Here is a 60948-nt window from a genome sequence, read left to right on the forward strand (position 1 = left end):
CCTTTAATTGGCACGACCTGCTCCACAGCAAGAGAAATGTTTACAGTGTTAACAAGGCAAACTGTTAATTAAGACAGCAGTACCTTCAGGGGGTTTTAATTTAGGGTAGGTACCAACCGGGATAAAGAAGACATTCAAATCATAGGATGTGTGCATTTTCTATACCCAACTGGCTACCTTGCAGAATATTAATAAAGATGATTTCTGCTTTCTAGTTATGATTTCCAGCTGCCTGCAAACAAGGCCTTTGCTGTCTCAGAAGGGTCTGGAGTCTATACTTGGGGTGCTGATAACTAAGGGAGGATATGTGAGGCAGTGAAGGGGATGGTGAGGAGGTAAGCGGTCCTGGTTCAAATCCCAGCTCCATCACTTACAAGCAGTGATGAGTCAGTCACTTAGCCTCGATGAGCCCCAGATTCCTCAGCTATAAAATAAGGTCAACATGCCCAGCTACTAGGGTTATTGAGATTATAAAATTAGAATATGTGTATGTGTGTGTGTGTGTGTGTACACACATTATATATGTACATATACATATAGATATACACATCTCATTTCCCACAGTTCTGGGCATATAGCAAGTGCTCAATTATTGTTAGGACTCTGCTCACAGCTCACTGTCCTGGGTTCAGCTTTGGGAAACTGACCTAGATGTTGTAAACACCTTAACTTCAGAGAAATTACCTAAGTTGCCCAAGGTCTCACAGCTAGTAAGGTTTGGTACTTGGCCAAAGTGAGGTTGGGTCCCAACTGTGTCTGACTTTTGAGTCCCTCCTTTTTCACGGCCATCTATTCCAGGTGTGACCTGAACTTAGATCTCCCAGTACCAGCCCAGAAGCTCGGCGTGGAGTAATTTGCACAGAGGTCCCAGCCAGGCACAGAGCGAGAACACCTTTTGTTAGAAAGCGGATGACCTTCACACCATTGGCTCCCCAGTCCCATGGGGCTTTCCACTCTGGCTGCTGTTCTTGGTCAAGGATGAGATAGGTTGTGGATTTCATAGCATCAGGAGGCTCCATTAAGGGTTGAGGCATAGGAAGAGGTCAGAATTACCAGACCCTCTAAAAACAGCTGCAAGGACTCCCCTTGGTGCAATCATCCTCCTCCTACGCTCCCAGTAAGTGATGAGGTGACTAGTGGGACTGGGTCAAAGTGTTCTAATGCTGGATTCCAAAATAAACAAAGCTGAGCCCCTCTAATGTCTAGATTTCAGCTGCTTGAGCTGCATCCCTGCCCATCCCAGCTCTGGCTTCTATGAGTGATTGGATTCCAGCCATGGGACTTGGGATTCAGATGTGGATTCAAGTTCGTCTATATCCCGCAGGGAGTCAAAAAGACATGGGTGTTAACCTAATCCTCCAAAACATTGATATATTTATTGTTAAATTACACACAGAATCCTATACTAATACATCATGTGCATTATGGAGATGTGTCTATTATAAAACATGGAGAAAATACATAAAATGTAAAAGGAAGAAATGGAAAATAGATATAAATAGACAGTCTAATCCTTTCTTCCCACACCCCTGTACATATAGGCGACAGTCTTGGTGACGGTTCCCTTTCCCAGGGGGTATACTCATTCATAAAAGAGCTGTTCTCTCCTCTGAGCAACTGCCCTTGGCTGAAGGGAGATGTCTCACTTTGAAGTGGACACCCCTCACCACCCTAGGGTCAGGTGGCTGACAGAGGGACACAAAAGGTCAACCCCCTGTGATGCAATTCACCTGCCAGACATCCCGTATGGACCAGGCTGAAGCTAGACTCCAGCTGACAGCACACCCTTGCGTAGGTTTCTCCCTCTTCTCCATACTGCTTCCCTGACTCTCGCATAGGTTTCTCCGGAGTGCTCCCCACCCCAGTAAGGCACATGGATCCAAATCCTTGCCTCAGGCTCTACTTCCAGGGAACCTGAACTAAGACAGGACATTATAAACTAAGACAGTACATTATAAAACATGCCCAGAAGCATAACTTTCAAAACAGATATAATAGGAAATACACGGAAACAGAAGTTCTTACACCTTTTTCCCACACCTGGGAGGATCATCCTGCGTTGCCCCCAGTTTGCAGATGCCCCACTCCAGAGACCACTGCTACAGGCAAGCTGAGCCTTGGCAGGGTTTGAAGGAGGAAAGAGGCTGGGGTCAAATCTGTGGTTTGAAAAGAGGCCTCTGGTTGCCTGATAGAGAATGGAATGGGACGGGGGCGGGGGAGGTTGGAAGCAGGCAGAGCAGTAGGAAGTGGCTACAGGCATCCAAGCAAGACACAATGGCAGCCTGGACGAGGGTGGTGGGAGGATGGAGAAAAGTGGCTGATGGGAAAAAGACTTAGGAGGTGGGATCTCCAGCATGTGGAGGCTGAGTGACTGTCAGGGGACAGGGAAGGAGGAAAGGGACAGAATGCCTGGGTGTCTTGTATCAGCAGTCGGTGCACTGTGCTGTGTTCACTGAAACCTTGAGGAGAAGCAGGTGCATGGGGTGGGGTGGGGGAAAGATGAGTTGCATTCTGGACTCACCTCCATCACCTGAGCCAGGTTCTCTATCCTTGAAGGGAACTAGGAGTTCAGAGAAGAACCACACACACTCTCCATCATGGGAGTAAATACCAGGGCACACACCACAAAGCATATTCAAGAACGCTACAAGACCACACGCAGTTTATTTTGTTGGCCCTTTGTTGAGCACTTACTGTGTGCAAAGCTCCTTGCTAAGCCTGAGGCAGACACAAGGCTGAAGACACCAGGGGTGCTACCCACCAGAAGCTCGTAGTCCTGAGGGAGAGGCAAACACACTCAGGCAAGGCTCCGGGAGCCCTCACTAAGAACCCTGCGGACTTTGGAACCACATCTCCTGCTGGGGTCCTATCCTATCTTCTCAATTTAATTATTGGTTTAGCTTGGGTATGTTACTTAATCCCTCTGAGCCTCAGTTTCCTTGCCTGTAAAATGAGGATGAAAATCATGGTACCTACCTCGTGGGCTGCTGTGAGGATTAAATAACAGTAATAGCAGTAACTAGCATTTATTGAGCCCCCAAAGCTCCAGCACTGTGTACCTGGCACATAGCAGATGCTTGACAACTATTTGTTGAATGAATTAATTGAGCACTTACTGTGCTCTAGATGCTGGGGAAACTCAATAAATGTTATTTTTTATCCTTCTTTTTTTATTACTGAATTTTCTCAGCAACTCTATGAGACCAACATGACTATTTCCCCCTCTTTCAGGTGAGAAAACTAAGACCCTGGGACTTTAAGTGCATCATCCAACATCACACTGCTAGTAAATGACTGAACAAGATCCAAACCCAGGATCCAGTCTAAGTCTGGAGCCGGTGCCCTTGGCCCAAAGATGATTAATAATTTAATGTATGTGAATCACAGCCTGGTTCAGGGCACGTTGTGTGTGTCCCCTCAATTCCAGAAGCCTCTCTGAGCCAGGCTTGGGCACCAGGACTCTTTCCTGTAGGTAATAAGGAGCCCCGGGAGGGATCCGATCAGGGGCCTGATGTGATCACATGTGTGATTAAGGGAGATAATTCTGGCTCCCATGCAGGGCCGGAACTAAGGTGAGGCGAGCGAGGCACCTACCTCAGGCACAAATTTAACGAGAAGTTGAAAAGACTCATTAACAAGATAAATAAAGACAGAATCAGTATTACTGATATTTCCTTTCTCCCCAGGCTTCAATATGGCTCAGCAAAGCCCTGTTATTAATCCTGTCTTAATTTAAAATGTTGATACTTTGTTCTTCATAGATTTTTTTTGCAGTAATTAAAAAATATGGCATTAGAATATCATTGTTCTTGATTGCTGAGTTTTTCTGGTGTCCCCTTAACTTTGTGCCTGAGGCCAGGTCCTCCTCCCATGACTTATTTATTCACATTTCCTCAAAACTTGTCCAAGTCTCATTTTCTACATCTGTGAAATGGGTATCTTAATACTTAACCTCTCAGAGTTGCCATGAGTACTAGATAAGATTCTGCAGGTTTAAGCCTTGCTTTGTGAACAATGAAGTGTGTGACTCAGGGAGGTGACTGATCTCATGAAACAAGGCACCTGGCAATGCCCTTGGCAGAGCTGGGAGTCATTCAGGATTTTCTTTCTAAGCCTCAATTTTGGTCACACTGTTTCCCATCCTATTCCCTCATCTGCACCTTCCAACCCCCGCTGCCCAACCCACCCAGTAAAGACAATCACACAGAGTGGCTTATTCCCAAAGAAGTTCTAGAGCCAGAAGAGTTCTCCAAAAATTCACTGCGGGCTTCCCTGGTGGCGCAGTGGTTGAGAGTCCGCCTGCCGATGCAGGGGACACGGGTTCGTGCCCCGGTCTGGGAAGATCCCACATGCCGCGGAGCGGCTGGGCCCGTGAACCATGGCTGCTGAGCCTGCGCGTCCGGAGCCTGTGCTTCGCAACGGGAGAGGCCACAACAGTGAGAGGCCCACATACCACAAAACAAAACAAAACAAAACAAAAATTCACTGCAAAACAGAGTCTTGTTCTTTGACAAAATCCACTCTGAACCAGGCAGCTGAAAACAAACATTGCTTCTTCTACTGGTGTCAGAAAACCATATATTGTGTTTTGAGGCCTCCTGGAGAGGGCTGAAATATTCTTTTTCTCAGAAGAAATTAAACCTGGCCTCGTACACTGCAGTTGTGACTGCTTCCAACCCCACATTCAGGATATTTGCTATTCTGATTGTATGAGCCCAAGTCAGGTACACACGCTGGGGCTTCTGAATATATTTACAAGGAAATCAGCATAATACACAGTTAATATTCAGCATATGATTAATCCAAAAGCTCCGCTCCATATTCCAATTACGTCCACTGCTCCCCTACGTGCGCCGGGTTTTGCTTAAATGCATTTGGAGTTAGTGGAGGGCCAGATTTACGGAGGCTGCCAAAAGGATGGTGCTCTGATGGTAATAAGTTATATTCCTATTATGTGGCGGGCAATAAAGAATCTGACATTTATTCTTCTGGATTTTCGAGAAACTCTTGGAAAGAATCTAGGCTGCTGGAACACAGTGACATATTTCACAAACAAATGTCCCCACTGCGGTTTGACTGTTTAGAGGAGCTGGGGCTGCCTTAGAAATCCAGCACCCTAAAAAAAATTTTTGATTTGAAAAATAATTTTAAAAATAAAAATAAATTTAAAAATTAAAAAATTTTAAATTTAAAAATAAAGGGACTTCCCTGGCAGACCAGTGGTTAAGACTCTGCATTCTCAATGCAGGGGACACGGGTTCAGTCCCTGGTTGGGGAACTAAGATCCCACATGCCGCATGGCACAGCCAATAAATAAATAAATAAATAAATAAATAATAAAAATTAAAATAAGTAAAAATAATTTTAATTTTTAAAAAAATTTTAAAAAATTAAATTAAAAAAAAGAAACCCAGTACCCAAGTACTCGAGTAGGTCAACCAGCACCTCCATCATGGTTGGAAGTTTCTCACTACCCTTAGAGAGACACCTGGTTCTGTCCTCCTGGAAATCACAGGCTGTGTGACCTCGGGCAAGACCCTTACACCTCTCTAAGCCTTTTCCTCCATCTGTAAAATGGGAATAGCAATAGCAACCTCAGAGTTCTGTTGCCAGGATTAAATGAAATACTGAGCGTGCACCTGCCTAGGCCAGTGCCTGGCATGTAGTAAGCTTCTAATGGATGGTTTTCAAAGAAGAACTAGAATTTACCAATGAATAAGTGGATCAAAGTTAATTTCTTCAACTCATGAGGGCACTTATTAGAACAGTGTGTCCTCAAAAATGTGGTAACCAGGGACTTCCCTGGCGGTCCAGTGGTTAAGATTCCGTGCTTCCGCTGCAGGGGACATGGGTTCAATCCCTAGCTGGCAAACTGAGATCCCACATGCTGCATGGTGCAGCCAAAAAATGAATAAATAAATTGTATTAAAAAAATTTTTTTAATGTGATAACTGTACCACTCGGGGGTGTAGGGAACGATTTTTGATGGAACATGGATGGTGAATTTTATTTTTAAAGTTATGTGCTTATTTTAGTGGGTCTTGAGGGGAAATAATAAACACTCAACCTCATGATTTTGTGAATATGACCGCTTGAGCCAAAACTATAGAGGGATGACTACTAGAACAAATCTTAAAAAAAAGGAATGTGTAACCAAAGATAGGGTAAAAACCTTGAAGGTGATATTAAAATAACTGGGGTTTGGGAAGCACTGTTCTGAAAGGAGAAAAATAAAAACTCTTGGGGTTAGCAAAGCAAATCATGGGGTCAGCATAAACATATGTTTATGTTTTAAACATAAAAAAATCAGGAACCATGAAGGGTAAGACTGTGGGTATCTCAGGGTTGTTCCGAATTCCCCAGATGGTACCCACTGCCTATTCCCACCCATCCCCCACCTGCAGGAAAGCACATCTGGAAGTAAAGCATTGAAAACAGCATCATAATAGAAAGAAACTTGAATGTTCTCAAACTTATTTTTTAAGCAAATAATCTGCCAACTTTGTTATTTCACCAATAGCTCAGATTATTTTCCAACGTCCCTGATAACTTATGGCCACCCAGTGGGGATGCCATGCTGTGGCTGAGAACTGCTGGTCTCCAGAACCATGCCACGTGGTTAAATTAAAGCCACCTTGGGTATCAAGAAGCTGAACTCAGACTATAAACGGAGAGAGTTGGCTCCAGCTCTTTCTGCTGGTGTTTCAACCTCTAAAGTGCTGCTAAGGCCTTTGTCCTCTGCTCTCCTAAGTCCAGAGCTCCCCGCTCCCTGGAAGAGAAAGTCATTCCAGGCTAGAAACTGCAGAATGACAAGTTTCTGAAGCAGCAAGCATGGGGTTAGGTTGGTTGGCGGGGCGGCGGGGGCAGGGGGAGAGAAGTTCTCTCATGCACATGGTTAGGAGGAGAAGCTCTTTTCCTCTGGCAAGTGCTAAGGAGCTGAAGGCTTTTCAGATTGCCAATGGCGGGGGTTCTCACTCAGAAACTGGGGTAAGATTCAGGAGGTCTATGGACCCCCTGAAATGACTGGAAAACCAGTGAAACCAGTGTGTGGTGGGTGTGTGTGTGGGTGTGTGTGGGTGTGCGTGCACACACATGCGTTTGAGTATTTCCCCAGGGGAAAGTCCATGGTTTCCACCAAACAGTCAAAGGGGCTGCTTTGGGTTTTGTCAGCTGTTTGGAGCTTCAGTGATATGGAATCTTAATGCAAAAGGTAAGAGAAGGGAAGCAGATGCATCAGTTAAGAGCAGAGAAGGTGGTTTGGGGTGTGACTGGGATAGAAGAAGAGGTTTAAGAAATACTTCTGTGGAGCACGAGTCGTCTCCTAGTGTTGGGGAATTACGATAAATGAATGTAAGTTATTTTGAAATTATTCTTGGGAGCATGAGACTGTGCTCTGTTGATCTCAACAGCTCTTGAGACTGGGTCACACAGATCCCTGCGGTATAAGCACTACATTAACACTTCTCTCCATCTCTCTTTTCTTCTTCCAGGTGCTCATCCCCTAGAAGGTAGGAACTCTGGCTAATGACACATCATATCCTCCACCACCTCTGAAGCTGGTGCTTGCTACATCCTTGCGGAAGGAGTGTCTGTGCCAATCTTTAGGGGTCATTGGTCAGAAGAGCACGAGCTTTGCACCCAGATGGACACGGACTTAAATTGTGATCTCCATCACATAGTCAGAAGGTTTTCCTGGGCAAGTTATGGAGCCATTTTCATCCACAGTTTCCCATTTGAAAGATGGGGGTGAACATTTCTAGTTGGCATGGCTCTCAAGATGATTAAATGAGTGAGTGGATTTCGTGAGCTTAACGCCGTTCCTGGTACATGTGAGGCACGCAGCCAATTGTAGTTATTGCTCTAAAAACACATTGGTTTGAAAGACCAACCCTACTTAATTGTTTAAAAATCATTTAGGGTCAGCAGCATAAATCTCACACAGAAAAATTTGCTGAGAGCCTTCTGCATGCTTTCTGTGTAGGGCAGCAATGATGCAATTCTTGCTTTCATAGGCGCCCGAAAGAGAAGCGATGGGTAAGCTGCACTTTGCAAGCTCAGTGAGAGCTCGACGCCATGAGTACCCCCCTGGACTTGGGGTCAGAGAAGAATTCCAGATGAAAAGACATGAGAGAAGAAGATGTAAGAAAAGAGCTGGAGAGGTAGCGAGGGAAAGGTGCTGAAAGAGGATTGCAGGTGAGGGACCGCCATGTGAGGAACCCTGAGACAGGAAAGGGCTTGGTGAGTTAAAGGATCTGCCAAGGATCCCAGTGGGATGAGACAAGAAATCCCTCAGGACGTCCTGTGCTAGGACTACTGCAGGGTCTCCTACCTGTTCTTAGTACCGTCCTCCCAGCCGCCTTTTCCATCCTGCCCACAGCAATCAGGGGGATCACTGAACAATATAACTTGGATCCTGCTGCTCCTTTTCTTTTCTTTTTTTTTTTTTTTTTGTGGTACGCGGGCCTCTCACCGTTGTGGCCTCTCCCGTTGTGGAGCACAGGCTCCGGACACACAGGCTCAGTGGCCATGGCTCACAGGCCCAGCTGCTCCATGGCATGTGGGATCTTCCCGGACTGGGGCACGAACCCGTGTCCCCTGCATCGGCAGGCGGACTCTCAACCACTGTGCCACCAGGGAAGCCCCCTGCTGCTCCTTTTTATGGCTCCCTGCTGCCAGCAGGATGAAGTCCAAGTTCCTTTTCTTACCCTAACTGACCCCTGCCAGCCTCATCTCTGGCCCTCCTGACACACCAGGCTCCTCTGTGATTCACCACACAGTGTGTCAGCCTCCTAACAGCATCCTTCCTCTTCCCTGTCTGGCCCACGTTTGCTCCCACCACAGGGCCTTTACACCTGCTCCTCCCTGGGCCTTGAATGCTCTGCTTCCTCCAGTCCCGGCCTTGCTGCCTCCCTCTCTCCATTCATGTGTCAGCTCTGCTGTCCTCTCCTACTTGTTTTCTCCACGTAGATCCCACAGTTGCCCTCTGTCACATCACCCTATGCTTCCTTCACATTCCTTACTATCTTCTAACACTTGGTTGCTCTGAATCAGACCTTTACACAAAAAGAAATAGAACTTTCTTCTCCCGACTCTACAGTGGCTACATTTATCCAGCGTCATCAGGGCAACCATGGGTATTTGCCCCAATTGCCATGGAAAACCTGATTTCAAATCCAGAAAATCCCTGACAAACCATAAGGTCCAAGAATTAGAAATTCTGATTAACTGGATTTTCCAGTCAATTGAAGGCTAATCAGGAAACCTTTTGCGTTTTAATCCCTCTGGCTGGTTATCTTTCAATACATGTTGTGGTCCGCTCCTGCTCTGAATCCCAGCTCTATCCCGGAGGAGCTCTGTAGCCTTGGGCAAGTTACTGAATATCTTAGTTATCTATTACCACATCACAAATTTCCTCAAGCTTAGTGGCTTAAAACCACATGCAATCAATATCTTGGCCGTTTCCATGAGTCAGTAGCCCAGGCATGGCTTAGCTGGGTCTTCTCAGGGTCCCACGATGCTTCAGTCAAGGTGTCAAGTGGGCTCCTTCCCAGAGCTCAGGGTCCCCTTCCAAGCTTGCAGCAGTATTGGCAGAATTCAGTTCCTTGTAGCTGTAGGACTGAGGTTCCCATTGTCTTCCTGGTTGTCATCTGGGGCTGCTCTCAATTCCCAGAGGACACCTACAGTTCTTTGCTATGTGACCCTTTGTCAACATGCTAACTTCCTTAGCATTAACTTGTTTAGTGTTCACCAAGATCCTCTGAAGGAGATGCAATTATTATTCCTACTTAGCAGATGAGGAAACCGGGGTTTAATAATGTGCAACGATTGGTAAAGGATATCCATCTGGTAAAGTGGCAGAGCCCAAAACAAAGTCAAGTTGGTCTGGCTACAAAGCCCATGTGCTTACATAACCACTACAAGATCCTGCGTGTTCTGTCTTATTAAAACCTGGCTGAGGGCTTCCCTGGTGGCGCAGTGGTTAAGAATCCGCCTGCCAATGCAGGGGACACGGGTTTGAGCCCTGGTCTGGGAAGATCCCACATGCCATATAGCAACCAAGCTCGTGTGCCACCACTACTGAGCCTGCGCTCTAGAGCCCATGAGCCACAACTACTGAGCCCACGTGCCACAACTACTGAAGCCTGCATGCCTAGAGCTCGTGCTCCGCGACAAGAGAAGCCACCGCAATGAGAAGCCTGAGCACCACAATGAAGAGTAGCCCCCGCTCACCGCAAGTAGAGAAACCCTGCACGCAGCAACCAAGACCCAAAGCAGCCAAAAATAAATAAATAAATAAATAAATAAATTTTTATATATATATATATATATAAAAAACCTGGTTGAGTTTTATTTTGTCTTTTTTATTCTAGAGTATAGCTCTTGCACACAGGATAGAGATGTTCTTGGGAAAAGGAGCCAGGTCTCAAGTTATATGTGTCCTAGGTCCATAACACAGGTTGTAGCACATAATGAGTAATTAATAAACGTTTGCTAAATGGATGGATAGGGTGGGCAAGTGGTGGATGTCTGGATGGATGGATGGATAGACGGATGGATGGATGGATGGATGGATGGGATAGATGGGTGGGTCTGAAGGGAGATGGAGTGGGTAGAGGAATAGATGGATGAAGAATGGGGTGGGTATTAGGTTGGATATGGACTGGGCAGTTGGGTGGAGGGAAGAATGTGTGGCTGAGTTGGTGGGAGATGGGTATGGGTATGAGATAACCAGGGAGAAACAGATAGTAACTTCTCTCTAGTAGCTTCCTAGACATTTTCTACTTTCCCCCTGTAATCCTTTTATACTGTACACATCATGTATCTACAAGATTCAGGCTGGCCTAAGTTCGTCATTGGCTTGATACCCATACATGTATATTTAGATTCAAGAATTCACAAATCCTAGGCTATTACAGGGACTGGCAGAGCCCTGTTTCTCTAGAATGGAGCAAGCTGAATGGCTGTTTAATAGGTGGATGACCCCAGACCACCAAGAGGCTGATCCTAGGAGAAATTCCCTGCCCAGTGCATCCCAGAGCTTTGGAGGGCTGAGGGATGCCTCAGCTCCTACCGGCCTGGAAAGGAGAAGAATTTTACTTTTCTAAGAGCCGATGATATCCCACTGACCAAAGAACTGTGCATAGCCCTCCCAAGAGCAGGGGTGGGTAACCCAGTGCTGGAGCATCAAATGGAGCATTCTGTGATATCCTGGCCCATTCCGGAGTCTCAGTCTTTACCCTGACCTCATTTAGGACATGTGTAGTTACAATAACAGATTAACAAGCATTAGCAAAGTACTGTGCCAAGGGCATTAATGTACATCCCATTTAATCCTCAAAGTCGTCCTAGAACCTGGTGCTGATATTCTCTCTATTGGTTCAGGAATCAGGTGAGGTCAGCCTTCAAGGTCACCCAGCTGCCAAGAGGGGGACTTGGGCTTCACAACCACTTCGATCTGACTTTAAAACTCTCGTTCTGCACTTGTGTTCCAAACTGCTCCCATCCAAGGAGAAGAAACGCCTTGTCTCTTGACGAGCAAGATACTTGGAGACGACAGGACAGAGCTGGGCCTCTTGTGAACAATCTCTTGGAGCACATGGTTTTGATAAAGACATTGGGAGGCAACAGATTCAAACAAATACTCTCTAAATCCCCCTCTCAACCATAATAATCTTGGGAATGGCTCTTGCTTGGCTGATGTATTGGGGAGGGGGGAAATTCCTGAAATAATTGTAGGATTGTTCAAGGAAGCCCTCCTGGCTAAGTCCACGGAGAGATCCCAAAGACCGTTCCCAATCACTGGCCAGAGCAAGAGAAAACCAGGGAGACTGAGAAGGTGCCCAAAGGGCTGTACATAGATGGGGCTCCTTGTGCAAAGCTCCACAGTGCTTTGTTAATTCAAGTGCCCCACACACCCTCTTTTGCTCTTAACTGCGCTGCCAGCTTCGGGTAAATAAGAATCAGATGGACAAAACTCATGCCATCTTCTTGCTGAGCTCACACTGTATCCTGTGCATGGTGCTGATTTATCTTTATGTGCATTATCTCATTGAATGATCATAGCCGCCCTGGGCAGGGGCTTCTATTACTATCCCTATATATGAAAACTGAGGCTCAGAGTGGTGGAGTAACTTCCCAAGGTTACTCAGCTTGGAGGTGAAAGAGGCAGGATTCCATGCCAGGTCTGCCTGACTCCACAGCCTCTTAAGGACTGCACTTGACAGCCCGGCATTGCAGTAAAAACAAGGGCTTTGCAAACACAGACTCATTTCATTTTGTCCTCATCTGTGCAATTGGTTCAGTTAATTGCCCATTTTACGGAGGAGAAAACCAAGCATCAGGGAACAGAGCCCAATTTCCTCAGAGAATCACAGGTAGAAAAGAGCACAACGGAAATACAAATCCGGTTCTGTCCACCCCAGAACTTAATCTCTTTCTTCCATGCCTCACTGCCAATCAAATCTACTCTCTCAACGAGACGATGTCCTGAGCAGGTCCCAATGGGAACTCTGGGCAGCTCTGTCCACAGTCCCCTGGGCAGAGGTCGGCCTCCTCCACCCTCTGCCTCGTCTCTCCTCTAATAGCCTGGCCCCTCTCCAGGCCCTGCAAGCTCTCCACCCCCATGTCAACTGTTTTTCAGGCTGCCTGTCACCCATGGTTTACAGCTCACTCGATGAAGAGCAAATTTGTATTGATCTCAGAACAACTCAAGCTGTAAATTACTGGTCATGATTGGCTCGGTCACCTCAAGATGAGGATCTATCCGTTGCACCAGGGGTCTAAATCTAATTATCATCCCAGAAAACCCACTGGCAGTGTGACCCAATGTCTACGTGAAAAGAACTATTAAGATGGCCAAGAGCTACCTGTAAAAATACATACCACACGATTCAGAGTTGGCCCTGGTCTTGGCTGACGGATCAAAGTCTTAGCGGCTTACTTTGGCCATTGAATTAAGTTTGAGACCTGACCGTGAGCCATTTCTGTTATTAATAAGAGTGGTAATAACGACCATGGCACAACAATATAGCTAATACTCACTTGACCCCTTTCCATGCAGTATTTCATTCTCACAAAAGCCCTGTTGCTTATTAGCTCTGGGATTCTGGGCAAGTTACTTAGCTTCTCTGCACCTCTGTTCCCTCACCTGTAAAATGAGGAATAATATCAACAGCTCCCTTATCACAGTGGGGGAAAGGTTAAATGAAGTGATTTATGTAAATTGCTAAGATCAGGAGCTAGGTGTACTCTTACCCTCACTATTCACAAAGAAACAGAAGCTCAGGGATGTTAAGAGACTTGCCCAAGGTCACACAGCCAATATGGGGTTTTATTATAGATCACGGTGCATTGTTTTTAAAATGTTCAACTACCAACACCGAAAAATAGAGATGACTTTCTGTTTCTCTTGAACATTGGGGAAAAAAACTGGCAGCACTGGGCTCACCTTTCTTTCCACCATATTTTTCTGCTAACCAAATCTGTTCCCTCCCATCAGCTAAGCCCAACAATGCCTAAATCTGCCCACAGACTCTGGAAAAAAAAAAATTCTGGGATTTTGAGGTTTACTAGAATGCCTGGATCAAATGCCTGAGTGCCCTGGAGCAGATGATGCTGGCCAGCAGCTGCCACCATTCCACGGGGTTAGGGCTCCTGGTTTACCACAGCTCCCAGCACTCCCTGCTGCCCTACACCTGGCCTACTTCTCATGTTCACAACGCCTGCCTGGCCTCTGGAGGCACCTGAGACTGTGGAATACATTAGCACACTCGAACCCCTGAGGGATGTGCCAGCGTCGTTCTCAGGTGCAGAAGCATGGTCATGGAGACCGTGACTTGCTCAAGGTCACCCAGTCAGTGAGCGTCAGGACCGAGATTCCAACTCAAGCCTACCTTCTCCCAGAGCCAACCTTCTTTGTCCTTTGCCGAGTTTCCTTCCCAGGCTCGCAGGCTACGTGAAAGTCTGCAGGCAGAGACAGGAAAGAAAAATCAATAACAATCTCTCACCCTGGGGAAGGAATGTAAAAAGAGAGAGTCTTCAAGTCGTCTTTCAGGTCTCACAGCCTCTCCTGAAATGACTCTTCTGAGGACAAAGGCCTGTTTCCAGTGGTTAATGGCTTGGTCTGTGAAAGACCCATATCGGTGAGAACACAGAGCTTACATGTGTCCCTGTCTTGTGACCGTCACAAAAAGTCTCCCACGTTCAGGTCCCAAGGTTCGGGAGGTGGGGCGGAAACGGAGGCGGCGCCCGGAAGAGAGATTTCATTTTTTCTCCTCTTCCAGAGCTGACAGCTTGGACAGTAGCTTCTGAGGAACAAACTTTATTCTCAGGCAGACGGACAGGCCTGAGCTTTAAGTGATGCCATGAATATTTATGGCTTTTCTCACTGCTTCTTCCTCAGCCTTGGCCATTACACAAGGTTCCCGCTCACCGCCGGCAGATGCCTCATTATTGCTCCGGGGAAGCCGCTTCTCTGTCCCCGGGATGAAGAGCCACCAGGTGGCGCTGTTGTCTCGTGAATGTCGGCGACGATAAATCTACATCAGCCTCTGTAGTTTATGGAGTGCGCTAAGGGCTTTACACAGGTTACATCATTTAATCCTCGCAACAACCCCGAGGAGGAGGCAGTGAGGCGCAGAGAGGAGAGGCTGCTTACCCAAGGTCACACAGCTAGGAAGTATCGGAGACAAGATTCAAATCTATACGCCGGCGGCAGAAAATTTCTGTAGCAAAAATGTCAGTGTACAAACACCGACTGTCCCTGCCTGGGAAAGGCTATGGTTATTTTTTTTTCCTGAAGTTATGTCCTTCTTACGTTTAAGTGTTAAGATGGATTTTCTTTTTTGAAATGATGGAGACGGGATGTGTGGTGGGTTTTCATGTCTTTAATAAGCAAAATTTTAAATTTCCTAGCCAATGGACCTAGAGATTATCATACTAAGTGAAATAAACCAGATAGAGGAAGACAAAAACATCATATGATATTGCTTATATGTGGAATCTTAAAAAAATGATACAAATGAACTCATATACAAAACAGAAATAGACCCACAGACATAGAAAACAAACTTAAATTACTGAAGGGGAAGGAGGGGGAGGGATAAATTAGGAGTTTGGGATTAACATATACACACGACTATAGACAACCAGCAAGGACCTACTGTATAGCACAGAGAACTATACTCAATATTTTGTAATAAACTATAAGGGAAAAGAATCTGAAAAAAATATATATATATGTATAACTGAATCACTTTGCTGTATACCAGAAACTAACACAACTTTGTAAGTCAGCTATACTTCAATAAAAAAAATTTTAATAAATAAAATTTCCTATCCAAAACTTTTCCCCCCCAATTTTCAAGCCCCAGATATTCAAGATCAGAGACCATTTCCCTTAATGGACAAGCTCTGGTGTTCAGTTAGGAGGAAATTCAAGTTTGTACAACAGAATTCTGTTGGTAACCCAGTCACACAGAAGTACAATCAGTAACGCATCGTCTGGTACAAGTGGATGTAGACAGGGGACCCAAGCTCTCTGGGCCTCAGTCTCCTCACTAGTAAAATGGGATAATTACAGCAACTCACGGTCTTGTGATGAGGACTGAGTGAGATGATGCGTGTAACTTGCTTATCACATTATCTGGCCAACAGTAGGTAATCTGGTGTCTGATTTCCTTCCTCTGTGAGGTTCGTCTATCTTGTTCCATGCAGTTGTGGTTTGCTCATTCTCTGCGTATGTAGCGTCCCACTGTGTGAATATGCCACGCTTTATTCATTCTGCCATTAATGGGCATGTGGACTGTTTCACATCTGGGATTTCACAATCTTAGGGATTGTGGTCCTATGAACATTCCAATACATGTGTATTTGTGAACATAAGTACACATCTGTGTTGGGATTATGCAGAGGGGAGACTGTGGTGTCCAAGGTATGGATGTACTCACTTTTAGGAGATACTGACACATAGCTTCCCAGAGTGTGTGTCAACTTACCCAACTGTCAGCCCTGGAGGAGTTCCCGTTCCTCCACATCCTCAGCAACACTAGATATGAGAACTTTTATATACTTTTGACATTCTGGCAAATGTGTGGAACTGTCACATTGAGGTGTCAAACTGCATTTCACTGAAGACTAATGAGCACATTTTCATTTGAGTTTTAGCAATGGATATCCTCTGTTAGGAAATGTCTATTCACGTCCTTTGTTCATTTTTCCTTTTTTTTTTTTTCCCACATCCTTTGTAGGAAATGTGTTTTGAAGAAAGCCTTTTCCATTGCACTTTACTGTCTCTCACTTAATGGTGTCTATTGATGAATGGAACTTCTTATTTTAAAATAATCAATTTTTTCCCTTCATGGTTAGCACTATTTTATCCTAGTTACGTAATCTTTGCCTACTCCCAAAGTCATGAAAACATTCTCCTTTGTTTTATTCTACAAGTATATTGTTCTACCTTGCATAATTAGATCCACAATAGACCTGGAACTGATTTTGAGGTCGGTTTAAAGATTTCCATATGGAAAATTTATTGAAAAGCATGGTCAAATTTATTCTTGTTTTCACTTCCAAGAGTGAGGTGTTTTAGCTGCAGTCGTCTTTAAGTGCTTGTTGTAGAACCTGCAGTAGTTTATTCATTTATTCAGTCAACATTAACTGAGGTTGTACTTTGTGCCAAGCTCTGTGCTGGGCACTGTGGACACACGGGTGCTGCCCTCAAGATTCCCTGGGGAGTGGACATACTGTCCTGGACATACACAGGACATACTGTCCATTGAATGGATCTGTCATTCATCTCTGTATTCTCCAAGCCCCACACAGTGCCCAGCCCATAGTAGGAACTCAATAAATAGCAACTGCCTTGGGCAACAGAACAATATTATGTCTCTGGCATCTGGACTTGGACAAAAACTTTGTCAAATCACAGCCTGTCCAGTTATGTGCTGTGTGACTCTGGGCAGGTCACACCATCTCTCTGAGACTCGATTTCCTGGTATGTAGGATGGGAGTTTACATCGCAGGGTCTCCTGGGGGTTTAAGGAGCTAATCCACGAAAAGAGCCTGGCACACACTGAGTGCGTGACAAGTTATAGCTTTTGGAGTTAATATTGTCACCATAATGTCAACAAGCCCTGGTAAATACTACGGTCTCCATTCTCCCTTCTGGAAAATAAGGAGGACGGACCACATCACCTCTGTCTCCTCCACACCAGGACCCTAAGGGATCAGACACGGCTGCTGTGAGACCTTCAAGATGGCGGAAGAGTAAGACGCGGAGATGACCTTCCTCCCCACAAATACATCTACCTGTGGAACAGCTCCTACAGAGCACCTACTGAACGCTGGCAGAAGACCTCAGACCTCCCAAAAGCCAAGAAACTCCCCACGTACCCGGTTAGGGCAAAACAAAAAACAGACAAAAGAATAGGGACGGGACCTGCACCTCTGGGAGGGAGCTGTGAAGGAGGAAGTTGCCACACACTCGGAAGGCCCTTCACCGGCGGAGACATGGGATGGCGGGGCGAGGGGGTGGGTGCGGAGGGGGGAAGCTTCGGAGCCACAGAGGAGAGCGCAGCAACAGGGGTGCAGAGGGCAAAGCAGAGTGATTCCCGCACAGAGGATCGCGGCCTACTGGCACTCACCAGCCCGAGAGGCTTGTCTGCTCACCCGCCGGGGCGGGTGGGGGCTGATAGCTGAGGCGCAGGCTTCGGAGGTCAGACCCCAGGGAGAGGACTGGGGTTGGCGGCGTGAACACAGCCTGAAGGGGTTAGTGCGCCACAGCTAGCCGGGAGGGAGTTCGGGAAAAAGTCTGGAGCTGCCGAAGCGGCAAGACAATATTTTTACGGGGTGTGTGAGGAGAGGGGATTCAGAGCACCGCCTAAACGAGCTCCAGAGATGGGCGCGAGCCGCAGCTATCAGCGCGGACCCCAAAGACGGGCAGGAAACGCTAAGGCTGCTGCTGCCGCCACCAAGAAGCCTGTGTGGAAGCACAGGTCACTCTCCACACCTCCCCTCCCGGGAGCCTGTGCCGCCCGCCACTGCCAGGGTCCCGTGATCCAGGGACAACCTACCCGGGAGAACACATGTCGCGCCTCAGGCTGGTGCAACGTCACGCTAGCCTCTGCCGCCGCAGGCTCGCCGGGAGCTCCGTACCGCGCCCCCACCCCTCCCTGAGTAAGCCAGAGCCGCTTAATCGGCTGCTCCTTTAACCCCGTTCGGTCTGAGCGGGAACAGACGCCCTTACGCGACCTACGTGCAGAGGCGGGGCCAAATCCAAAACTGAACCCTGGGAGCTGTGCGAACAGAGAAGAGAAAGGGAAATCTCTCCCAGCAGCCTCAGGAGCAGCGGATTAAATCTCCACAATCAACCTGATGTACCTGCATCTGTGGAATACCTGAATAGACAATGAATCATCCCAAATTGAGGCAGTGGACTTTGGGAGCTACGATATATATGTTTTTTCCTTTTTCTCTTTTTGTGTATATGTGTATGCTTCTTTGTGTGATTTTGTCTTTATAGCTTTGTTTTACCATTTGTCCTAGGGTTCTGTCTGTCCGTTTTTTGTTTTTGTTTTTTTTAGTACAGCTTTTAGCACTTGTTTTCATTGGCGGATTTCTTTTTTGGTTTGGTTGCTCTCTTCTTTCTTTTTTTTTCTTTTTTTAATTACTTTTTAATTTTTAAATTTTTAATTATTTTTTATTTTAATAACTTTATTTTATTTATTTATTTTTCTATCTTTTTTCTCCATTTTCTTCTAAGCCGTGTGGCTGACAGGGTCGTGGTGCTCCGGCTGGGTGTCAGGGCTGTGCCTCTGAGGTGGGAGAGCCGAGTGCAGGACTTTGGTCCACCAGAGACCTCCCAGCTCCATGTAATATCAAACAGCAAAAGCTCTCCCAGAGATCTCCATCTCAACGCTAAGACCCAGCTCCACTCAACAACTAGCAAGCTACAGTGCTGGACACCCTATGCCAACCAACTAGCAAGACAGGAACACAACCCCACCCATTAGCACAGAGGCTGCCTAAAATCATAATAAGGCCACAGATACCCCAAAACACACCATCAGACGTGGTCCTGCCCTCCAGAAAGACAAGATCCAGCCTCATCCACCAGAACACAGGCACCGGTCCCCTCCACCAGGAAGCCTACACAACCCACTGAACCAAACTTAGCCACCGGGGACAGACACCAAAAACAATGGGAACTACGAACCTGCAGCCTGTGAAAAGGAGACCCCAAACACAATAAGTTAAGCAAAATGAGAAGACAAAGAAACACACAGCAGATGAAGGAGCAAGGTAAAAACCCACGAGACCAAACAAATGAAGAGAAAATAGGGAGTCTACCTGAAAAAGAATTCAGAGTAATGATAGTAAAGATGATCCAGAATCTTGGAAATAGAATGGAGAAAATACAAGAAACATTTAACAAGGACCTAGAAGAACTAAAGAGCAAACAAACAATGATGAACAACACAATAAATGAAATTTAAAATTCTCTAGAAGGAATCAATAGCAGAATAACCAATGCAGAAGACTGGATAAGTGACCTGGAAGATAAAATAGTGGAAATAACTACTGCAGAGCAGAATAAAGAAAAAAGAATGAAAAGAATTGTGGACAGTCTCAGAGACCTCTGGGACAACATTAAACGCACCAACATTCAAATTATAGGGGTCTCAGAAGAAGAAGAGAAAAAGAAAGGGACTGAGAAAATATTTGAAGAGATTATAGTTGAAAACTTCCCTAATAAGGGAAAGGAAATAGTTAATCAAGTCCAGGAAGCACAGAGTCCCATACAGGATGAATCCAAGGAGAAACACACCCAGACACATATTAATCAAACTATCAAAAATTAATACAAAGAAAAAATATTAAAAGCAGCAAGGCAAAAACAACAAATAACATACAAGGACATCCCCATAAGGTTAACAGCTGATCTTTCAGCAGAAACTCTGCAAGCCAGGAGTGGGTGGCAGGACATGTTTAAAGTGATGAAAGGGAAAAACCTACAACCAAGATTACTCTACCTAGCAGGGGTCTCATTCAGATTTGATGGAGAAATTAAAACCTTTACAGAAAAGCAAAAGCTAAGAGAATTCAGCACCAACAAACCAGCTTTACAACAAATGCTAAAGGAACTCTAGGCAGGAGACACAAGAGAAGGAAAAGACCTACAATAACAAACCCAAAACAATTAAGAAAATGGTAATAGGAACATACACATAGAAAATTACCTTACATGTGAATGGATTAAGTGCTCCAACCAAAAGACATAGACTGACTGAATGGATACAAAAACAAGACCCGTGTATATGCTGCCTACAAGAGACCCACTTCAGACCTAGGGACACATACAGACTTATAGTGAGGGGATGGAAAAAGATATTCCATGCAAATGGAAATCAAAAGAAAGCTGGAGTAGCAATTCTCATATCAGACAAAATAGACTTTTTTTTTAACTTCTTTATTGGAGTATAATTGCTTTACAATGGTGTATTAGTTTCTGCTTTATAACAAAGTGAATCAGTTATACATATACATATGTTCCCATATCTCTTCCCTCTTGCGTCTCCCTCCCTCCCACCCTCCCTATCCCACCCCTCTAGGTGGTCACAAAGCACCAAGCTGATCTCCCTGTGCTATGTGGCTGCTTCCCACTAGCTATCTATTTTATGTTTGGTAGTGTATATATGTCCATGCCACTCTCACTTTGTCACAGTTTACCCTTCCCCCTCCCCATATCCTCAAGTCCATTCTCTAGTAAGAAATAGACTTTAAAATAAAGACTATTACAAAAGACAAAGAAGGACACTACATAATGATCAAGGGATCAATCCAAGAAGATATAACAATTGTAAATATGTATGCACCCAACATAGGAGCACCTCAATACGTAAGGCAAATGCTAACAGCCATAAAAGTGGAAATCGACAGTAACACAATCATGGTAGGGGACTTTAACACCCTACTGTCACCAATGGAGAGATTATCCAAAATGAAAATAAATAAGGAAAGACGAGCTTTAAATGATACATCTAAACAAGTTTTAAATGATACATTTAAACAAGCTTTAAATGATACATTAAAGACAAGCTTTAAATGATACATTCATTGATATTTATAGGACATGCCATCCAAAAACAACAGAATACACTTTCTTCTCAAGTGCTCATGGAACAGTCTCCAGGATAGATCATATCCTGGGTCACAAATCAAGCCTTGGTAAATTTAAGAAAATTGAAATCGTATCAAGTATCTTTTCCAACCACAATGCTATGAGACTAGACATCAATTACAGTAAAAAATCTGTAAAAAGTACAAGCACATGGAGGCTAAACAATACACTACTTAATAACCAAGAGATCACTGAAGAAATCAAAGAGGAAATCAAAAAATACCTAGAAACAAATGACAATGGAGCCACGACGACCCAAAACCTATGGGATGCAGCAAAAGCACTTCTAAGAGGGAAGTTTATAGCAATACAATCCTACCTCAAGAAACAAGAAACATCTCAAATAAACAACCTAACCTTACACCTAAAGCAATTAGAGAAAGAAGAACAAAAAACCCGCAAAGTTAGCAGAAGGAAAGAAATCATAAAGATCAGATCAGAAATAAATGAAAAAGAAATGAAGGAAACAATAACAAGGATCAATAAAACTAACAGCTGGTTCTTTCTTTTTTTTTTTTTTTTTCCAGTACGCAGGCCTCTCACTGTTGTGGCCTGTCCCTTTGTGGAGCACAGGTTCCGGATGCGCAGGCTCAGCGGCCATGGGTCACGGGCCCAGCTGCTCTGCAGCATGTGGGATCTTCCTGGACCGGGGCATGAACCCGTGTTCCCTGCATCAGCAGGTGGACTCTCAACCACTGCGCCACCAGGGAAGCCCTAAAAGCTGGTTCTTTGTGAAGATAAACAAAATTGATAAACCATTAGCCAGACTCATCAAGAAAAAAAGGGAGAAGACTCAAATCAATAGAATTAGAAATGAAAAAGGAGAAGTAACAACTGACACTGCAGAAATACAAAGGATCATGAGAGATTACTACAAGCAACTATATGCCAATAAAATGGACAACCTGGAAGAAATCGACAAATTCTTAGAAAAGCACAACCTTTCAAGACTAAACCAGGAAGAAATAGAAAATATAAACAGACCAATCACAAGCACTGAAATTGAAACTGTGATTAAAAATCTTCCAACAAACAAAAGCCCAGGACCAGATGGCTTCACAGGCGAATTCTCTGGCATTCCTGTACACTAATGATGAAAAATCTGAAAGTAAAATCAAGAAAACACTCCCATTTACCACTGCAACAAGAAGAATAAAATACCTAGGAATAAACCTACCTAAGCAGACAAAAGACCTGTATGCAGAAAACTATAAGACACTGATGAAAGAAATTAAAGATGATACAAACAGATGGAGAGGTATACCATGTTCTTGGATTGGAAGAATCAATATTGTGAAAATGACTATACTACCCAAAGCAATCTACAGATTCAATGCAATCCCTATCAAACTACCAAAGGCATTTTTCACAGAACTAGAACAAAAAATGTCACAATTTGTGTGGAAACCCAAAGACCCCGAATAGCAAAAGCAATCTTGAGAAAGAAAAACGGAGCTGGAGGAATCAGGCTCGCTGACTTCAGACTGTACTACAAAGCTACAGTCATCAAGACAGTATGGTACTGGCACAAAAACAGAAATATGGATCAATGGAACAGGATAGAAAGCCCAGAGATAAACCCACATACCTATGGTCACCTTATTTTTGATAAAGGAGGTGAGAATATACAATGGAGAAAAGACAGTCTCTTCAATAAGTGGTGCTGGGAAAACTGGACAGCTACATGTAAAAGAGTGAAATTAGAACACTCCCTAACGCCATACACAAAAATAAACTCAAAATGGATTAAAGACCTGAATGTAAGGCCAGACACTATAAAACTCTTAGAGGAAAACATAGGCAGAACATTCTATGACATAAATCACAGCAAGATCCTTTTTGACCCACCTCCTAGAGAAATGGAAATAAAAACAAAAATAAACAAATGGAACCTAATGAAACTTAAAAACTTTTGCCCAGCAAAGGAAACCATAAACAAGATTAAAAGACAACCCTCAGAATGGGAGAAAATATTTGCAAATGAAGAAACTGACAAAGGATTAATCTCCAAAATTTACAAGCAGCTCATGCAGCTCAATATCAAAAAAACAAACAACCCAATCCAAAAATGGGCAGAAGACCTAAAAAGACATTTCTCCAAAGAAGATATACAGATTGCCAACAAACACATGCAAGAATACTCAACATCACTAATCATTAGAGAAGTGCAAATCAAAACTACAATGAGATATCACCTCACACCAGTCAGAATGGCCATCATCAAAAAATCTACAAACAATAAATGCTGGAGAGGGTGTGAAAAGGGAACCCTCTTGCACTGTTGGTGGGAATGTAAATTGATACAGCCACTATGGAGAACACTCTGGAGTTTCCTTAAAAAACTAAAAATAGAACTACCATACGACCCAGCAATCCCACTACTGGGCATATACCCTGAGAAAACCATAATTCAAAAAGAGTCATGTACCACAATGTTCATTGCAGCTCTCTTTACAATAGTCAGGACATGGAAGCAACCTAAGTGTCCATCAACAGATGAATGGATAAAGAAGATGTGGCACATATATACAATGGAATATTACTCAGCCATAAAAAGAATTGAAATTGAGTTATTTGTAGTGAGGTGGATGGACCTAGAGTGTGTCATACAGAGTGAAGTAAGTTAGAAAGAGAAAAAGAAATACCATATGCTAACACATATATATGGAATCTAAAAAAAATTGTTTTGAAGAACCTAGTGGCAGGACAGGAATAAAAACGCAGACATAGAGAATGGACTTGAGGACATGGAGAGGGGGAAGGGTAAGCTGGGACGAAGTGAGAGAGTGGCATGTACTTATATACACTACCAAATGTAAAACAGATAGCTAGTTGGAAACAGCCGCATAGCACAGGGAGATCAGCTTGGTGCTTTGTGACCACCCAGAGGGGTGGGATAGGGAGGGTGGGAGGGAGACACAAGAGGGAGGAGATATGGGGATATATGTATATGTATAGCTGATTCACTTTGTTATACAGCAGACACTAACACAACAAAGTAAAGCAATTATACTCCAATAAAGATGTTAACAAAAAAAAAAAAAGAAAAAAAAAAATGGCTGTTGTGTTGGGTGGGTGTAGAGTGGCATCTAGTGGAGAGGAAGAAAAAGTGACAAAGTGTCACAAGGACATTTGGAAGAGAATGTTTTCAAGGCTGACAGAAAAGCCAGCCTTGAGAGGTGACTGGCACGTACTTGTGTCCCCAGCAGTGGAGGTAGACAAACTGCCCTCGGCTGCACTCAGGACTCCCTCTCATGTGCCTGAGCCCCACGTACTAATGGAAAACTCCCCCTCCCCAGGCCTCTCTGGGTGCTGGGTCTCTGGGTCCTGTGGGCTCAGAGGCTCATCTTCCATGTTCTGCTCCACCTGCCCCGTGTCCAGCTAAGGGCATTGCCTCCGCTGCCCCCAAGTCCCCAGCTCTCAGGATAATTAAGACCATGTAAGTTAGCAATGTTCAAACACATTTTTCTGTTTCCACGTTTTGCTACTCCAAGTGCAGGAGCAATCTAAGGCCTGACTCCAGCCTTTTGTTTTCCTTGTTTGTAAACAAATCAATTTTCTTTGTGGTCCTGACAGGTCATTGGTCTGCAGCATCTTCATGTGACAGAGTCAGGCAGGACCTCTGTAGGTTCAGATCACAATTTTACTGGAAGCAAAACCTGCGAAGTCTTCTTAAATAATGTATCACAAAGTCTTCCACTCTGTGAACACAGGATATCTTTCCATTTATTTGTGTCTTCTGTATTTTGGTTTAGGATTGCTTTGTAGTTTGTGGGAGATGGGATATCTCTGCAGATTGCAGTATTGGGACAGAGGTACCATTGCTGGACACCAGGAGGTGTCCATGGACAGAAAGAGGATGTGGAACTAAATGGAAGAGTATTTTCCATACTATGTGGGACGTGAGGCTTTAAGCAAAATAAAGAGGAACAATGAATCTCCAGATATCATGGAAGAAACTGGTCTGATTAATTTGACTGATTAAATTGTGCTTAATTTGTGATATAACAGTTTTGTTTTCAAGTTACAAACAACTTGAACATAATCTTACTGTTTTTCCCCACCTAAAAATGTATCATAAATTAGATATCTTTTCTTTCTTTGTATACATTTTTTGTAAGACTGAATTTTGGTCCTATTTGATAATGATTTATCACGTGATTAGCAGACACAGAGAACAGACTTGTGGTTGCCAAGGGGTAGGGGGGTAAAGGAGGGATGGACTGGGAGTTTGGGATTAGCAGATGCAAACTATTATACATAGGATGGAGAAACAAGGTCCTACTGTATAGCACAGGGAACTATATTCAATATCGTGTGATAAACCATAAAGGAAAAGAATATGAAAAAGAATGTGTATATATATATATATATATATCTGAACCACTTTCCCATACAGTAGAAATTAACACCACATTGTAAATCAACTATACTTCAACAAAATTAAAAAAAAATTTTTTTAAATATCAAAAAGAAATCACGTGATTAGATGACTCTTACAGATTCAGTGTTTTAGCAATGGGAATAAAGACTCGGGGAGATGGTCTGTGAGAGGCCAGGTTAATTCTAAATGGTTGGATTAAATTGTATTGCATCTAGAAAGTAATCACCCGGTGTTTGCTTTTTGCTGGGTTCTTTGGTCATTGTAAAGACAGAGCCCAGCGCTCCTGTATTATCTAATTAAGAAAAACTGAAAAAGTCGCAACTCTAGCTGAAAACTGTGATCCGTGTTCTGTGAGGTGGGGGCTAAATTTCAAGTGTAAAAACAAAAGACAGTGGAAATAATTTATCTCAATATAAGAACAAGTTTATACAGCATGCAACCAGTGAGCTGGGCTTTCAGTTTTCGTGGAGCCAAACACGCTCATCTCTGGGCTGAAAGGACGGCATGTGGATGTCGCTGGAAGAGTGAAAACAACATAGGCTGTTTTTTTGTTTTTTACCTTTTGGCCCCGCTACGCGGCATGGGGGATCTTAGTTCCCTGACCAGGGATCGAACCCACGACTCCTGCATTGTGAGCATGGACTCTTAACCACTGGACCGCCAGGGAAGTCCCCTGTTTATTAATCCTGTAGATGTAACTTGTAGGGAATAGGAGGACCCTGATGACCGCACTAATGGACAAATGCACAGTATGTCCACGAGGTGGCGCGAGGACGATATTCTGTGACCTGTGGAAAGATGTGCAGTATTTGCCTGCAGTGCCCCCAGCAGCTGTGCTGATGAGCATCTTGCGTGGCGGGAATGGCTGGGTGCTGAGACCAGGATGAAGACAGTCATGGTTTTGGGGAAAGTTAACAGAGAGCAAGGAGCTGAAGTCTTGGAGCAATGACGGGGTAGGCCCGGCAGCTACTGCGTCCCTGCAGTGAATCCATGTATGGCCCTAAGCAAGATGCTGAAAGAGCACAGTCCCCAGCAGAGAGGTCCAGCAAGGCAGCAGTGTAACCAAGGAGACGCCAACTCCGGTGATGGAAGCAAAGGGTGGAACCTTCAGAGAATCAGCTCAGGACATGTGGGAACTGTGGGTGAGCATCCACGATTCTGAGGCAGCCGGTGGAGGGTTGATGAGAGGCCAGAGGGTGAGGCGCTACCAGGCCCCACCTGCATGGAGCCAGGGGTGATTCAGGCAGTGGGTGGGCTGTGAGGTCGACACCTGGGGGCAGGAGCATCAGACAGCAGGTGTGCCAATTTTTCAGATGTTGGTTACTACTATAATTAATTTTGTGAATGATGGAAATATTGATGGCATCATCGCTTAAAATTCACTGTGAATAACATTTGCTTTGTTTTACCAAGAGCCCAAATTGACCTTTTTTAGTCTTTTATATTATGTACACATTACTTTGATAATGTTATTTAAGAAATAAAATTTCCAAATTGTGTTTCATTTTTAAACAATATTGAATATCTTTAAATTACATTTTCAGAAGCTTCTTTTCTGAGTGTTCACCAATCTCCCCACGTATTGCTTTCGTCCAGTGTTTATTGATGTTGCTTTGACCTTGAAGAAGAGGTTTACATTATCAACAAAATTAAATCTAGACATTCTACTTTATTGTTGCATGTACATATATAATTATTACTGTATAAATATATATATAAGTACAGTATAAATATAACATTAGATACATATATGTGTGTATATGTGTGCATAAATATTTCATGCTTAATCTTTAGCCAGGGCAATAGTGGGTTTTTAAAACAAAAACAACTCTCATTTTAACTTCACTTGATGGCTTTTTAAGATTTAAAAAGTTCATTATCACACAAATTGTATCAATGTTTTGTTAGGTCAGTCTCCCAAGGCAATAGAAGTAAAAGCAAAAATAAACAAATGGGGCTTAATCAGACAAGTTTTTATACAGCAAAGGAAACCACAAACAAAATGAAAAGAAACCTACAGAATGGGAGAAAATATTTGCAAATGATGTGACTGACAAGGGATTAATTTCCAAAATATCCAAACAACTCATACAACTCAATAACAAAAAAACAAACAACCCAATCAAAAAATGGGCAGAAGACCTAAATAGACATTTCTCCAAAGAAGACATACAGATGGCCAACTGGCACATGAAAAAATGCTCATGATCACTAATTACTAGAGAAATGCAAATCAAAACTACAGTGAGTTACCACCTCACACTGGTCAGAATGGCCATCATTAAAAAGTCTACAGATAACAAATGCTGCAGAGGGAGTGGAGAAAAGGGAACCCTCCTACACTGTTGGTGGGAATGTAAATTGGTACAGCCACTATGGAGCACAGTTTGGAGGTTCCTCAAAAAAACAGAATTGCCATATGATCCAGCAACCCCACTCCTGGGCATATATCTGGACAAAAGTATAATTCAAAATGATACATGCACCCCAATGTTCATTGCAGCACTATTTACAATAGCCAAGACATGAAAACAACCTAAATGTCCATCAACAGATGAATGGATAAAGATTTGGTGTGTGTATACACACACACACACACACACACACACACACACACAATGGAATATTACTCAGCCACAAAAAAGGAATGAAATAATGCCATTTGCAGCAACATGGATGGACCTAGAGATTATCATACTAAATGAAGTAAGTCAGAAAGAGAAAGACAAATACTATATGATATCACTTATATATGGAATCTAAAATATGACACAAATGAACTTATCTATGAAACAGAAACAGACTCACATGTATGAGAGGGGAACTCAGCAGTGGGACAGGAACATCGCCACTCATGTCCCTGTCAAACCTGCCAGAGGAAATAGGGTCTGGGTTTCTTCTGAAGCCTTAGCAAGTAACAAGTCAAAGGAGTTGTTTGAAGTCAAAGCAAATATAAAATGAGGCAGAGTCTGACCTGAGGATCCTTTTGTTTCATGGCTCCTGTGTGAAATGCATGGCGTTTTAATAGAATTTGATTGTCCTACAGGAGTGTTGATATTTTTCCCCACAAAATAAAAAGAGTAGACTAGAGCTTCCCTGGTGGCGCAGTGGTTGAGAGTCCGCCTGCCGATGCAGGGGACGCGGGTTTGTGTCCCGGTCCGGGAGGATCCCACATGCTGCGGAGCGGCTGGGCCCGTGAGCCATGGCCGCTGAGCCTACGCGTCTGAAGCCTGTGCTCCTCAACGGGAGAGGCCCGCATAACGCAAAAAAAAAAAAAAAGAGACTACTTGATTAAAAAGATCAAATTTTCCCCCAGAAGCAAGGTTCTCATAACAAGATTATCCTAGAAATCCTTCATCTCTAGATCACAGATTCACAGGGGTGCTTGAGGGGACCCTGGCCGTGTGTGATTAAAGGTTACAGCGAGAGATACCAAGAGCAGCTGCCCAGTGGGTACCATAGGAGACATCAGGGCCCAGAACCTTGGGCGGGACCTTGAGAGGGAAAAGATATGGAGAGACATGAGAAAGACACAAGAGTACCCAGGCCATGGGAAGGAAGAGGGGTGATAGATTCCAAAGTCTTCAGATGGGAAAAATCAGTAGAGCATCACCACCTGTGTCCAGCCATGGCCATCTCTACCTCTGTGCTCCTTCCATGTGGGGATGAGGGAGGATGAGGTGCAGTGGCTGCAGTGAGAATAACAGGGACATCCACCTTATTGTCTGCAGAGAGGAGCTGCCTTCCTATTCTGTTGTCTTCTCCATCAGCTGGAACATACCTGGCACTTTGCATCATGGCAGTTGGTGAGAGGCAGAGAAGAGGAGTCAGGTCTGACCTGGGTCAGCAGGAATGGCCTACAGGGTCCGGCCAGAGACAGGAGGCTCTGAGACCTCTTCTCCCTCATGCTGGGACAGGGACCAGTTTTTACTTTTCATCAGCTTCTAGAGGTTGCATGACTACTACTCCTTTTCTAGACAATATTAACCAAGGATTTTTCAGCCCAGAAAAGCGTTTAACCTGAAGAGAGATCACAGCATGTGGCCAGGCAGCTGTAGAACACTCCAGGTGCAGTGGAGGTGGGGAGGGGCACAGGCAGTAGCACCGGGCAAGCTCAGCAAAGACATGAGGGATGTTCCCAGAGTCGAGGTGGTCCTTGCTACTCTTCTCTATGACTGAGAGGCATCAATTTGAGAGTTTCTTCGAAATCGTCTTGGAATTCTCAGGCCCAAACTCTGTGTCCTCCCACTTGTGGGGACAGGAACTTTGGACGTAGGTGACCACTGCAAGGGCACTGCCCGTATCTTCCTCATCAATTCTCACTCCAGTGCTCAGCCCTAGACAACCTGTGTTAGGTCCCATAAATGTCTAATGTACATCCCCCCCACCCCGGACTGGGATCCAGTTCAGGGGTGGAGAGGGTCCCTCCTCAGCTTGTCCAGGCCTGCTGGGTCCACACCAAGCCAGGGGCCTGCCCAGGTTCTAATCCAGATCAGGAATGAGACAGGTGGGCTCCTGAAGCATCCCTCCCTCACCCCTGACCCCACTGTTCTGATTACATCTAGCACAGGTGCGCCCGGCCTTGCTTTTCATCTCTGCTGACAGGTGGGCCCCCTGCTGGGAATCCTCTAGAACCTGGGTGTTGACCTTACTGTCTGTGTCCCCAGGGCCTCACTTAGTGCCTGGCACGTGTACGTGAGGCCAGGAAGAACCTACAAATGCATGGTCAGATAAGACCAGCAAACTATACTTACAAGGAACCAGTCGGAGCGGGGGAGACTCTGTCTTCCTCATCTTTGGATTCTATAGCTGTGACATCCAGTGTGGTGTTCCCTTGCCAGATTTGCCTGTTTATAACTAACTAATTAATTAATTATAAATAAAATGAACATTCAGTCCATCCATCACACCAGCCATGTTTCACGTGCCTTATAGAGTTATGTGCTAGCGGCCACTATATTCAACAAGGCAGAGAGAACATTTCCATCCTCACAGGACACTGTCTTGTGCAGCTGACCTGATCCGGGCACAGGTCTATTGGTTGAACTCATCTAATTCAAAGTGTTTCAATCACAGGTGGAATTTCAGGTTGATAAATTTGCAGGTGAGAGTGGTACTTATCTGGTGGGAACTGGGGTGGTGAGAAGTTGAAGAGGGACCCTCTCTCTCATGAGAAGATTTGCAGCTATGATCTTGGTGAAGGGCTCTGGCTCCAGGGAGCCCAGGGAAGGCTGAGAACCCAGAGGAAAGAGCCGGGTGATGCCGAGTGAGCCAGCATGGCCTCCACTGGAGTAGAAGGAAGGAGTGAGCCACTCTCTCTAACAACCTTATTGCTCAAGTTTGTGTTTCTAAAGAATGGCTTGAGGAGAGCATATATGACTCAAGCAACGAGGATGAAGACGCTCCAGGTAGGGAACAAGGCCCAACTGCTTTAGTAGGCTGAGGAAGAAAGGTGTAAAATCAGAAGGAAGAGGAAACATGGAGGCTTGTTTTGTGTTTTCCGCATTTTTAAAATTTTATTTATTTATTTATTTATTTTTGGCTGCATTTTATTTTTGGCTGCATTGGGTCTTCATTGCTGTGTGTGGGCTTTCTCTAGTTTCAGCAAGCGGGGGCTACTCTTTGTTGCGGTGCACGGGCTTCTCATTGCAGTGGCTTCTCTTGTTGCAGAGTGTGGGCTCTGGGTGCACGGGCTTCAGTAGTTGTGGCTCGCGGGCCTAGAGCGCAGGCTCAGTAGTTGTGGCACACGGGCTTAGTTGCTCCGCGGCATGTGGGATCTTCCTGGACCAGGGCTCAAACCCGTGTTCCCTGCATTGGCAGGTGGATTCTTAACCACTGCGTCACCAGGGAAGTCCCATGTTTTCTGTATTTTAACGACCTAATAGGCAGAGGTGTATTATGTCTCTGGGCTTTGAGGATGCTGTGTTTGTAATCACCTTTTCTTGCTTTGTTATTTAAGATAATCATTTCCAGGAGACCAGTTCTTGCTGCCTTTGCCACTGCCAAATACCAGAACCTTTGCTTACGTTTGGTTGGCATCTCTTGGGAATAAAGCACAAGTGTTATTGGGTTGGGGTTTTGGGGTTGAGCTGGGATGAGGCCATCTGGTGGGACACGACTCCCTCATGAACACTTGAACCTGGAGACACAGTTCTCCGTGTGCGATCCCGGTGCTGGGTGAGAAGGAGACGCTCTCCCTCTGCACATTCAGGTCTTGTGGTGGCACCTTCATGTCCTGTCCTCAGGTTTACTCCTGGTTTAAGGGCGCTCCCAGGGGTGGGGAGGTTAGACATGACGTCCTCCCAGCTTCCTGCACGGGTTCCTGGGTCCTCCTGGAGATGTGAGGGGGGAGCACACCCTGGAGCACATTTCTCGCCTCCACTGCTCACCCACAACCCAAATCCTGGGACCAGGAATGAGGCCCATGTTCAGCTGCCCCTTGAGCCCCTCTAAGGCTGGCTGGCAGGAATTCTCGAGGATGCTGTTAAGGGTTGCCGGGCTGGCCCCACACACTTGTCCTCATAGCCCTGCTGACCTGGTCCTCTGGGACTGACCTGCCCCAGGACAGAGCGTCTGGGAGGCAGGGCCAGGGGGTCGCTTCTCCTCTCAGAACCCACTGCTGCAGCCAGGCAGCACTGCCCCTGCTCCCCCATACCCCAGCCATGCCCAACCTGTGCCCTTCCCCCAGGCCGGCCCAGGTCCCCTCCTCCCCAGTCCTTCCAGGACTCCAGGAAAATCTAGCAGGTACTGTTTACTCATGTGGGCATATATCCTCCTGCTGGAGAACCCTTGTTGCATCACTTGCAGAGCAAGAGAATTTGGACAAGTTACTTTACATCTAAGCTTGTGTTCACCCCCTCTAAGGAGCTAGAAAACTTACAGGGTTGTGTGAGGACTAAGTATCTAGCAAGTAACTAAGGTCATCGTCTCAGGCACAGGACAGATAAGTTGTATGTGGAATTGGCTGCCATTCTCTCCCAGGAGGCCCATCGAAACCCTAGGTCCATGACAGGTGCTTCCTGCATTTGGTTGGATTGGTTCATCGATCCATTGATTGATTAGGGAGAGTGGCAGGATACCTACAATTGTTCCTGCAACGTTCCCATATGTTGGAGAACAATATGGTTGGTGGAGGTTGTGAAGGAGAAGGGACTTTAAGCCGACAAGGAAGGGAAGAAGTAAGGAAGAGGAGGGAGGTGGGAGGAGGGCAGTGTTGTGCACAGAAAGCCGTGGAGATGTGACTGGCTGTTGGAGGCACAGGAGGACACAGGCATGGCTTCCTGGTCATAGTTACAGAATTCGAGGGCTGGAAAAGGGGCCCTAGAGATCCTAGACCCTCTCCCTCATTGCAGAGGTGAAGCCATCAAGGCCCTGGGAGAGATGGAGACAGAAGGGGCCCCGAGTTCTGACCTTGACTCTGATTCTCAGCTCTCCTTTCACATGCCCCCACCCCCAGTATCATTGCTGTCCTTGGGCACTAAAATACTCGTTTGCTGACAGTGAAGACTCTGAACGGGAGGGCAACTATCTGCATGTAACTTACTCTTTCATCTCCTTTACATTTTCTCTTTTTCTAATCCATAAGCTCCTCTATGTAGCTCTTCCCCATCCCCTCCTTCCCTCTTTTTAATGATTCTCATCCAGAAGGACCTGTTCTCATCCAGGCACTTGAGGTCCTGGGATCTTCTATAAAATCCGTACAAACCCTCTGCAGCCATCCTCCTCCACTTTCCTAGCATTGCCCAGGCTCCAGAGTGCCCGCCCACCACCCTGTCTGTATCACTGAATCGTGTTGAGCAGCCCTGAGTGTCCCCCTCCCTGGGGCAGGAGGCAGGTCGGAGTCAGAAGGACTGGGCCCACCCTGCTGGAGCCACCCCAGCCCCACCTGTGAAGTCTGGCTCTGCCCTGCCCCCTCCCACCACTGCCACCAATGGGTGTAGTCCTGCCCTGGGCGCCTCTGACATGTGCCATTGTTTTCTCTCCAGCTGTCAAGAAATTATCTCCTACTCTATTAGAATGAAGGAAGGAGATAAAGTGGAATAAGAGGAAATGGGAGTATGAAACAAGTAAACTGCGGAGGGGAGGCAAATAAGGGCACATGGGTTCCATTGCTTCCTAACTTTCTTTCTGGCACTTTGGTAGAACCAGCAAAACTGAGGAGCACACTGGGGTGGCCAGTATTGCACGCAAGGAGACAAGAGGATGGTAAAAATCTATACAGACAAATGAAGGGTGCCCTGAGAACATCTTTCCTGGAGGCGATAACCCACTCCACATAACCTTTTAAGGTTGCTGGGCCAAATCCTCCAATGGCTCCTCCATTTGGAGGAGAGGGCTGTAGGTTACTGTAAGACCACCTGTGCCTGACTCCAGGCTGCGTTGTTCACGTCATACACGTTTGTAAGAGTCTTCCAGGATTCATTGAATATCTTGGTAGTGCGGGACCCAGCTCTGCTCCACCAACCCCCTTAACAGCAACAGGGGGCATCCCCCACTCAGCGGCTGAATGCTAGATCCGCTAACATTGGATACGATGAGATAGCATGGCGTGGTCCTGACCCTCCCCCTCCTTCAGGCCTCCTAGGAAAAGGGTGAGAAGGACAGAGGCACCTGGGACTCCTTCTCATGCAATCAGGACAGCTCACCTGGGCCAGCTTAGAGCCCTGTCTGCCTGTAGTAGTCTCAGGATCAAGTAGGGGACTCTGCAGGATCCACACCCAGCTGGGAGGGAGCCAACCCCTGGGGGCCCCTCAGCCTCTACAGAGCCCTGCAGAGGGCCTGAGTCACCTCATGGCAACGTTTCTCAGGCTGAGGTTCTGTAGATTTGTCATATGTATGTAAGAACAAAACACACACACAAAAATGGAAGGAAACTCAATACCATGCTCATTTGGGATAGGGTAAGGGGGCAGAATTATAAATTGCTTACATTTCTTTAATTTCCAAATTTGTAAATAAGTAAAAAAATTATATATTTGATTATATTTCATCTTTTATTTATTTTTAAAATATTTATTTATTTGGCTGCATCAGGTCTTGGTTGTGGCATGTGGGATCTTTAGTTGCAGCACGTGGGATCTTTAGTTGCAGCACGTGGGATCTTTAGTTGTGCATGCGGACTCCTAGTTGCGGCATACAAGCTCTTAGTTGGGGCATGTGGGATCTAGTTCCGACCAGGGATCAAACTTGGGCCCCCTGCATTGGCCCTTAGTACTACTTCCACACTTGTTTTAGTTTATCAGGACTGGCCTCCTGTCAAACTCAGTGACGTCTCCGCAGTTCTCTTGACATCTCTTCTTGAAACCTTCCAGCCTTGGCATTTAACTACACCTGTTCTACCTCTGTCCACACTCAATGAACAAAGATTAAATGGAGAAAATCTCAATATTTTCTGAATCTTGAAAAACAAATCAAATCCTTAGCTCTAGAGCTGAAAGGATGCTATTTGAGTGTAATGAGCAACGCTCTGCCTACACCATGGCCACACGCTGGCAGTGAACTGCTGGAATGTGCCCAATGTTCCAGACTGTCACTCACCCTGAATCCCTTGTACCCAACTCACTGTCCTTCCTTCATAAAGTTCAAGTGACTGGAGGTCTCCCCATGGCACCCAGCAACCTGACAGTGACAGGGATCTACACTCCAAAGTATTTGTAGGAAAAGAGCCTTCACTGTGATGCCAGACTGCCCAAATCTCAATGCTCTCACTTCCTAACTGTGCAGCCTCGCACAAAGAGCTTAAACCTGCAGGTGTCCTCATCTGTAAAATGGGGATAATCAGAGCACTTGCCTCAGAGTTTGCTGTGAGGATGAAGTCAGTTAACTTGCATCTAAAAGAGCACTGGCAAGTGGAGGCACTCAGCAACATTAGCTATTATCTGACCAACTGAAAAGGAAGAAATAGTAATTCCAAATCTCCAATTCCAGGAAGAGCTTGAAGTGGCCCCATGGCCAAGGGTACCTTCCAGGGAATTAGAAGAGACACCTGTCCAGTTAGGAAAGGTGGACGTCTCACATGGCTTCCCTTTACCAACTGCTCTGAGTGGTAACACCTCAACCTCCAATATCCAGCACCTTCTACAGTGTGGCCACAAGGTATACGTCCAGGTTAATCTCCCACTAGCTCCCCAAATGAACCTTGTTCTTTCATTGGACTAAAAATCCTCTGCCTGCACATGCCCTGTCCTCTTCTACATTTGGGCCATCACCCTGGACTCCGCCCTCTTCCACTTTAAGTACTCCAACATGTCACAATCCCACATCCCTTCCAAATCCTGCTGACTCATATAAATCACTTTCTTTAATGCCTCCTGCACCGTTCAACCTTTTTTACAAAGCTGAATCCTCATTACCCTTTGTAAATTCTGTAACTGCCTTCTTCCACTAGAATGAATGTGTGCCGACTACCTTTCTGTTTTTTTTACATATCCCAAAGTGTTTAGCACAGTATCTTGCATATAGAAGATGCCCAATGTTCACTAAATGGGAGGACCTGTCTCAATTCATTACCCCATCCTACCCCACGTACGTCTATAATGATTGAAATCTAAAAGACTTGAATTCTTAATTCTGAGCTAGATCCAGACTTAAAGTGAGACCTCTTGCTTTGAAACTCAAGAAGTCTACTGGTCTAAAACAAGTCCTTTAACAGAAGGAAGACCTTGCCTTAAATTAAAATACAATATACTTTATAAGCTCTTTATCCTTTGCATGTTAAGAAGCTCTAGCGGTCTGACAGGAAAGTGTCTATTGATAGGAGAGTGTCTGTGAAAATTAGATTATAAGTTATAATATACATTTATAACAACTATACCATCTGTGTGATTAGCTGATAAGACACACGAAATGCTGTTCAAATGTCAAGTAGACATTTGTTGATTCTAGATGTTAGTCTGCATACTAACTTTCTACCTTCTAAATAAATGCCATGATCATCCCCTAATTTCCGATTGTTTGGATTTTTTTTAGCAATATGATATTTTAAGGAGATATAAATAAGCTTTACCAACCATCAAATAAACTACATTCTATTTTTATATGGCAACAGATTCATATCTTTAAAAATATATTTTATTAAATAATCTACTTGGAGAATAATTACAAAAGCTTTAAACAATAATTCCAAGTAGTGAAAGGCAGTTTCCTTTAAAAGAAAAAAAAAAAAAAAAAAAAGACCAAACAGTCCATATTATGTTTTGCTGCTTTATACACAGGAATGATTTATTTTAAAAACCAGTCAGTTGCAACATTAGCCTGTAAAAATCAAAAACATTTTTTATTATGTCTCAAAGGCAAAGTTAACTTTATAACGATATGTTTTCACATTAACCAGTATGACAAACCATAAGAAACTTAACGCCATAACAGTTCAAAATAAAATGTACAGAACAGGTACTTTGAAGTCAGCTATTGTGTGTAACTCTCACAGTTAATGTTATGTGTACACATCTCGTATTTCATCAAAGGTTATCAACCAATGAAGCAAATATTCCTTTGATGCAGAAGCACAAACACATTTAGGTTCCAAACACCATGTTCTGGTTGTAATACGTGCAAGACAGACCCTAAATTAGAAAAATCTTCTGAAAGAAAATGAAGAAAAACAAAAAGCCAGGAATGAAAGCATTTACAAGCACTTGAATAAGGCCTTTAAGTGTTAAATCAGTGTTTTTTAAACCCCTTCATTCTCAGGTAAGGGATTAAGAGGCCGAGAGAGAGATCGTCTGCGAGGGTGAGGATACTGGAGGCTGGCAGTGTCAGCATCGCAAGAGTGCTCTATCAGAGGAGGAGGAGGAGGAGGAGGAGGAGGAAGGAGCTGGGCATAACTGGACCATCTCGATCCAGCCCGTGGGGAATCCAGAGGGGGAAAGAAATACCTGAAACAATGAAGACAGGAACAAAACACCAAAACAAAACAAAAACAACAGAAAAAAAAAAAAAAGAAAAAACAGAAGAAAAAGAGAAAAGTAGTAAATACAAAGAGAACCAAAGAGGAAAAAGCACATGCTAGAAAAAAAAGCTTTACTATATTCATGCCAAAACTAACGGAACATAATAGCAAAATCAAGACCCTTACTCAAATCAGGCTCACTTAAGCAAGTATAGAAACTTGAAAAAAGAAATACAATCTGTTAAACTTAAAATGTTAAAAAAAATTATCAGTATGAATGTTACAAAAAAGACATTAATTTTATAATTTAAAACATTTTCTAGTCTCTCAGAAACATATTGATGCTCTCCTGTAATTTACAAATCAAATAAGCTTTTTCTTTAAGCAACACTTCACTTGTAGCAGCAGCACATTTTTTAGTGCATACATGATACTGAGGACCAATTCAGATAGACTTTCACATAGTATGGCCAGCTACTGCAACATACTTTTGAAGAAACACAATCTTTGAATGTACTTAGATGTTTTTCTGCAAAAAGATTAGTACAAAATTTTGATAAGTAAAAGGGCTCAAAAATATGTCCTATTGTTATTCTTCTGCCATTTAAAAACTTACCCGTAATACTTTAGCATTTTCTCAAAAAAAGATTTATAGCTTTGTCATCAGAGGATATGAACTAAATGAAGCAGCCAACAAAATTAAGAAAATCCTGGGACATGGAATGTGGAGGTTAACATGCATGCACAATTTTAACAGAGTTTTATCTGCTTCTTATACTATGTTTCCAAATTTTGACTTGAAGGAAAACTTAAGCCATGAAATCACACCATAAAAATATACAAGCACATATTAGAAACATTTATCTCTTTAGTGAATATGAATTGAAAACTTACAAAGATGTTTTCATTTTACTTCTAAATTATAAATGAAGCAATACCAAATGTTGTTTGGCTACAAACTGTACAGTCAAGTTACTTTCACTACTACTTCTCTCACTCCGTCACTAATACTTTTTAAATATTACAAAGAAATAACAGAGTTGTACTGAATATGTATAAACCAATTCTACAAAAGGTAAACAAATTAGCACTCAAAACAATCTTTATGAAAAATATTCAATCTTCAAATTAAAATTATAAAAATTCATTTTAGCTTACTGTTTTAGAAAATAAAAGACATAAGTCTATATATAGTCTCCAGATGGAATAAAGTGATATTTTCCCTCCTCCCAACTAGCAATGAGGATGGTAACAATTCTTTAATTTTAAATCCCATGTTCGTTTCAGAAACATTTCAAAAAATTGTTTTGGTGACAATGTCTCAACAAAAAGCCTCTCCATTTATATTTCAAAAGTTTCAAATAATGTCAATAAACTGGCTAGCACAAAAAAAAATGATATACACTGTATTTTTAAAGGCCTTTTGGACTGCGTTTAGTAGTAAGCAGGCTGTTGGTGTATCTTGGGAGAGGTCAAACGGCGCTGGGGAAGGGGAAAAGGAGCTTGCTTCCCATTCCTGTGTGCATGCAACAAGCAGCAAAACAGCAAAGTTACTCCAGTTAGCTGGTACTCAGCTGTGCTTTCTGTTAAAGGACATAATACAAATGGAGAAGGGAAAATGCATCACAGATCTAACACACATGGTTATTGGCACAATAAGAACACATCAAAACTTCAAAGCTCTTTACAAAAGAAAATATGCAGTACAGGCAGCAACCAAAAACCAGATTTAAAAAAAAAAAATTAACACTAGTATCTTTGCTTCATGAAATAATCTTTATAATCTGATATCTTCTATGGTAACCTGAAATTGTTTTCATGTAAATACTTAAAAATCAAAAAGCAGGACTCCTTTATAAAAATATAACAATATAAAAATAGTTGAGGAGGGCTTCCCTGGTGGCGCAGTGGTTGAGAGTCTGCCTGCCGATGTAGGAGACACGGGTTCGTGCCCCGGTCCGGGAAGATCCCACATGCCGCGGAGCAGCTGGGCCCGTGAGCCATGGCCGCTGAGCCTGTGCGTCCGGAGCCTGTGCTCCGCAACAGGAGAGGCCACAACAGTGAGAGGCCCGCATACCGCAAAAAAAAGAAAAAAAAAAAATAGTTGAAGAAATTTAAAATACAGTTCTCTTCTTTCACTTAAGTTGACAACAGGACAACCACGTGACAGTTTGTTAAGGCTGTGCTTTGAAGTTTCCTAAATAGTGTTCCAAATTATTCACGAAGGCATATTAAAATAATTTTAGCTTACAAACTCACATTTGAAATTTGAATATGAAAACAAAAGGACAACTCTTTAGATAACATTAAACATTCTTTGAGAATCTAAAATACACTAACAATTCTAAAAATCAAGAACTCAGAATTTACCATATCCTCTTACAATCTCCATGAAAATTTTAAACACACACAAAAAAACATTTAATGTACTCACTTTTACAAAGCCTTAGTTCGTGTGTTTTATTTAAAATTTCAGTTTAACCTAACTCAAAGGCCACCCTACCAGCACTAGCAACGCTAATGCTCATCTGGGACTACGATCCTCAGTACTGTCCCAAGCTTCCTCCTCATCTTATTACTTCAAAGTTACATATGGGGCCTCCCTGGTGGCGCGGTGGTTGAGAGTCCGCCTGCCGATGCAGGGGATACGGGTTCGTGCCCCGGTCTGGGAGGATCCCATGTGCCGCGGAGCGGCTGGGCCCGTGAGCCATGGCCGCTGAGCCTGTGCGTCCGGAGCCTGTGCTCCGCAACGGGAGAGGCCACAACAGTGAGAGGCCCGCGTACAGCAAAAAAAAAAAAAAAAAAAAAAGTTACATATGTTTCTGGAAGACCACTAAATTTCAGCATATAATTGAGTTTGTTTAACAGCCTCAGAACCTACCTGTAAATATTATGACCACGTAATAAGCCAAATACAGAGCTACCAAAGTGCCTCCTTCTCTTCTAGTGCCACAATTACGTGTGAATTTCTTGATTCAATCTTAAAATCCATGAAATAACACACCTTCAGTATGGCTACCAGAATGATTTAAAAAGAAGATAATTTCTAGTTTTCTCACAAAACAGCCTACCTGCCAGCAGAAGATCCGTTTAATGAATTCTGAAGATTTGGGATATTTGAACCTAGGGAAGGATTTGAGTTTCCCTGCTGAGAGCTCCCATTGACAGGGCTCCCATTACCTTTCAGAATACCAGTACACTTCCAGTTGTCCATATAATTAGCTGAAAGGAAAATGGTCAAACTCATTAACATGACTAATACCTATGTTCCAGGACACAAATCTACCATTAAAGAAATAAAAGAGACCTACAGGCTACATATCTCTCAGGATAAATGGTAAAGACATTTTTTTTAATGAAACACATATATCTCAATTTTAACAATTATTTTTTGAAGTTTTTAAAGAAATACTAATTTAAAAACAAAGCTCTCACCACCCATTTCCTTTCCTTACAAGATAAATATTAACAGAGACAATTCTCTAAGCTACCACATTATTACATTAAGTTAATATCAAAATAAAATTCTGTCTTCATTATAATGAATTTCAGTTCTGATGTGTGGGTAACAGAGTCACCTTCTCGGTTAAGCAAGTACAAGTCATGTCCTCATGGATGTAGGTAACAGAACCTCTGGGGTTTGAGTGGCTTATCCAACTTGGCCTAATTGTTTGGATGCAAAACTGGTCACTGCAGACACTGAGCCCAGGAGATCCAAGTTAGGCAGGACAGGGCAGCAAAGACCCTGAGGAAAGGGACACCTGGGTTGGTTCTACCACAGCCTAAAGCTGATCATAGGAGACTCAGCCAAACTGCAGTTTGGGAACAGTAACTCCTCAGGGGAAATGAACGAAGCTATAACTTCAAATCCTAAAGATGGGATGCCACCGACTAGAGTGGTACACAGAGCCAGTGGATAAACATCCGTGGAGAAGTGCAGACCACGCCACAGCACCCACAGTCTGTGTCGACCGTCCAGACCGTCTTCTCTGCTTGGCATTTGTAAGAAACTTTTAGAATCAGTGGCCTCAAGATTCTCTAACTTTGGGGAGCTGTAGAGAAGAAGTGGGGAAGATACTGGATTTTTCTTCTCTTAAGGGCTTGTTGGCTAAAGCAATTGTTTAAACAAGTAAGAGATGACTATATCCTGAGTTTGTAGAGAAGTCCCACAAGTTACACACATAGCAAATGGTATCTTTGGAGGTGGTGTATATTCTGTTACAATTAGTTTTACTTTGTTCCACATGGAAACTTAAACAATTCAATTAGTCAATTACTGCTATGAACTAGGTAAAATGATAAAGATTCAACACAATACGAGACATTAATTTAAAAGTAACTGTAGGGCTCCCCTGGTGGCTGCAGTGGTTGAGAGTCTGCCTGGTGATGCAGGGGACACGGGTTCATGCCCCGGTCTGGGAAGATCCCACATGCTGCGGAGCAGCTGGGCCCGTGAGCCATGGCCGCTGAGCCTGCGCGTCCGGAGCCTGTGCTCCGCAACGGGAGAGGCCACAACAGTGAGAGGCCCGCGTACCACAAAAAAAAAAAAAAAAAAAAAAAAAGTAACTGTAGAAAGATAATTTTTTTTCAAAATACTTCAGAGTTTACATTGCTAAGTGAAAATTCTAAAGTAGCATCATAAAGCAACAATTCCTCCAATGAAATCTTACCTTTCCACAACCTGACACAGCCATCATCTCCTGAAGATGCCAGCACTGTCCCTGTTATATTCCAACTCACTCGCCAGACCTGAGAATTATGATTATCAAACTGAGCCACTATATGGATTTCAAATTTTGTTGGCCCACCAGAGGAAGTAAGTTCTTTCCTGTTAATAAAAAAATTTTCCCGAGGAATTCTGAGTGTACACACACACACACACACACACACACACACACACTGTTCTAAATTAAAAAATACAAATGGTCTCACATAACACTCCATATCAATGTCATATCCATACTTGCCCCCCAACCTCCATAGCTTACTGAGAGATGGGCCATGTCACTTTCATTTGATTCCTCAGTACCTGGCATGATCCTACCACATAAAAGATATTAACTGACTAAAAAGGATTTTATTCCCCCCAAAAGGTTGAGGAATAAAAGAGATGATAATGATTAATTTTAAAAGAAAAAGTAGTAGGAAGGGAAGAATAGGAGAGAAGGAAGAAGGAAAAAAGAAAAGAAAAAGAACTGAAACTCACAATTCCAAAGTTAAAGCTAAATAGATTATTCACAGTAATGTCTCAGTGCTAATTTAATTTCCCCTAAGTAGACTGCCACCTCTCATTCCTTCAAACATTTATAGAGTGCAATTATATTCAGAGGATCCAATTCATTCTAGTATCTGCCTAAATAAAACACAACTAAGAAAACATAAATCTCCTCTCTTTACTCAATTCCCTATTCCCAAAAGTCATATATTTGTACATAAAAGATTCATTAAAGAATCCAGTCTTCAGACCACTGTTGCCTCTACACCCTCCTCCACAAATGAAAACAAGCAAGAGGTAAGAGAACTTTCAAATTAGTAATTGTTTCAAAAACTCACCTCACAGGCTTTAATGTAAAAATTCTCACGTCTTTGGTTGCTATGGCAAGAATGTGGAAAGACCGTCCCAAGTTTGGAGCAAAGGCGATATCGTGGACAGGATCTGTGACTGTCAGGAGGGTTTCAGCTTTCGCATATTTCCTAAATGAAAAAACAATTTACGTTAAAATTATCAGAAATGAAAATTTTAAAAATCCACATGTCTAGGTATCTCCATTTTCTCCATCTCGCTCACAATGAAGTAGTGTTTATCTCTGCAATATATAATATGTCCAGCCCCAACCCCCAGAAACTGTGAATGTGACCTATCGGAAAAGGGCCTTTGCAGATACAGTTAAGGATCTCAGGATGAGAGAGAAACAGACATTAGAGAAGAAGCCATGTGAAGACACAGGCAGAGATTGGAGTGATGCAGCTCAGCCATGGAACTCCTGGAGCCTCCAGAAGCTGGAAGAGACAAGGAAAGAGTCTGAAAGCAGCACAGCCCTGACAACACTTTGATTTCAGATTTCTGGCCTCCAGAACTCTGAAAAGAAACATCTCTTTTAAGCCACCAGTTTGTAGTAATTTGCTTTGACAGCCCTAGGAATGTAATATAACCTCCCAGGTTTCTTCCTTTAGTTTTTTTTTAAGTTTAGCTTAAAACAGAGTAACTAAAACTTAATTAGAATGAGATCTTTATTTGTTAGCCATTAACATCTTTTTTAAGAAAAAGGGTACCTGAATTTCCTAAGATTTGAGTGTAAAGAAAAAAGTTAAGCTGACAACAGCAAGAATTGAGTTTTTTAAGTGATGATAAAGGAAGCTACACCAAAGTCTATTTCCACACCTCAGGAGTGTTAAACTACCATCTGATCCTGTTATTCTCCAACTGAGAAGTCTTTCAATGGCTTCACATTACCCTTAAGATAAAAATTAAACGTTGAATAGTAGGTCTTGCAGGTATAAGCCTTCCAGATTTCTCATCACACTCCCTTTTACCTATTATGTTCCAAGCACAGTGAAAATATATTGGCTCTTTCTCAACACACGCAGTTTTCTCCATCTGGAATGTTTTGCCCTCTTTGTCTGGCTAACTTCTATTCATTCTATGGGTCTCCTTTTGAATGAACCTTCCTTGCCCCCTCCCCCTAGGCATAATCTCTTAACATCCTGATTCTCCCAGTTTATAAAATTCATCACCATTTTTCACCTTTTTTTTTTTGTTTTCCCTTCATGATGGTACATACTGGGAGATCAATTACCTTTTCCTCTACACCACTCAATTTTATATTACCAGAGCAGAGAACTTAGCGTATCATAGGAAATCAGTAAATATGGGACAAATAATGCATAACTGAGTTAATGAATAAAGAAATAACATTTTAAAAAATTAAATGCAATTCAGAACAATAACTAAACCAAAGCAGTACTGACCTGGTGTTTTCATTATATTCGAAAATCTGAACCTTGGCCATTGCATTTGGGCTGCTGTCATCACTTCCTACAGCGATCATGGGGGAATGAGCACGAGAGCTAGAAAAGAAAAGTAGAAGATATTTTACATAATTATAAAGTTAATGCACATTTAGTTCAGAGAATTAAAAATGCATCCAGCAGCCATGCAACCCACCAGTCAGCGTGTCACTGCAGACTAGACCCCTGCCACGCCCGGCACCACACACCCAGGAAGGGTACCCCAGAGGTCTCAGCCTGGGGACTGAGGACACCGGGCTTTCACCTTGTTTTTAACCACATTTTCTTACGGCTGAGATAGAAAGTAGTCCTTTTCCCAAAACAAAAGGCTTCAAGCAGTTAATAGATTTTTTTTTTTTAAAGACACCTAAGAGGCATTAGAATTTTTCTTTCTAAAAGACCTGGTCATTAACTATAGAATGAAAAGTAATTTTATGGTGACCAAATTCATGGCAAAAAGATTTTTACGTGCTTCGTACAAAAAGAACCCCACCCCGATGGAGGAGGAAAAGTAGAAAAAGACCACCCTCAGGAAGGCATGCCTGTCATTCTCTAGTCTCCAGACTCATTTGTGGTCAACTGCGTTTTGAAAAAGGCAAAAGATAAGCAATAAGAGAGTGAACTCTACTGAGGTGGACTCTAGGTTGAATCATTTTTTTTCATTTCTATGTCTAATTTCCTAGATATTGATATCCTTTGCTTCCCCCATCCAGATTAAGTAATACCTCTATGAACATGACATAGAGGTATTGTTTAACCTTTGATCTTGATATTGTGATCTGCCAATTTCATAAAGCTGAAAACAAAATGCGATAATTAAAAAAAAAGGTTTAGGTGTTTATTACTAAAGCTTCTGATAACGACATCACCTAATATAAGGAAAAAACCAGGTAGGGACTTCCCTGGCGGTCCAGTGGTTAAGAATCCACCTTCCAATGCAGGGGACACAGGTTCGATCCCTGGTCGGGGAACTAAGATCCCACATGCCTTGGGGCAACTAGCCCACGTGCTCTGGAGCCTACACGCCACAACTAGAGAGAAGCCCAAGGGCTGCAACTAAGACCCGACGTGGCCACAAATAAATAAACATTTTCTTAATTAAAAAAAAAAAAGAAAAATACCAGGTAAACTACAAAGTGTTATAGTAATAAAATAAAATTACAAGTTACTTATTATAATTCTTGGCTACTCAAAGGGATGTAAATCATAGTAATTTCTATATCTCGCAAAATTTCTTTTTTCAATGTTCCACAAATGTATTTATTTGAGCAAGGACAAGTACATTTACAGTAATATATTCTAAAATTACTGAAAACATAAATTTTTAAAATATTCTAAAAAATAAATTATGAAACATCCAGATAACAACCTGAAATGAGGATTATCTCATTTGTATACCCATAAATAAGATGATCACATTTAAACCATTTTCCAAATATGACTCATAATTAAACAGTGAGCAAAACCATCCAACTCTCTGACTGAATACAGGAGACTGATCACCTGCATCTCCTTCCTACGCCTCCAGGGAAATGATGAAAAAATAACACTGTAACAGCGCAGAAATCAGAATGTGTCATCAGAAATCATGAAATCTGGAGGATTCCAGGAAGCAAAAGGAGATCAGACAGTTAAAAAATGCTAAGGTAAAAAGAGCTCAACAACTATCATTAAGGAGGAAATTCTAGAAGCTCCAACCTCTAATCAATAAGCAAGTAAATAATGAATCAATCAATCAACCAATAGTAATGAGTAATGGGGCAATCATGAATTGATTCATTTAATAATCTGCAATCAGAAGAGCCCCATGGTTGGCAGCTGACTCTGCTCTAGGCTAAAGAAAGTCTGAGGAAGGATCCTAGTGAGATGATTAGAACTTATAAGAGGAGAGATATGAATCTGAAATAAAGTAGCACTCCAAAGCTGGCAGGGAGAGGGACAAGAAGAAAATACATTAAAGTGCTCTATCCCCCAAGTCAAAACCTCCTGACTTTGGCAATTTGGGGGTAATGCCCACCTGCCAGCTCCCTCTTGGTTGCCCTACAAGGAAACTCTGCCAAACCACTCCACCTACTTAGTCAAAACTCAGTCAATCCCCTAAGTAAGAGAATGAGCTGTTAAGAAAACAGCATCTAACAGGAGAAAAATACCAACACCAGTTCTCTCTAGCAGCCATCACAGTCTCCTGTTCATAAACACAAATACATGAGCAAAGACTAACATGCACTTGAGAAAAACAAGGAGTGTGACAGTTAAAGACCAAGATATACAAACAGTTCTTTGAGGAAACAGATCTTTGAGAAAATATAAAACAGCCTACAGTCCACATCATATGCAGATTCTACATTTGTAAACTGACCTACTTGCTAAAATTTATTTGCAAAACCAAAAATCCAATACTTGGGGCATTCATGGGCCTTCCTGTTTCAGCTTCATGCTGAAAAACCAGTGTCTGTTTTGCACTCTATTTACCATCATGTTTTCTGCATTTTTGCTCTTTGTGTTGATGATTTCGCTGTGTAAAATGGCCCCCAAGCACAGTGCTGACGTGCTGCCTTGTGTTCCTAAGTTTAGCAAGGTCATGATGTTCCTTATGGAGAAAATACCTGTGTTAGATAAAAGCTGCATTCAGGTGTGAGTTAGTGTTGTTGGCTGAGTTCAATGTTAATGAATATATGCTAAATAAGGTGTCTTTAGACAGAAATACACATAAAACAAGGTTAAGTATTGATCAGTTAACAAAAATGTGATCAGAGGCTGGTGGCACCTAATCCTGTATTTCCCCTGGGAGGGGTGGCTCAGTATTAGCTAATTCAGTGTTCGCAGCAACTTGATAGAACATAACTACTGCAAAAAAGGAGACTTGACTGTAAATCAAAAAACGTAAAATTTTAAAAAATTTTAATTAGGATCCTCAGAGAAATGTTGTATCCATGTAACAAAAACTGACTGGCATAAAAAAAGGAGTTATCAGAGAAAAAGAAAGACTCCTTAACAATTAAAAATGATTGCCACCCCCACCAACCCCCAACATCACTGGATGGTATAAAATGGACACCTGAAGAACAAGTTGGAGATCTGGAAGACAGAGTAGTAAATCTCCAAACAATTTTAAAGAAATAGAGAGTAAATCCAAGAATAATCAAAGATGAATTCCAGAAGGACAGAATCGAGAAAACAGAAGGATAAATTATCAAAGAATCCTAAAATATCCCCAATCTGAGACAAGGACCTTCACCTTAAAATGGACCACTAAGCATCAAGCAGGATGAATTCAAAAAAGACCAACATCTAATAGTGTATGTCTGGATTTACTTAAAAATAATCCAGTTTTGGGCTTCCCCGGTGGTGCAGTGGTTGAGTCCGCCTGCCGACGCAGGGGGCGCGGGTTTGTGCCCCGGTCCGGGAGGATCCCACGTGCCGCGGAGTGGCTTGGCCCGTGAGCCATAGCCGCTGAGCCTGCGCGTCTGGAGCCTGTGCTCCACAACGGGAGAGGCCGCAGCGGTGAGAGGACCGCGTATCACACACACACACACACAAAAATAATAATAATCCAGTTTTTTTTGTTTTGTTTTGTTTGTGAAGGTGGGGAGGAATATACAGATTAAACAAGAGTAGCTTTGAATTACTGTAGCAGGTGATGGATATGTGAGGCTCTGCCTATTATACTTTTAGTATGTTTGAAATCTTCCCTAACAGAAAAATGTTTTAAAAGAAAAAATACCTGGAAACATCCTGGTATATAAATTTTAGAATTCTACTACCTTAAACCATACAAAGCAATTCTAGGAGTTTTAATGACCCAAGTGTGAAAGGCAAAACCAAAAACCTTTCAGAATACACTTAACAACATCAAGGTGGGGAAGAATTTCTCAAATAAAAAAACAAAAAGCACTATAACAAATATAGAAAGACTGTTAAGTGTGGCTATATTAAAATTCAGAACTTTCTGCAGACTATCAAAAGTCATGATAGTGTCAAAATAACAAACCACAAACTCGGAGAATATACTTGCAACTCATAGTAAGACAAAATCCTAAAATCTTCCAGAAAGACTAGGCTACCCACAAAAGATCCAGTATCAGACTGACCTCAGACATCTCACCACCTAAAGTTTAAAAGATTCAAGAATAGTACTTTGAAATTCTTACATTTGGAACTTGGCCGAAGTTCTAAAACTAGCCAAACTACAATTAAGCATGGAGAAAAATTAAGACATTTTTGGGTATGCCAGAATTCAGAAAGTTTGCCATCCATCCCATACAGGAAAAAAAGTTACTTTAAGAGGTATGTGACCAAAATGAAAACAAAAAATCCAAAGGCAACTCGTGATATGGAAATTGTGACAGCCAAGTATAACCCAGAAGTAAAGGAATCAGTAAAGAGAAAAGAGCACCCATCAGGAGTTAATGCCATATTATTCTGTGTGAACGACAGTTTTCATGAAATAGATTACATTTATGTCTGTAATGAATATTTACATAATCTAGTCTTATAAATTTGGTTGCTACTTAATATTTAGAATCAACTTGTAGTCAAAAGATAAAGTACTTATATGTGTACTTAACACATATAACTTAACATTATTAAATGTTTACAAAACGTAAATAGAAACATTGTAGATCTTGTCACTGTATAAGCGATATAACAAAATATTAGGAAATGGGAGGGTGAATGTGTGGTAGAAGCAAATAAAAGCTGATTTCCCCTTTTTTAAAAGAGAGGTGAGTCAATATATAGTCTAAAAATTGATAAATCACTAGAGAAATAAATATTTGAAATTAAGATAGTTACCAATATAACTAAGCAACTATTAACACTTCCACAAATAAAATATCTTGTCATACCTTCACAAGTGGAAAGCTTTGTAAGTGTGCTAAAGTCATCTTTCACAAAATGAATATAAATACTGTCTAAAGATAACACAGCAAGAACCAAAGGTATAAATAAATCATTTAAAAATAAAAATAAAATAGGGGGCCTCCCTGGTGGCGCAGTGGTTGAGAGTCCGCCTGCCGATGCAGGGGATGCGGGTTCGTGCCCCGGTCTGGGAGGATCCCATGTGCCGCGGAGCGGCTGGGCCCGTGAGCCATGGCCGCTGGGCCTGTGCGTCCGGAGCCTGTGCTCCGCAACGGGAGAGGCCACAACAGTGAGAGGCCCGCGTACAGAAAAAAATAAAAAATAAATAAAATAAAAATAAATAAAAATAAAAATAAAATAGGGCTTCCCTGGTGGCGCAGTGGTTGAGAGTCCGCCTGCCGATGCAGGGGACATGGGTTCGTGCCCCGGTCTGGGAGGATCCCACGTGCTGCGGAGCGGCTGGGCCCATGAGCCACGGCCGCTGAGCCTGCGCTCCGGAGCCTGTGCTCCGCAGGGGGAGAGGCCACAGCAGTGAGAGGCCCGCTTACCGCAAAAAAAAAAAACAAATATATAAATAAATAAAAATTAAAAAAAATAAAAATAAATAAAATAGTGACTACCAGAATTAAAATCTAAAAACAAAACTACTAACAGCATTTGTTTTTAGGGAGTAAGGGAACTTTTACCTCTCATTTTCTACTCTTCTAGATTATTTGAATTTTTTTATCAGGTGACTCATTACTCTTTTTTTTTTTTTTTTTTTTTTTTTTTTTTTTGCGGTAGGCGGGCCTCTCACTGCTGTGGCCTCTCCCCCTGCAGAGCACAGGCTCCGGACGCGCAGGCCCAGCGGCCATGGCTCACGGGCCCAGCCGCTCCGCGGCATGTGGGATCCTCCCAGACCGGGGCACGAACCCGTGTCCCCTGCATCGGCAGGCGGACTCTCAACCACTGCGCCACCAGGGAAGCCCTCATTACTCTTTTAATTTTAAAAAGTTTAATAAAAATCAACTATGATACAGTCTTAGAATCACACTCTACACAGCAGTTAAAGGAGTAAGGAAGGACTAGTTACACTGATACATGGGAAAATGCCCATGATGTATCTGTAAGTGAAAAAGGCAAATTGCATGAAAGGAAAATGTTATGTCTAAACATGTCTGTGTGTTTTGTGTCCACTTGTACATGATAGCATATACTTTTATTTGCATATATTTGTGTGTTTATAAACACACAAATTAAATATTTGTTATTAAATATTTATTTTATATGCATGGAAAAAGTCCAGAAGGCACACCAGAATATTTACAGTGGTTGGCTTCTTCTGTGGAGTAGAAATAGGGGTATAAGACACATGACAGGGTGGAGAAGAGAGAATTTTTATTCTACATAATATACATTTTTTAAAATAATGAACAAGACTACTTAAGAAAAGCATTTTCAAAAAAATAAACCATCTGATGCTAAGTGTAATAATTACTAGGCTTATATCACCAGAGGATTGCTGTGTAAGCATACCTTGAAGGGTTCCAAGAAATACAACTACAGCTTAGCTTGCATGAGATCTCATGTTGCAGAGACCACTGGCTGAGATTCATGACGTCTGGCGCCTCGTAGATTCTGACTATACCATCTGCTGAGCAGGTTGCTAACATAAGACCCATATGCTTAGGAGCAAATTTCACGTCGGTAACGGATGTTCTGCTGTCCACTAGCGTTGTCCTCTTGACCTGAAAAAAAATTAACAATTTAAATTAAATACAGGGACTTCCCCGGTGGCGCAGTGGATAAGAACCTGCCTGCCAATGCAGGGGATACGGTTTTGATACCTAGCCTGGCAAGATCCCACATGCCGCGGAGCAACTAAGCCTGCACACCACAAGGAAGAGTAGCCCTGCTCGCCACAACTAGAGAAAGCCCTCGCGCAGCAACAAAGACCCAACACGGCCAAAAATTTTAAAAAATTAAATTAAATCTTAAAATAAATAAATTAATTAAATACAAAAAAAAGGATGGCAGAGTGGAAAGAACACAGGCTCTGAAATCACACAGAGCTCCTCTGCCACTTACTAGGTATATAACCTTGAATAAGGTATTCAAAACCTGTGTGAGCCTCAATTTCCTCCAAAGCACTTAACAAAATACCACATACACAGCTAGCAATCAGTAACAAACCAGTGACCTATAATCAATTACTCCCTCTATGGCAGAAGAAAGAAGGCCTTACGAAGTCTAACTTTATTAAATTAGGTAAGTATTCTCTTCTTAAGCAGATAGGTCAGTAAACCAGAAAATGTTAGAATTTTCATATGGGCAGTTTTGTCATACAAAGCAGGCCGCAAGCCGCAAAGTAAAACAATTAAGATTCTTTAACAGCAGAATGGAGGGTGTGAAACTTCTTCCATCAAGTGTAAGTGTTAGTCCTACTCAGACTGCTACCATCCACTTTTAAAAGAAGGCATGTAGTAGAGACCAAGCGAACGGTACGAAGCTGGCATTCTGGTAATTAGAGAATATCAGCATAGCATGTACCAGTTACTGTCTGGCACCTAGATGAGATGATTTTTGACTGAAAATGTCAATAAAATTTAGAAATCAAGAGTTTACTATCTATGGTTACTGAAATACATCTTAAGGTGTCTGAATATCAAAAGAATATCAAACTTCAAAGATAGCATAGCATCTTTGCAAACTTTTGTCTAAAAACACCACTGAATAATTAATAACACAAATGCTGAAATATCAAATGTATTAATGACAGTGGATGTAACTAAAGGCAAATAATTAAGTTCGAAGAAAAATCCTTTCTATGCCACCACTCCTAAACCCAACCTATAGTATGCTAACTGATCCATCTCAGACTGACTGCTAGAAAAATCCTTTCTATTCAAGAAATGTCTCTGCTCCCCTGCCCTTAAGCAACTGTTTGCCTGAGGAAGGCCCTGGTGCAAAGGCAATGAGGCCAACCCCTCCCATCATCTAAAAAAAAAAAAATGTCAAACAATATGAATAGTATGCAAGCTACAAACCTACAGTAATTAAAACAATGTGTTATGGCCTAAGAATAGACAGACACCAATGGAATAGAGTCCAGAAATAAACTCTCCATATATGGTCACTTGATTTTCAACAAGGATGTCAAAATCATTCAATGGGGAAAAGACAATCTTTTCAATAAAAAGTGTTAGAAAACTGGATATTGACATGTAAAAGAATGAAGTTAAATACTTACCTTATACCATGTACAAACATTAACTCAATATGAATCAAAGACCTAAACATGAGAACTAAAACTACAACACTCTTAAAAGAAAACTTTGGGGAAAAGTCTCCATCACAATGAACTTGTCTATGATTTATGATACCAAAAACACAAGGAAACAAAAGAAAAAAATAAACCGGACTTCATGAAAATTTTGTGCACCTACGGACACTATCAAGAGAGTGAAAAGGCAAATCACAGAATGGGAGGAAATATTTGGAAATCATATATCTCTTAAAGAATTAATATCCAGAATACATAAAGAACCCCTACCTACAACTCAACAACAAAAAAATGGGCAAAAGACTTGAAGAGACATTTCCCTAAAGAAGTAAAAGGTTCTGGTAACAATTCCAGTTCCAGTGGGGGTGGGGGGTAGAGGCTGTTCCCCACACAATTCTGACGCCAGCAGGGTGTCCAAGGAGAATTCAACTCAATTTTGACACTAACTACCTGGAGATAGCATCAGATTCCACAAGCTCAGAGTTCAGTCTCACAAGGCCACCCTTCTTCAGATGCCAGTCGAAAACCCAGGTTGTTACCTGTGCTTCTAACTGACTGGTGTAACTCAGGGACAGTCACATGGAAGAGATGCACAGGCTGGGGACAGGTGCCCAAGGCTGGGGAGAGGTGTGGAGCTTCCATGCCCCCTCCAAGCACCACTCTCCCCAAATCTCCAGGTGTTCACCAGCCCAGAAGCCTCCGAACCCTGTCCTCTAGGGCAGGGGTCCCCAACCCCTGGGCCATGGACCAGTCCCAGTCTGTGGCCTGTTAGGAACCAGGGCGCACAGCAGGAGGTGAGCAACAAGCAAGCAAGTGAAGCTTCGTCTGTATTTACAACCGCTCTCCGTTGCTCACATGACCACCTGAGCTCCGTGTCCTGTCAGCATATGCTGAGTTGTATAATTATTTCATTATTTTATTATTACAATGTAATAGTAATAGAAATAAAGTGCACAATAAATGTAATGTGCTTGAATCATCCCGAAACCATCCCCCTTTGCCCTCCCTGTGGAAAAACTGTCTTCCACGAAACGGGTCCCTGGTGCCAAAAAGGTTGAGGACAGCTGCTTTAGGGGCTTTATGGAGACATCATTACACAGGTGTGAATGACTACCTCATTGGCTATTGGTGACTACATCAATCCCCAGCGCCTCTCTCCTGGATGTCAGGGCGGGTGGGACTGAAAATCTTACCACCCCGAAGTGTTCTTGGAAAGACCACTGCTCCTTGGGTGCTCATGTTCCCCACCCACCAACCCACTGCTAACAAATGTCTCACCCAATGGCTCTGTCCACGCAGTTTATCATTCGATTCTCCTACTATTTCTTCCCAGACAGCAGCTGTTCGGTCAAAAGAACAGGAAGCCAAAACCTGTCCAAATTCAGGATGGGCCCATGTCACACGCCACACAGATCCACTATGTGTCTGAGGAATTACAAAAGCAAAAAATGAAAAAAGCTGAGTTTAGTCACTTGAAGAAACAGAATACAGATATTTTTACTTCAACAAAAGGAGAAAGCTATTCAATTTAACATTTAAAAAGTTAAATTCTAGGGAATACCCTGGTGGTCCAGTGGTTAAGATTCCACTTCAGGGGGCATGGGTTTGATCCCTGGCTGGGGAACTAAGATCCCGCATGCTGTGCAGCGCAGCCAAAAAAAATGTTCAATTCTAGCATTTTTAACGTTTAGAAGATACTCTGTATTTAGGATTGCAGCCCTTCTAGAGTCAAATTCTTCTAACATTTTACTAATAAAGAAAAATCCAGCTGGATAAAGTTGACCTCTTTCAGTGCTAATAACAGTTGGAGACTTGGTTCAGAGTTTAGCCTAACAAAGCTTTTAAACAGAGATTCTATCAGTCCACTGGTTTTTTGGTTTGGTTGGGTTTTTTTTTTTGCGGTACGCGGGCCTCTCACTGTTGTGGCCTGTCCCGTTGCGGAGCACAGGCTCCGGACACGCAGGCTCAGCGGCCATGGCTCACGGGCCCAGCCGCTCCGCAGCATGTGGGATCTTCCCAGACCAGGGCATGAACCCGTGTCCCCTGCATCGGCAGGCGGACTCTCAACCACTGCGCCACCAGGGAAGCCCTGTTTTTATTTTTTTTTTACTTGCAAATTTCCTCTATAGGAAACATCCACCTGATAAATAAGGGTAATCAAAATTATATGCTTCAAAAGCCTGACAATATAAGAAACCATAGCAACAAAATGCTTAAATGATTCTGATGTCTGGCTAGACAATGGACTATTCTAGGAAAAGAGGCAATGAGAACAAATATAGAGAAGTCCAAATCCTTGTATTCTGAGGAAATAATTTAAAGTTCAATAGCATTATCTTTATAGATGAAAAATGTCAAATTAGTTCAAATTACTATTATCCAACTTTTTGTTGACAAAAAAAAAGGCAGAAAAGTCTTAAAGCATTTCACATCAACAGAATTCATTTGTGCTTTCCAGTAAAAATACTGTATGACAACAAGCACCAGTCCACCAATGATGTTTACAAAATCTGTTTCAAGCTTCTGTATATCTAACACTTTTATACTCAATAATCTCAGAACACTTTCATAATCCAATAATTTCTACATGGTAACAGCGTCATCATCCAATGGTAAACTTTGCACCCCTCCCTTTTTTTTTGGCCGTGCCATGCAGCATGCAGGATCTTCATTCCCCTACCAGGGATTAACCCATGCCCCCTGCAGTGGAAGCAAGGAGTCTTAACCATTGGACCACCGAGGAAGTCCCTGCACCCTTATTATTATTATTTTTTTTTGCGGTATGCGGGCCTCTCACCGTTGTGGCCTCTCCCGCTGCGAAGCAAAGGCTCTGGACGCACAGGCCCAGCGGCCAGGGCTCACGGGCCCAGCCGCTCTGCAGCATGTGGGACCCTCCCGGACCGGGTCACGAACCCTTGTCCCCTGCATCGGCAGGCGGACTCCCAACCACTGCGCCACCAGGGAAGCCCTTGCACCCTTATTTTTTATCCTTTGTTCTGTCCAGTCTTTTTCATTTCACCTTTCTTATTTTTACAGGCTATTAAGTAAAAGATGCACTAGGGCACTGAGATTCTGCTAAATGTTAGATTCCCAGTAAAGCACAATCTAACTAAAGAATAAGGATTGCACAAAGGTGTTCACCACAATAAAAAGGAAACAACTTAAATATCCATCAGCTAAACAAAATAGGGTATATTTGTTGTTATATTTGTTTTGTTGCTATAGTTATGTTTAAAAACAAACCAAAGTACTTATGAAACATGTTGTTAAACTAAAAAGCAAGAAATATGAGTCTCCTTTTGGAGTGATAAAAATAAGTTTTGGAACTAGACAGAGGTAGTAATTGTACAACACTGTGAATGTAATAAATGCATTCACATTTATTTGTTTACTTGAAATGGCTAATTTTATGTTGTGTGACTCTCACCTCAATTTTAAAAAAGGGGAGAGGACAAAAGATTTGAATAGACACTTCACCAAAGAAGATAAATGAATGGCAAATACACACATGAAAACACTATCAACATAATTAATCATTAAGGGCATACAAATTGAAACCCAGTGAGACACCACTTCACACCCACTAAGATGGCTATAATCAAAAAGACAGATTGGAACCCTCATACATTGCTGGTGGAATATAAAATGGTGCAAGCACTCTGGAAAAGAGTCTGGCAGTTTTCAAGAAAGTTAAAACATACACAGCCCAGCAATTCTATTCCTACATATCTAAGAGAATCGAAAATGTTTGTCCACACAAAGACTTGTATGGCATGTTCATAACAGCATTATTCATAAGTGCCAAAAACTAAAAACAATCAAATTGTCCATCAAATAGTGAATGAATAAATAAAGTGTGGCTTCATCTATACAAGGGAATACTACTCAGCATTACAAAGGATCGAACCACTGACACATGCCACAACATCAATGAACCTCAAAAACATGCTAAGGAAAGTAGGCAGAAACAAAGAACTACATGTTGTAGAATTCCATTTATATAAAATGTCTAGAAAAAGTAAAACTATACAAATAGTTCAGTGGTTGCTTGGGGCTTAAGAGGGAACAAGGATTGACCCCAAAAGGCACAAGGGAAACTTCAGGGTTGATGGAAATGTTCTAAAACTAGATTGTGGTTATGGTTGCATAACCGTGTAAATTTACTAACACTCGTTGAACTGTACATTTAAAATTGATGATTCTCAAGATACATAAAAATCTACCTGAGTAAAACTATTTTTTCTAAAATGCAAGAAATAAAACTATGTACAAAACATCACAACTATTAAAAAATATATAAAGGAAAAAGGTAAGAAATACTGAGATGCAAAAAATAATTAGAATGATACAGAATTTCAAATTTCTTATTCTTAAATTTTCTGAAGTGTATTTGTTACTTTAATAGTGAAAAAAATGTAAGTAAAAGATATAAATTTTACAATTCTCTCAAAGCTGAACAGCAAGTCACTAATGCTACCAAATAGTAAATGTTTCAATTCTTTCAAATCACTGTAAAAATAAATACTAACCTTCCAGCTAGCAGTGCAATGCCAATCCCCACTTTCACTTTTATCCCAGACCTGTAAGAAAAAAGATATTTTATACCAAGAATTCCTACAAATTAATAGGAAAAACATTAACATTAGTCAGTACGAGGGCAAAGGAAGGGAACATAAATTCACAAAAGAATACAATCAGTAAGTAAACATTCACTCATTCAACAAAATATTTATTGAGAAACTTGGATACGTCAGGCACTGTGCTAAGCACTGGGGTCAAGGAACCATTGCTCTACTAGTTAATGGAGACAATATCAGTTACAGTCAAGTCTGGTTACTTATAGCCATTATGTCCTAGTTATGTCCTAGAATGTCACAGTAAGCAGTGAATTGGCGAATACCAAACCACTCCTCCCGGGGAAAATATTGATAGGTGAGATTCACAGGAGCCTCTGGTCACAATATATTTGTCAGCCAATCGATACATAACCTTGTTTTATGTGTGTATGTTTAAAAACACCTTAGTTGGTATACATTATTGATTCAGTAACACTGAACTCACTGCCAACAGTAGCATAACTCACGTCTGAATGAAGCTTCCCTAACACACACTTTCTCCATAGGGCACATCACAGCCTTCTTGCTTGTGGAAACTCTATGCAGCACTACACTTGGGGACCACTTCAGACAGTGGAAATCACCAAAAAAAGAACAAAAATGTGAAAAATGTGACAGTAAATAGACAATGAGGACACTTGTTTACATTATGAAAGCCTGAATCATAAGGCAGAGTGTCACCTGTCCAACCTCAGCTGAGAACGCACATCTGACAACTCTATAATTTTTTTGCCACCCAGCTCATGTCAACAAACAACCATGAGCATTGACTTTGGGGTTACAAATAAATTTTAAAGAATAAGCAAATCCACAAATACAAAATTTACAAATAATGAGGATCAACTGTATATATAACGAACAAAAACAAAACATTGAACATTACTACCAACAAAAAATACAGATTACAATAACAACATGACATTTTAACCTGTGTTAAAAAAATGTAATGATAAACAGTATGGCGGCTCCTCAAAAAACTTCAAATAAAAATAGAATTGCCGGGCTTCCCTGGTGGCGCAATGGTTGAGAGTCAGCCTGCCGATGCAGGGGACATGGGTTCGTGCCCAGGTCCAGGAAGATCCCACATGCCGCGGAGCGGCTAGGCCCGTGAGCCACGGCCACTGAGCCTGCGCGTCTGGAGCCTGTGCTCCGCAACGGGAGAGGCCACAACAGTGAGAGGCCTGCGTACCGCAAAAAAAAAAAAATAAAAAAAAATAGAATTGCCATGTGATCCAGCAATTCCACTTCTGGGTCTGCACCCCAAAGAGTTGAAAGCAGGGTCTCAAGGAGATATTTGTTCACCCACATTTATACCAGCATTATTCACAACTAAAATGTAGAAGAAACCCAACTTCACTGACAGATGAGTGATAAGTAAAATGCGGTATATGCAATATATATTTTTAGCCCTTTAAAAAATTTTTAAGTTTAAACATTCCCTTTTTCAGGAAGGAAATTATGACATATGCTACATGTATGAACTTCAAAACATTATCCTAAGTGAAATCAGCCAGTCACAAAAAAGGCAAATCCTGTAAGATCCCACTTATATGAGGCCGCTACAATAGCCAAAATCAGTGACATAAAGTACAAGGGTGGCTGCCAGGGGCGGAGGCCGGAGGGACCGGCTAGTTATGCTTAACGGGGACAGTGCGAAATGAGAAGGTTCTGGAGATGGATGCAAAGATATGAACATACTTAATACCACTGAGCTTCACGCTTAAAAACGGTTAAGGTGGTAAATTTTGTTACGTGTACCTTACCACAATAAAAAATAATTAAAGAAAAAAAACTGCAATGATAATGCCCGACACGGACAACTATCACACTGATACTCTTCACCGGCAGTTGTAACACAGTACAACCTGCAAAAAGGTAACTTGCCAATTACTCTCAAAAGCTTTTAAAATATTCACTAATTTCTCTACCGGAATGAGTCTAAGGAAATCATTCAGAAAACATAAAAAGCTGGATTAATGAAGATTTTCACTGCAACACCACGACAGACAAAAGCTCCGTACTGGACGACACACTAGGTCCTAGTGACTTGGAGGCTGAGCTCTCCTCGGATAAGGAAACACACTCGGCTAAAGGACGCTAATTATCGCGACACTCCCACGGCGGGGCGGGCGGAGGGGCGGGTGAGAAAACCTGGGCCTCGCAACACTTGCAGCCCGGGAAGTGGGGCCGGCTCACCCCACCCACTGTGTCGGCGCCCCCGCGACCCGGGTCCCAGCCTGACCAACGAGGAGCAGGACCTTGGCGCCTGGAGGCCAGCCGGGCGGCCCTGCAGAGTCGGCGGGACCCGCGCGCCCGGGACCCCCCGCGGCAGGAGCGCGCACGCCGCCGTGACGCACGCACGCCCCCGCAGCCGCGCGGAGGCGGCCCAGGCGGCGTTGACTCCACAATAGCTAGGAGGAGGGCGCCCGCCAATCGGCCTGGGCTCCGGACCTCGTTCCCGCAGCGCGCCTCAAGTCGGGAAGAGTCCACTCTCCACGCACCCCTCCGCTCGGACGGCGGGCCGCGCCCGCTCCCGCCCCCTTCCGGGCTCGGCCCCGCGCGCACCTTGACGCTCTGGTCACTGGAGCAGGTGGCCATCCGCCGTCCGTGGAAGTCGAAAGACACATCGTGGATGAGATCTTTGTGGTCCGCCGCGATGCTGCGCGCCACAAACATGGCTGCGCCAGCCCCTCCCTCTTCCAACAGGACGGCGCGGCGGCGCGCGGACCGCAGCCCACCCGGACCTGGCTCCGGGGCGCGCACGGCTGTGCTTCCCGCGGGCCGCTCGCGCGCCCCGGCTACGCCGCGTCCCGCCCCCCAGCCCGTCATACCCTGCGGGACCCCGCCCCCGCCCCATCATACCCCGCGCGGTGGTGGCTACTGGACTTCTTGGGGCGCTGGCCAGTCTCTTGGATGCGGCGCTCCCTGTGCCCTGAGGAGAGTTAGAGGACTCTCTGTCGAAGTGTGGAAACTGGGGAGAATGCGAAGGTTAAGACTGTCGTCTGCGGGCCTCGGCCCTGAGTCAGTCTCGTACGTGTTTGGGCGTGTGTCCCCGGGAGACGGGCCGGGCAGGAGTGGGCGCGGAGAGTGGGCGGTGCGGTCTGTCCGGGGCTGTGCCGGGCGGCCGGAGCGCAGGCTCCAAAAAATAGCGGGTGGGCCCGGCCGTTTCCCGCCCCCCCCCCACCAACCCCGGGAGGTGCGGAAATGGCTTAGCCTTGCTGGAAGTTCCTTCATTTGCTTTCCCCCCCGCGCCCCCCCCTAAAAATGGTAAGATTTTATTGGTACTTTTAGAGGCAAACCCCCAAACCCGTGAGCTGCAGGTATGATAACTAAGAACTACTGTAACTGCTCTGAGGTCAAAGACATCATTTCCAGAGAAAGTACTCACTATCTGTGAAGGTTTGATAGATTTATAAAAGCTCCAAACCTTAAAAAACTTTGTATAAGCGAAGTTTAGAGACAGTAAACACAGCGGTTGTTGCCAGAGATTATCCGGGTGAGAGGTTGAATAGGAGAGATTTTTTTTTTTTTAAAGAGACTTCATTTTTTTAGAGCAATTTTAAGTTCATAGCAAAAGTTGATCAGAAAATACATAGAGGTCTCATACTGGCAGCTACCCTCCCCACTCTCAGTATTAGCAGCACAGTCGTACATTTGTTACATAGCATATTACTATCACCCAGAGTCCATAGTTTACCTTGGGGTTTGCTCTCAGTGTTGTACATTCCGTGGGTTTTGACAAATGCATGG

General features: G+C 43.1%; 1 protein-coding gene across 2 annotated transcripts; it reads right to left on the bottom strand.

Annotated features, from left to right (window-relative positions):
• Nucleotides 1-36616: 36616 nt before the first annotated feature.
• Nucleotides 36617-59982, bottom strand: SEH1L (SEH1 like nucleoporin). Of its 2 annotated transcripts, none has more exons than XM_082640538.1 (9): nt 59764-59982; nt 57112-57162; nt 53861-54007; nt 50836-51047; nt 44422-44520; nt 43006-43146; nt 42123-42280; nt 40524-40674; nt 36617-37438 (listed from the first exon to the last, which is right to left on the bottom strand). In XM_082640538.1, the coding sequence occupies exons 1-9, from the start codon at nt 59872-59874 to the stop codon at nt 37234-37236; spliced, it is 1275 nt and encodes a 424-aa protein (XP_082496664.1). In that variant the 5' UTR covers nt 59875-59982; the 3' UTR covers nt 36617-37233. The 2 variants fall into 2 exon arrangements, with proteins under 2 accessions (XP_082496664.1, XP_082496663.1); XM_082640537.1 differs by lacking the exon at nt 36617-37438 and adding an exon at nt 37592-39035.
• Nucleotides 59983-60948: the final 966 nt, after the last annotated feature.

Source organism: Mesoplodon mirus (assembly GCF_964341445.2).
Source record: "Mesoplodon mirus genome assembly, chromosome: 13".
Classification (NCBI taxonomy): Eukaryota; Metazoa; Chordata; class Mammalia; order Artiodactyla; family Ziphiidae; genus Mesoplodon; species Mesoplodon mirus.

Excerpts from the sequence above, each read along its gene's own strand:
- SEH1L (XM_082640538.1), bottom strand. The coding sequence starts at position 59,874 with ATGTTTGTGGCGCGCAGCATCGCGGCGGACCACAAAGATCTCATCCAC. Across the intron at positions 57,163-59,763 it reads CCAGTGACCAGAGCGTCAAG|GTCTGGGATAAAAGTGAAAG; the intron begins GTGCGCGCGGGG and ends TTTTTCTTACAG. Across the intron at positions 43,147-44,421 it reads GAATATAATGAAAACACCAG|GAAATATGCGAAAGCTGAAA; the intron begins GTCAGTACTGCT and ends TTTTTCATTTAG.